The 69,974-nt window shown below is 54.7% G+C and overlaps 1 protein-coding gene and 2 long non-coding RNA genes across 3 annotated transcripts in view; 1 reads left to right on the top strand and 2 right to left on the bottom strand.

The window, feature by feature from the left end:
- LOC142820998 (uncharacterized) overlaps positions 1 to 8,126 on the bottom strand; it is a 13,605-nt gene extending 5,479 nt beyond the window's left edge. Inside the window, exon 1 of the long non-coding RNA XR_016348051.1 lies at positions 7,961 to 8,126. This is a non-coding gene — a long non-coding RNA (uncharacterized LOC142820998). The remainder of the gene's footprint in view (positions 1 to 7,960) is intronic.
- A 28,010-nt stretch (positions 8,127 to 36,136) lies between these two features.
- On the bottom strand, positions 36,137 to 44,944 carry LOC142820970 (uncharacterized). Its single transcript, XR_012898011.2, has 2 exons — positions 37,212 to 44,944; positions 36,137 to 37,116 (listed from the first exon to the last, which is right to left on the bottom strand). It is a non-coding gene; the product is annotated as an uncharacterized LOC142820970 (long non-coding RNA).
- Positions 44,945 to 45,650: 706 nt separating this feature from the next.
- NXPH3 (neurexophilin 3) lies at positions 45,651 to 53,420 on the top strand. Its single transcript, XM_075911284.2, has 2 exons — positions 45,651 to 45,793; positions 46,967 to 53,420. Exons 1-2 carry the CDS (start codon positions 45,749 to 45,751, stop codon positions 47,666 to 47,668), a joined length of 747 nt encoding a protein of 248 aa, XP_075767399.2. The 5' UTR covers positions 45,651 to 45,748; the 3' UTR covers positions 47,669 to 53,420.
- Positions 53,421 to 69,974: the final 16,554 nt, after the last annotated feature.

The raw sequence follows: 69,974 nt of genomic DNA, 5'->3' as shown, positions 1-69,974 counted from the left end.
CCCGGTGTGTTCCGGGAAGCGCCTTCCACTGGCCGATGGGGCTCCCCAGTGTAAACCTGCGGAAGGCGTCTCCAACAGAAAACAGGTCCCCTGGCCCGCGCCCGCGGCGGCTCCGGCAGGAAACAGCTGTTGGGAAGCCGAGTGGTTTTATGATGCCAGAGTAACCCCCCCGCCCAACACCCTGGAGGGGGCAGGGAACATGCAACGTGCCGGGAGCTGGCAGCCCTGCCTCCGCACAGAGACCTGGCTGAAGTTAGTCCCCCCACCGTCCTTTCCGATTGTCCACGGGCGTGTTCTGTGGGACCCTCTGTGGGGCCTTCCGAACTCGCTCTCCACCTCTCTCCACCACCCCGGCACTGCAGCCCGTGAGCCTGTCACAGCTGCTGTTGACGGTTTCCTTTGGTGCCATCACCCTAGGGGGAAACTGAGGCACGGCAGGTTTTCTGTCCCTCATACGCCAGTCTTCGTGGGACATTGAAAACTGTCTTGACATGACAAGACGGCACCTTTCCTGGTTCTGCTCGAAGCGAAGGGCCAAGGGATCTGGGTCTTGCACAGTTGTTCTGCAGAGAGCCAGCCTAGAGCGAGGTGGGCGGCGTTGGGGGAGTGGATCTTTGATGTGAAAGGAAGCACAGAATCAAGGATGGACCAGACTGTGCCATAGACTCCCTGGCTGTGTCTAGACTGGCCAGTTTTTCCGGAAAATCAGCTGCTTTTCCGGAAAAACTTGCCAGTCTAGACGTAGCCCCTGTGGGCAGTAACAACATGCCTAGAGCCCTGGCGAGATATTACCCACCACCTGACCGGGAGGCTGACAGTGACTGAAATGCTCAGGGAGATTAGCAAGGCCTTTGAAATAAAAAGCTCAGTAATAACGGGGGATGTCACCTCTCCCCTTATCGACTGGTCCAGGCCACCTCAGGGATGCAGAGCTAAAGTTTCCTGACACGTCCAATGCTGCTTCTTGGAGCAGCTGGTTCTGGAACTCACAAGAGGAGGGGTAATTCTTGAAATAGTCAGGAGCGTAAGATCTGGCCCCAGAGGAGACGCTAGCTGGACCCCTGGAACCAGTGACCATAATGTAGTGACATTTAACATCCCTGTGGTGGGAAAACCCTACACCAGCCCACCAGTGTGGCAATTAATTTCCAAAAGGGGAACCGCACACACGGAGGTTCAACAGCACTGGAACGGCACAGCCCAACATGAAAGCCCTGCAAGCTGCATGGAAACGTTTCAAACGTATCGTAATAGGGACTCAACTTTCATGTGAACCGCAAATTAAAAACCACAGTACAAGAATCAGAACGTGTCACCGTGGTGTAACAAGCAAGGAAGCAGTGAGCGCAAAAGGCATTGTTTAAACAGTGGAAGTTCAAGCCTAGTGAGGAAAATAGAAAGGCGCATAAACGCTGGCAAATGGAGTATAAAACTATAATGAGGGAGGCCAAAAAAAGAATTTGAAGACCAGCTAGCCACAAATTCAAAAAGTAATAGCAAAGAATGTGCATGGACATCAGCCGCAGGAAATGCTAAACACCCAGTGGGGCCCCAGGACGAGCGAGATGCCCAAGGAGCCCTCAAGGGTGATAAGGCCATTGCGAGAAACTAAATGAATTCTTTGCATCAGTCTGCACAGCTGGAAATATGAGGGAGATTCCCAAACCTGAGTCTCAGAGGGGTAGCTGTGTTCACCTGTATCTGTAAAAACAACGTGTTATTGAGGCATACGCTTTTGCGGGCTTTGATGGGTTTTACCCATCAAAGCTTATGCCCTAGTAAATCCAATGCCCTAATAAAACTGTTGTCTCTGGTGCCCCAGGACTCCTTGTTTTTCCCAAACCTGAGACATTCCTTTTAGGAGACAAATCTGAGGAACTTCCCAATTGTGGTGTCATTAGAGGAGGTTTTGGAAACAGTAATAAGTCACCATGGCCAGACAGAATTCACCCAACTCTGAAGGAACCCAAACATGAAATTGCAGAACCGCTACACGTGTCCTTTAAACCAGCGTCTGTACAAAATGGCTGGAGCAATGCTAATGTGTCACCAATTTTTTGAAGGGGCTCCAGAGGGGATCCTGGCAATTAGAGGCCCGTAAGTTTAACTTCAGTGCTAGGCAAACTGGTTGAAACGTCAACAAAGAACAGAATTGTCGGAAGTGGGTTGTGCCCATGAAAGCTCATGATACCATCTATGTGCTTGGTCAGGCTTTAAGGTGCTACTGGACTATTTGTTGTTTTTAAGTGTTTCTAGTTACAGACTAACTTAGCTCCCCCTCTGATGCTAAAGAATTGTCCAACACAGAGATGAACATAATTTGTTGGGGAGGATAAGTCACCATGGTTTCTGTAATGGGAAATCCTGCCTCACAAGTCTACTAGAGTTCTTTGAGGGGGTTAACAAGTACGTGGACAAGGGGGATCCAGTAGATATAGTACTTAGATTTCCAGAAAGCCTTTGACTAGGTCCCTCACCAAAGGCTCTTAAGCAAAGTCAGCTGTCGTGAGATAAGAGGGAAGGTCCTCTCATGGGTTGATAACTGGTTAAAAGACAGGACACAAAGAGTAGGAATAAATGGTCAGTTTTCAGAATGGAGAGCAGTAACTAGTGGTGTCCTGCAGGGATTGGACAGGGACCAATCCTAGTCAGCATAGTCATACATGACCTGGAGAAAGAGGTAAACAGTGAGGAGGCAAAATTTGCAGATGATACTGTGATGTAGTCCGGGTACCTTGCTGGTTGCTAGGCTTGGGTTGTGGGTGACCTCCACTGGCTGCTGGCTGCAGCATGGCCCAGCAGGGCAGGGGATGAGTCATTATCCAAGGGGGCTTTGAACCTGTCTGACGAGTTATCTCCCAGGGAGTGGAACAATGGGAAGAAGGGGAGTGGAGCCCTGGCTGGGGGCAGGGCTGGAAGGGAGTTAGTTAGTTTTCTGGCTGGTTTCATGGAGGAAGCAGCCTAGGCAACGGGCTGGGATTTAGGGTCCCAGGCTCCCCCATCTCAAGGGGGGCTGAGGCATCCTAGGCCTGCCCTGTAACCAGATGACATCTGTGCTGTGCTGTATCCTGGAGAGGCATTAAACTCCCTCCATTCTACTGGCTGGTGGAGTCTGTTCGTGCCATTACGGGGGTGCAGGAGACGGGAAAACCCCAACGCGCCGTCACAGATACAAAACCCAATGCACAGAGCGATGAAATGACTTGCCCAAGGTTACAACGGAAGTCCAGAGCAGATTGTGAGGCACTTCAAAAGGATCTCACTAAACTAAATGATCGGCAACAAAATGGCAGATGAATCTTAATGTTGACAAATGCAAAGTGCTGCACGTTGGAAAACCTCATCCCACCTATGCGTATAAAATGATGGGGACTAAATTAGCTGTTCCCACTCAGGAGCGAGATCTCAGCGTCATTGTGAATAATTCTCAAAAAACATCCACTCAATGGGCAGCAGCAGTGAACAAAGCAAACAGCATGTTGGGACTCGTAAAGAAGGGAATAGAGAACAAGACAAAGAATATCCTATTGTCTCTGTCTAAATGCATGATACGCCCACATCTCAAACACTGCCTGCATATGGAGCTGCCTCATCTCAGAGAAGATGCCTTGGCATTGGAAAAGGTTCAGAAAAGGGCAACAAAAATGATTAGTGGTTTGGAACAGCTGCCAGATGAGCAGAGATTAACAAGGCTGAGACTTTCAGCTTGGAAAAGAGACGCCTAAGGGGGGATATGACAGAGAGTTATAAAGTCATGGCGGGTGTGGAGAAAGTGAATAAAGAAGAGTTATTTATTCTTCCCATAACACAAGAACGAGGGGTTACCAAATGAAATAGGCAGCAGGTTTAAAACAAAGGAAGTTTTTCTTCACACAACGCTCAGTCAACCTGTGGAACTCCTCGCCAGAGGAGGTTATGAAGGCCGAATCTTTAACAGGGTTCAAAAAAGAGCTGGATAGGTTCATGGAGGATCAGTCCATCAATGGCGATTAGCCAGGCTGGGCAGGGAGGGTGTCTCTAGCCTCTGTTTGTAGAGGCTGGGAAGGGGTGACAGGGGAGGGACCACTTGATTCCTTGTTGTGTTTCCTCCCCCCTGGGGCACCTGACATTGGCCACTGTCAGAGACAGGACCCTGGGCCAGACGGACCTTTGGTCTGACCCAGCCTGGCCATTTTCATTGCAGTTTTCCAGCGAGAATGTTTTAGATGTTTTTCCAATTTGGCCTGGCACAAGTGTCCGCTGCAGCTCGAGTCCATCCCAGAATCCTCCCTTCCCAGGTCCCGTCCCTCCAGTGGAGCCAAAGGGGAGGCTGTAGGATGCAGCCCGGGAGCGATTTGTTTTCACAACAGTCTTTTGCGGGGCTCTGTGCTGGATCAATAGGCGTCTCGTCGGGAGGTGAAAGGTGGCTACATTAGATACATTTAGGCCTCACAGTCGCTGGAGCCGGCGAGCCGATGCAAGCAAGAAATCATTGCAAACTGCCCAGGGCAGCCTGCGGGAGGGGAACGCTGTGTACGAGAACCTAGAAAGCCTCTTTCCCAGACACCGCGGCGGGGGAGCTCTGAGCCAGCCGGGGTGAAATGGAAGTAGGCCGTGTGCACCCATGCGGGAGCGCTGAAGAGAGGACGGCCTGGGTGGGGGCAGAGATTCAGGGATGGGTGTTGAGTGCACATCCCACCATGACAGACCGGGCTGCGTGAGGATTGTTGCCAACCAGGGAGCAACACACGGCTGTGGGCCTGGTGGGGTGTGAAAGCCTCATTGGGGTGAGGCATTGCAGAGACTCACAGCCAGAGACCGGCCCTGCCTCCCAAGAGCTGGCATCTATGGTCCCAGATTACAGATGGCGACTCAGCGTGCAGAGAGACTAAATGACTTGCCCAAGGTTACAAGGGAAGACAGTTGCAGAGCTGGAAATTGAACCTGGGCCCTGGACAAGTGCTGAAGCCTTTTTCTTCCCCGGTAAAGAGGCGTCGGTGCCCACGGCTGAGTGCCAGTATATGGACGTGGGGAGGGAGGAGATTTGTAAATGGAATAGTAGCTAGAATTGTTTTAATTGAATAGTCATAGCAACCTAACACAATCCAGCTGCGTGAAGGCGGCTCTGTAGGGTTCTACTGCCAGGAACTCCTGGACGGAGCTGGGCGGGACCTGGAATCTTGATTCCTAAATCTCCCCACGCCCAAAAATGTGTTTGGGGTCAGTACATGTGACCTTTTCCAAAACATAATCTACTCTGCATTTTAGAGCGTGTGCCTGTCCGTCTTTTTATTCCAGCACCACTTCTGAATGGGAAGAGCCAGGCCCACCATCTGGTGCTCAGCTTCTGCTTACCAGAACGCAAAGCTCAGGGCTTGGTTGTGCCAGGCCAATGGGATGGGCCTGCAATGGGCTTGGTTCTCACAAAGCCCTACAGAAGAGACTGACTCACTAGGCAGGTGAAAGGGGCTGGTTGGAGCCCTTCCCCCCCCCCTCCACTGTCTGGCACTGACCCAGTCCTGAAACTCCCACCTCCCAGGAGCCCTTTAGGGAGGTTGGTAGGGGCTGCAGCTCACCCCCCCCCCCCCAATTCATATGGGAACATTGCTGGCTGTTCCCCTTCACCAGGGAATGAGGGGAAAGTGCCCAGTTTGCTGCATCTTTGCTCTGGCTGGGGAGAGAGGGGGGCAGAGGAACCTGGACCTGCCCCAGCTGGGGGACATTCGTCCCCCCCTTGGCTGTGCCCCCTGGAGCTGCAGCAGCCATGGCGAGACGCTTCTCACCTGGCCCCCAGCTGCTGGGCTAGTCCTCTCTCCCTGGGGCACCCTGCATCCTGACCCGCCCCCCCTCCCCCACCCAGCAAGGATTCACATGAAGCCTGGACAATTTCATCTTATTTTCCAAAATAAACAACCCTTGAATTAAGGACCCGAGCCCGGCCGGGTAAACCTGCAAGTGCTGAGGTACCAGAAACACGGTCGGTGGGTTCACAGATTAGTATGGCTCCGTAGAGCGAGCCGCGTGCCCGAGCTCAGCGCTCCGCGGTGCTACCGCGCACGCCTTATTAACGCCGTGGAGGCGGCCGTAAAAGGCAGGGATGGTTCATTGACAAACATTGTCAAACCACGTGGGGTGTTTTGTGTCATTGACATGTCACCGGTTTTCATTTTTGACTGGAACGTTCTAAGTAAAAAAATTGTTTTGTCTTGTTTTGTTTCGGGGCGAGTCCCAGAGCTTGGGGGAACCTCGGAAACGTGTTTTTAAATAGTTCCCCCCCTTTTTGCACCGGGAGCAGATTTCCGAAGCCGTGAAGGAGCGAGGAGACCCCCCGCCCCCACGATTTCAAATGCCCAAGTTCAGGCCTGGGCTGGAGCCTGTTTGATTTTGTTTTTTCCCTGAGAAAATGTTAAAACTCGCGGCTGGGAACCAGCCATTTTCCTTCGGAAGGTTTTGTTGAAACCAAACCTTGGCTTCGCCACCCGGCCGGCCCACGCCCATTGGAGCCCCCAGTGATCCTGGAAGCCGGAGAGCGTGTCCCAAAGCGGAGCCTGGAACGGACACAGTCTCCAGCGTGGGAAGGGGGGACGCTGCGCGGAGAAGAGGCGGCGCGCGGGGAACCGAGGCCACGGAGGAAGCTTTGAACCGAATCGATTCTTCTTCCATATCATGTTCCCCGTTGGCCTCCCCCCGCCCGTCTGGGGCAGCTGGACTTTGATCCTCGCGCGGAGCAGCCCCCCGACTACCCCCCCCCACTTGTTTGTGTGACATCACAATTCGTCGCGGTGGAAACAGCTACGATGTCAGAAAGGGAGAGTTATCCAGGCCAGCATAAGGAGCAGCTGACGCCCCCCCCAAAGCAGCGCGGCTGCCCAGCGCCTCGCCAAGAGCCCGGGAATGAACCCAGCGCGGAGCGCAGAGGCGCAGAGCCGGGGTGGGCAGCGGGGGCGGGAGCTGCTCCTGCGCCCAGACGCTCCGCCAACGCTCAACGCCCCTCCGGACACCGGCCCCAAAACCCCCCGCCTGGCTCCTCTAACCCGCTTCCCGGAACGGGACGCCCACACCAGAGGCTCTGCCCCGCTGCACGATCGGCCTCCCGCCGCCACCCTGCAGGCGACGCGCCCGCACAGGCAACAGGAACCCCCCCCCCGCCCCCAGCGCAAACCAGCCCCGAGACCCCCCCAAAGCAGGGGTTCGCCCCGCGCCGGAGCCCCGTCTGCTGCCGTGTCCTGCCGGCGCCTCTGCCCCCCCCCCCCCGCAGGGTGCCCAGAGCTGGGGGGGGCCCTGTGGAGAGCGGGGCGCAGAGGACGTGCCGGGGGGGGGGGGCCCTGTGGAGAGCGGGGCGCAGAGGACGTGCCGGGGGGGGCCCTGTGGAGAGCGGGGCGCAGAGGACGTGCCGGGGGGGGGCCCTGCGGAGAGCGGGGCGCAGAGGACGTGCCGGGGGGGGGGGGGGGGGGGGGGGGGGGGGGGGGGGGGGGGGGGGGGGGGGGGGGGGGGCCCTGCGGAGAGCGGGGCGCAGAGGACGTGCCGGGGGGGGGGCCCTGCGGAGAGCGGGGCGCAGAGGACGTGCCGGGGGGGGGCCCTGCGGAGAGCGGGGCGCAGAGGACGTGCCGGGGGGGGGCCTGTGGAGAGCGGGGCGCAGAGGACGTGCCGGGGGGGGGGCCCTGCGGAGAGCGGGGCGCAGAGGACGTGCCGGGGGGGGGGCTAACCGGGGCATCGCCAGGCCGGTGTATAGGCATACTCGCTTCAGGGCCGCTCAGCCCCGGCGCTCCAGCCCTCGCCGCCCCCGGGGCCGCAGGTCTCGTCCCCCGCCCGCGGCTCCCAGCCCTGCACCGCGCCGCCCTCTGCACGCCCGGGCGGGCTCCGCGGGTGCCGCTGGATTCGGGCGAACGGGCCCCGTGGCGAGTCCGCAGCGGGAGGCGCATCGGCCCCGCTCCCCATCTCCCCCCCTCCGCTTGGAGCCCCGGGCCGCGGGGACACTCACAGCGCGTGCCAGGGCCGCAGCCTCAGTGCGGTTGCATATTTATGCAAATCTATGCAAATAGCTTCTCTGCCACCGACGGCCATGGGTGCAGAGGTGAAGGCGGGGCTGCCCAGCGCCAGGCCCCCTTCAAGGCCGCTCTGCCACGGTAACAAAATGCACCAGTGGCCCCACCCCACCCCCATGGCAGCCCAGGGGTGGAACTACGAAACCGTCTCCACGAGGACCGGCATGTGGACTCCTTTGGTTTTGCTCGCTACACCGGCCCCATGGAAACCCAAACGCAGCGCGGCCGCAAGCAAGCAGGCCACGGGCCGCGGGCTGAGTAGCCCTGCTCCAGAGAGTCCCCCCGGCCCCCCAGGCGGCACTCCTCAGCAGCCCAGCACTGATGGGCAGCCACCTCTGGGGAGAGGCCCCCCGGCCCCCCAGGCGGCACTCCTCAGCAGCCCAGCACTGATGGGCAGCCACCTCTGGGGAGAGTCCCCCCGGCCCCCCAGGCGGCACTCCTCAGCAGCCCAGCACTGATGGGCAGCCACCTCTGGGGAGAGTCGCCCCGGCCCCCCAGGCGGCACTCCTCAGCAGCCCACCACTGATGGGCAGCCACCTCTGGGGAGAGTCGCCCCGGCCCCCCAGGCGGCACTCCTCAGCAGCCCAGCACTGATGCGCAGCCACCTCTGGGGAGAGGCCCCCCGGCCCCCCAGGCGGCACTCCTCAGCAGCCCACCACTGATGCGCAGCCACCTCTGGGGAGAGGCCCCCGGCCCCCCAGGCGGCACTCCTCAGCAGCCCACCACTGATGGGCAGCCACCTCTGGGGAGAGGCCCCCCGGCCCCCCAGGCGGCACTCCTCAGCAGCCCACCACTGATGCGCAGCCACCTCTGGGGAGAGTCCCCCCGGCCCCCCAGGCGGCACTCCTCAGCAGCCCACCACTGATGGGCAGCCACCTCTGGGGAGAGGCCCCCCGGCCCCCGAGGCGGCACTCCTCAGCAGCCCACTGTGACGGCGCGTTGGGGGTTCCCCGTCTCCTGCACCCCGAAATGGCACAAACAGACTGCACCAGCCAGTGGAATTGAGGGTGGTTTATTGCTCCTCCAGCACAGCACAGCACAGTTGTAATCTGGTTACAGGAACTGGGCTAGGATGCCTCAGGCCCCCTTGAGATGGGGGAGACTGGGCCCCTAAACTCCAGCCCCTTCCCCTAGGCTCTCCTCCATGCCCTCCGACAGCCAGCAACCAACTCCACAACTTCCAGCCCTGCCCCCCAGCCAAGGCAGCATTCCACCTTCCTTTGTTCCTCTCCATGGGGGGTGTCTGGCCACTGGTTTGCATAGTGACTCATCCTGTTTTGCTGGGTCGTGGTACCCACGGCAGCCAGTGGGGGTTCCCCCAGAGCCAGCAGCATAGAAACCAGCCAGGTACCCCCACTACGTCACAGTTCTCCCCCCTCCGAGAGCGAACTGAGCAGGGTCACTCCGCTCGTGACCTAGGGAAGTTCGGGTCCTCTGCGTGGGAACCCGACCTGGGGACATGGGTGCTCCCCTTGACTCGGGCCGGCCGTGGCGAGGCCCCACATGAATTGGCTTCCCTCTGTCCACTCGCCGCCCCGCTCCAGGGCGACTGGCACAGGCCTGTCCTCGGGGGTCACACCCACCCTTCCGCTGGCCTTGATCTCTGGCCAGGGTCTCTCGGGCCAGGGCCATGAGCCCAGTGAGCCTTCTCTGGACAGCCAGGGCGGCTTCCACCCCCGATGCTCCATCCAGGGAGGACTTCCCCTCCCATAACTCTCTCAGCCAGCCCAGAGGGTCTATCTGGGGTAGAGACCCCCAAGCCGCTTTCCTACTGTCTTGGGCCTTCCCGCCCCTCTGGCAGGAGTCACAGGACCGGCAGTACCGCTGCACGGCTGTAAAGATTCCCGGCCAATAGAAGTGCTGGAGCAGCTTCAGCCGGGTGCTCCGGATCCCCCGGTGGCCCCCAACGGGGACGTCGTGGGCCAAATACAGCAGCTCGAGGCGATACTTTCGGGGGACGACCAGCTGCCGCTCTACCCTCCATGCCCTCACCTTCCTGGGGGGGAGCCACTCACGGAACAGGAGCCCACGCTCCCGCAGGAATCTCTCCTGGCCACCTCTCCCCCGGGGCTGAGCTGCACGGAGGCCAGCCCGGTCCCTCAGCCTCTGCAAGGAGGGGTCTGCCTGCACCTCAGCCTGGAATTCAGCTGCTGAGGCAGGGATCGGGACCTGTCCCCCACCTCTGCCTAGGTCCGGAGTCCCAGCCTGGCTGGACCCCGTGTCCGCTGGGAGGGGACCCTGAGGACGCTGCCAGGAGTCCTTCCCTGGACCCACGTTGTCAGCCCCCCGCTGGCTCTGGCTCCGGGTAGTGACTAGAGCCCGCTGGGATTCGTGGGGCCACTCCTCTAGGTCGTTCCCCATCAGCACCTCGGTGGGCAAGTGCGGGTGCACCCCCACTTCCTTGAGGCCCTCCTTGGCCCCCCATTTCAGATGCACCCTGGCTACAGGCACCTTAAACGGGGACCCGTCTATGCCCTTCAGGGTCAGCTGCGCGTGGGGTAGTATCCGCTCTGGGGCCACTATGTCGGATCGGGCCAGAGTCACCTCCGCCCCCGTGTCCCAGAAGCCCGTCACCTTCCTACCGTCCACCTCCAGGGGTATGAGGCACTCGCTCCGCAGGGGCCGTCCTGCCCCCACCCGGTACACGGAGAAATCCGCCTCCTGAGAATCAGACCTCCCAGGGGAGGTGCACTGAGCATCCTTCCCCTCTCTCTGAGCTGAGGTTTGCCTGCCAGCCCCTGCCTCTGGGGCAGCCTGCCCTTCCTCCCGCCCCAGCCAGTTAACCCTGGAAAGTCCCCGGTCCTGGGACCTGGTGCACTGAGCCCTCTTGTGGCCTTTTTGCCCACAGCGCTGGCAAGTTAGGCTTTGGGCTGTCTCTGTCCAGGCCCTGGCTGGTTCTCTGGGGCGCAGACGACCTGTTCCTTGGTCTCGCCCCATAGTTGACTCCCTCCGTCGCTCAGCCGAGATCCGGTCTCTGCGCGGTTCCCTTTCTCTCCGGGACTCCCGTTCACACCCGGACCGGCTCTCCGTGAACTCGTCCGCCAGTCTCCCGGCCTCCTGGGGGTTCTCTGGTCTCCGGTCCTTGAGCCACAGCCTCAGTTTGGGTGGGCACGCTTCATAGAACTGCTCCATCATGACCAGCTTGAGCAGCTCCTCTGCGGTCTGGGCTCCGACTCCAGCCACCCACTTGCGGCAGTATTGCGCCAGGCGGGAGGCCAGGTCCACATAGGTCTCCCGTGGCCCTTTCTGTACCCCCCGGAACTTCTTCCTGTACATCTCGGGGGTCAGCCCGAACTTGTGCAGCAGGGCCTCCTTGACTCGGTTGTAATCCCCTGGCTGTAGGTCCTCCAGCTGACTGAGCACTCCGGCCGCCTCCTGGTTCAGTGCGGGGACGAGCTCCTGCAGCCAGTCAGCTGGGGGGACCTGTTGCAGCCCACAGGCCCTCTCAAAGGAGCTGAGGAACCCGTCTATGTCGCCCACGTCCTTCAATTGGGCCACTGTGAGCCTCTCCAAGCGCCTGGCATCCCCGGGACTCTGGGGCCCATCCACACTTGGCGCAGCCGGTGCCCCGCCGGTTCTCCGCTCTGCCATGGCCAGCTCATGCTGTCGCTGCCTCTCTCGGTCCTGGCGTTCCTTCTCTCTGTCCTGTACTTCCAATTCCTTCATCCGCAGCTGGATCTCCAGCCGCCACAGCTCCGCTGGGCTGGCCCCTGCCCTAGATGGGCTACGGCTTGCAGGCCTCCCGGGAGACGCTGTCTCATCTCTCCGGTGGGTCCCAGCGCTCCTCCCCCTCTCTGAGCCTGACACACTCTCAGGGGGGGTCTGGCTGCTTCCCCTGGGGACAAGATCCTGGCCCTGTGGCTGGTCATTCTCTTCCAGCTGGGTAATCAGCTGGGCCTTGGTTGCTTTCCGCACCGGCAAGCCCCTCTCTCTGCACAGCCCCACCAGCTCTGCCTTCAAGAGTCGGGCGTAGGCCATCTGCCCGCTGGGCCCCTCGGTGCAGACTCACCAGTCTAGTGCTGCAGCGCCCCACGATTCCCAGGAACCGCTTCGCTCTGTCTCCAGCACGCCTGGCTCCAGGGCTCTTGCTTCTACTGCGCCTTGTCGCTCACCGCTGGGAGCTTCATCCACGGGGTGCAGTGCATCCCGCTCCTGACACCAGTGTGACGGCGCGTTGGGGGTTCCCCGTCTCCTGCACCCCGAAATGGCACAAACAGACTGCACCAGCCAGTGGAATTGAGGGTGGTTTATTGCTCCTCCAGCACAGCACAGCACAGTTGTAATCTGGTTACAGGAACTGGGCTAGGATGCCTCAGGCCCCCTTGAGATGGGGGAGACTGGGCCCCTAAACTCCAGCCCCTTCCCCTAGGCTCTCCTCCATGCCCTCCGACAGCCAGCAACCAACTCCACAACTTCCAGCCCTGCCCCCCAGCCAAGGCAGCATTCCACCTTCCTTTGTTCCTCTCCATGGGGGGTGTCTGGCCACTGGTTTGCATAGTGACTCATCCTGTTTTGCTGGGTCGTGGTACCCACGGCAGCCAGTGGGGGTTCCCCCAGAGCCAGCAGCATAGAAACCAGCCAGGTACCCCCACTACGTCACACCCACCACTGATGGGCAGCCACCTCTGGGGAGAGGCCCCCCGGCCCCCCAGGCGGCACTCCTCAGCAGCCCACCACTGATGCGCAGCCACCTCTGGGGAGAGGCCTGGCAGCTGCTGAGCAGTCGTGTGCCAGGAAAGCCGGCCAAGGGAGCAACGGGGCTTTGCTGCCAGCCGCCTCTTCCAAAGATTTCTCTCTCCTCCTACTCGCTCTCCTCACCCTCTGCTATCGCCGGGGAGTTTGGCCGGGGCCGGATCCGAGAAGGTCCTGACCATCTCTGGTCCCAGCCACTGACCTGTGTCTTCGCGGGGGCTGGATGGGTCCTTCCCAGCTCGGGGAGGCCTCCCCCCACTAGCTTCCCGCACGAGGCTTTGCATTGGTGCCTCTTAGCCCTGGGGGAAGCCGCGGGCCGTGCGCCCTGGAGCTGGCCGACGGGTTCTAGCTCCAGAGAGACGTTCCCATGCAGCTGTGAGTGCGCTAGGGCGCTAACACCAGCTGCAGGGCGGCCACGGCGGAAGGGTGAGTCCCCCGCAGCACAGGCCTGGCCGGGGTGGGACGTACCCGGGGCAGCCTGCCGCGGCTCTGCTATAGCGCACGAGGTCACACGGAGCCAGCACAGGTCGTCTCCCGGAGCCAGGTTTACGCCGCCGCGGCAAGGCCCGAGTGCAAACCCTGCCCATGCTGGGGCTTTGCTCCACTGCAGCCATCCCCCCCCCCCAAGAGGCCAGTGCAGACAGGACTCAGCACAGAAAACGGTTCATAGCATCCTAGAGCCCCAGGGGGGCAGAGCCCTCCAGAGTCACCGCGTCCAGCCCCCTGCCCAAAGCAGGACCAGCCCCGACTCAATCAGCCCAGCCGGGCCTTAAACACTAGAGGGACGGAGGTTCCCCCCCTGCCCCCGGACTCGCCTCCAATCCCGCCAATCACAGATGGAGCTGGGGGAGATGGGGAACGCAAATCCCAGATTACAGGCTCCAGAGACGTTCGGGGCCCTTTTCCCTAAAGGCTTTGGGAAGTTGGGGCAAGAAGCCCATTTCTCTCCCTCGCTCCCAGGGTCTCTCTTGGACGTGGAGGAAGCGATTGCACTAGACCAGCTGTACACAGACATGTACATTTTGGCTCATAAGGAAATCACAGGGGGGGGGGCTGTTTGCCTTATTTCAGCCAACACAGACAGAGAGACTGGGGTTCAGCCAGAGGGAGACGCGTCAGGGGCAGGCAGGGGCCGCGGAGCAAAAAGGGAAGGGGAGGCCAACCAGAAAACCAGGCTCTTCAAAGGGCTGGTGCAAGCAGGCAGGGACCCACAACCTGTCACTAGCGGGGGTGGAAGACAGCCAGACGCAGGGGAAGGACAGCCAGAGAGCAGGCGGGGAGGTCGGGGTGGGGCCGGGCTGTTGGACAGTGGTCAAGGTTGGCGACAGAGAAGGAGCCGTGATCCTACGGGAGGAATGCATGAAAGGCCCGGCATCTGGATCCACTTTTGCGTAAGGGGCTCCAGATTGCGCCGCGAGGAAGAAGAAAGCCGCTAGCGCAGGGGAAAGATCACTCGGCCGCCCTCCTCCATCCGTCACAGGGACAGGCGGGACATGAATTTGCAAATCCACAAGAGCTTCAAAGGGGCCTTCCTTTGCCACGCATCATCCCCCCCACCCCACCCTCCACTTGCTTCCCTCGCCCGCCGGCGTCCAGCGGGGTTACCCCGGCTCAGCCCCAGGGCCTCGGGAAAGAGACCGAGTGGGGCCTGGAGACAGCAGGGTGGGAGGTGGGTTTGGAAGGGGGCAGAGGTCAGTGCAGGCTGCCAGTGCTGAGGGAGAGTCCGGGGGCCTTAGCGTGTGCAGGGAGGAGGCTTGTGGCCCCCCATTTTGGGTAGCCATCAGTCCCTAAAGGGGGCCCATTGGCAAACCGGTTACCGGGGGCTACAATCAATATGCAGGAGGAACGTCCGGCCCTGCTTGCAGGAGGAGCACGGCCCGGCAGCTGTGCCTAGGGAGCGCCTGTCTCCTCTCTCCGGGTTTGCGGGCGCTTGTTGGGCTGGGCCCGAGAGAGGAAGTTGGGCCGCGCTGCCATCTGCCAGTGAGACCGTCGCGTTTCCATCCGCTCCTGCGGGGAGCGCAGCGCTGGGCCCTCAGCGGAGCCCTGGCAATGCAGCCCCAAGGCAAGGGCAGCCGTGCCGACTGCCACGTCCCAGCAAGTGCGCCCAGGGAGATGGGACCAAGCCGAGATGCCAATTTAGCGCCTGGCTGAGCGGGTTAAGCTGAAGCTCCTGGGGGTGGGTCGGCTCAGAAGGAGCCACAGAGCCAAGTTCTGGATCCAGACGTCACTGGGGCCATGGCACACCCAGAGAAGGCCTATGTCCAATCAAAAACCCAGCTCCAGCGAGCCAGGGCTGGTACGTTTCTGGATTTCTTGCAAGGAAGGCACAGAGAGGTGAAGGGACTTGCCCAGGGTCACACAGCAAGTCAGTGGCAGAGCTAGGACTCAGTAGTTGGAGTCAATGTATTTTGGTGCCCCACCCACAGCAGGAGGTTAACGGGAGAACATTCATGTCGACTTCCCTTACTCCTGAGAAGCAGGAGCACCAGTGCCAATGGGGACACCCTCAGCGTTGGATTTAGCAGGTCTTAACTAGAGCTGCTAAATCAAACGCCAGATGATCAATCTCCAGAGGGCTGATCCACAGGTGAGTATAGACGTGGCCTTAGACGGTAAGCGCTCGGTGCTGTATGTACAGCTCCAAGCACAGCAGGGGCCCGGCCCGTGACTGGGACTACGGGGCGTTACATTAATGCAGCTAAATAATAATAATGAGTGAACACTTGAGAGCACCACAACCAAACGCCCCTTCCAGTAGGAGCCAGGGCGTGGGACGGCAGCCCACGGGCGTCCAGAGGGAACACGAACTCACCTGGCATTGACATCCTGCCCCCCCTTCTGCAGGGCACTTCCCCAAGGGCCCGGGGCCCGAATTCCCCAGGGCGTCCAGGCCACGCTGGGGTTCTGAGCCGGCCTGCCCCACCACTGCACCCCCGGGGCTGGGAACTTACTGCTTGAAGGACCCCGCGGGCCCAGCAGCCCTGGTCTGCTTTTTGTGTGATTGATCCTTGGCTGGAGTCCTAAATAGTTCCAGCCTCCCCCGGGGGGCCTGCGTTTTGGCACCGGCAGCTCGTTTTTTGCCGGGAAGTGGAAGCCCAGGGAGTCAGGTTGCAGCCTCGACACATTCCCAGGGCTTTGGAAGCAGCGTTTCCCACCAAGGAGGCAGGCTGGGACCGCAGCGCTCTCAAGCCAGCTTCCCCTAAACAGAAACACATGGGGGGGCTTCCACTTGCCGGGGGGGGGAATCAACCGGTGTGAGGAGAAGGCCTGGATCAGGGACGGATTAGGCAGGGCCGGTGTGGAGCAGCTAACCTGAACCATGAGCTGTTCGGTGGCTCTTGGAAGGGGAAAAAAGACTTTTCCGAGCACGAGGAGCGAGCAGAGAGGAAATGAAAAACCTTCGTAAAACCGCACGCTGCCGTGGACTCGGCCAAAGGAGGACGGGGACAGATTCCAAGCTCCCTGGAGCTGATGGCGGGGGAGTGCCCTGCGTGGAGAATTCAGTGCGCCCCATTCTGGACCCCACTTCTCTGCACAGGCCCCGCAGCGGGCAAGACCCATCAGGAGCATCATGTGACCAGGGCTGACAGAACAGATTCCCCGCTGCCATCCTCACAAGCCCAGGAGTTGAGGCTGCACTGGAGGAGGGGCAAGACCCGAAGCCCTTCGGGCTAAGAATTGCCTCCCAGAAACAGCTCCCATAAACTAGAGCAACTGGGGGCTGCTGTCAGTTACACCAAGGAGCACTTTGGCCCTTCCTGGCTCTACTTTCGGTGCATTCCCCTTCTCTCTGGGGGCTCGGCAGGGAATCGGGCCCAAGGATGGCCCGGCAGGAGGAAACATGGAGAAGACTCTCCCAAACCAGTTGCTGCGGTTCCCAGGCCTTTTAGCTGAATGCCGCGTTCTCGTGGAAAATCCCACAATCGTGCTTAGAACCTGCATTAAACACCCCACGGGCCTGTCGGGAGTCCCAGCATTGCTGGGCATTCCAGCAGAATTAATAACCATTTGCCCAGCACGTTACAACGCTTCTGAGCTGGCGCATGCGGGCCCCACTGTCAATTGTCAGCGGCCGACGCTCGTTCCTCGCACAGATCGCGCCGGGTGTCAGCCGCGCGTCCTGTGTTCATCCTGGCTCAACACTCCTCCCGGACCGCAGCCTGCAGCCGCGCAGCAAATCTACCGCCGCTTTGCTCGGCCACTGGCAAAGTTCAGAGAATCACAGAACTCTGGGGCGGGCAGAGACCTCAGGGGAAATCGAGACCAGCCCCCTGCCCAAAGCAGGACCAATCCCAACCCAGCCCTCCAGCTGGGACTTAAACACCCCAAGGGGAAGCGGTTCTGGGTGGATCTGGGCGCCGATAAAGCAGCCTCGCGTCACTGAGGAAGGCTGATGTGCTGTGTGTGGCTGGTGAGAAAACAGCTCGTGGCCAAGATGCTGTGGCATAGTGGGGGTACCTTGCTGGTTGCTAGGCTTGGGATGTGAGGGACCCCCACTGGCTGCTGTCTGCAGCACGGCCCAGCAGGGCAGGGGATGAGTCATTGTGCAAGGGGGCTTCGAACCTGTCTGACCAGTGATCTCCCAGGGAGTGGAACAATGGGAAGAAGGGGAGTGGAGCCCTGGCTGGGGGCAGGGCTGGGAGTGAGGGAGTTAGGTTTCTGGCTGGTATCATGGAGGAAGCGGCCTAGGCAACGGGCTGGGATTTAGGGTCCCAGGCTCCCCCATCTGAAGAGGGGCTGAGGCATCCTAGGCCTGCCCTGGAACCAGATCACATCTGTGCTGTGCTGTATCCTGGAGAGTCAATAAACTCCCTCTGTTCTACTGGCTGGTGGAGTCTGTTTGTGCCATTTCGGGGGCACAGGAGATGGGAAAACCCCAGCGCGCCGTCACAGATGGTTCATACATGACTAGTGATGGGAGAGGCCCCGCCCCCAAAATCTTCGTGACCTGGCTCATTAGTGGTTCCCCCATCACAGGCCAGGGCCACAAAGGGCAGGTGGCTCCTACACATACTCTTGTGTTACCCACCTTCTCTGTAACTTGGGCTCTCACCGTCTCTGGTGGCGGGGCGAAGTGGTGTTTGTAGAGCACCCTGCACATCCTGAACAAACGCCCACTTAAGCTGCCCGAAGAGTGAGGAAGGGTGATTTTGGAATTAAGGCACAGTCAGGAACAGTTTTTCCTATAATAGTTTTCATCCATGTGTGGAATAAATTTTGTTCAGTGCACTGAAACATGGACAGATGTGCACCACTTATAGAAAGCCACGCTGCTGGCTGTGGGTGCTCTGCTAATCAGCTGGGTGGCATTGGAATCTCTCCTGGGCAGATGCGCATGCACGCAACTGTGGTCAGGAGCCCTATGTTCAAATCACAGATTTGCTGCAGGGGCCATGGGCCAATTACGGCCCCTCCCCGGGCTCCGATTTCCCCCATTTGCAGCGGTGCAATTTGCTTCACTTGCAAAGGGCTGAAAGCTCTTTGGGGAGGAAACGGCAGGTGCAGCGTCTACGCACGTTGTCGCCATCGCGGGCGCCAAACAGTTGAGCGCTGGATTTGCAGGAGTGAAAGTCGGCAAAGACATCAGCAGAGGCTCTCAGAGTCAGCTGGGAGAGTCAGTGTTCCACGGGGAACCGTGTGGCTCTGTCTCTGGGCCGGCTTTGACCACCTCAGACCCAGGATCCAGTGGGGGTCACATCGGTTAATTGGCACGGTTTGTTACTATAGCGCATTCCCATCCATTGCTGGATTGTTCTGTTCTCTGGGGCTTTCTCGCTTCTACTTTAAATTGCGAGCGATGGGCGCTCCAGCCCGTTCCTCGCCTGCAGACACAGTAAGCTGACGGGCACCTGCTTCCTTCAGCTGCTTGCGGATGACGTTTTATTTCCCCTCTTCTCTGCATTGTCACCGTAACTAAGTAGATTGCGACGCATTGCTCCCATTCCTTACCCACATGAAACCCACTGGGGCGAATTTCGGCCTCCACTGAAGTCAGTGGGAATTGTCTTCTTGGATCTAGTGCCCCACGGGAAATTCAGGGCATAGGCTCCATCATGTGCTAAGTGCTCCCAGAAATGATCCCCCCAGCTCCTAGACCAGCTGCTGCAGCGCCAGTCCCCCCCCCCCACTGGTGTTTCTGTCCCTCGCTTGCGTTAAGCCTGCTCCCTCCCCAGTGGGGATTCATCCAATAGAACGTGGGAGACAAACCCGGATCTCGTGGGAACTGCAATAATCCAGGGGCATCACTTCTTGGAGGGGCTTGTAAGCACGGGCAGGTTCCCTCTTGGACAGATGTACCCTATAAATAACAAAATAAGACGCATGAAAGCTGTAGAAATATGGCGAGCAAATCCAATTAAGTTCAAAAACATTTGCTGGGTTGGAAAAGGTCTTTCCCCAACCGGCACGGCAGTTGGCTCTATTAAAACAGCTCGGGGGGGAGTTTGGTTTCCATGTCTCTGAGCGCTGCGCTTAGCCGAGTGGGAAAAAAGACGGCTGTGCGTCGGCATCGCTTTCTCACCGGGAAAAGGAAATGTTCAAATCGGAGCCAAGAAAGGATTTGCAGAAGGGAAACAATAGAGGTTGTCTTAAAAAAAATGATTGATTCTTCTCCCACCGCGCTCTGATTTGACTGGGGGGCTCAGGTTCCCCGGGGAGCTCCAGCCAAGTGTCGGTTTCATATAAATGGGCAATTTGCTGGTTTAATTCTCTAAAACCTCAGAAGCCACAATGTGGCTCAGTTCTACAAACAGTTTCTTTCCTGTCTCGGGTCAAAGGTGGGAACTGGCAGGAGCTGGCGTTAGCCCGTCCCGGGGGCTCGGAGAGACAAACGGGGAGATGGAGGATTCAGAAACTGTGTCCTGCATTTTCCAAAGCAACGAGTGATTGGGGGGGGCCTGGCGAGGGGGGGACAAAGGGGGAAATTGCCCCAGGGCCCAGCGATAGCCCTGCTGGAGCACCGCATCCTCCTGGCAGCTTTGAGGCCTGGCCGGGGGCCCCCCACCGCCCAGGTGGCGCTGAGGGCTGGTTGCCCCTGCCCCTGCCCCTTCCAGGAGCGTGGAGCCGGGCCCCCCTCCCCCCTTGCCCAGGGACCTGGCGCGGCTGTGGGCTGCCCTGGGAGGGGGCCTCGGTGTAGGTGGGGCTGCTTGAGGCGCCTTAATTTGCTCCCTGCGGGGGTTCTTTAATCAAGCAGAAAAAGGCTTCGTGAAATCCATGGGGCGGGAGCCCGAAGCGCGTCGAATACCTGGGCTGGCGAGGGGGCCGCATGAGCCGCCTCCTTCCTCTCCGGGGCCGCAGGAGCGTGGTTGCCACGCCGCTGTCCCGGGAGAGGCAGCCTTGCTCCCTGCGCTCGCGTGCCTGGAACGCGGGCGGGGTTGGGCCGACGGACGCGGAGCCGCGCCGGGATTGGCTGCCGAGGGGGCGCCCGGCCCTGCCGGTGCAGTGTGCCATCGGCACAGCCCTCACGTGGCGCCCTGTGGCACGCGGGCGAGAGCGGAGGGAAAGCGCCACACGGACGGAAGCCACGTGGGCCACAAAGCCTCCCGCGAGCCGCACACAGAGCCTGGCTGGGCCTTGTGGCTTTGCCACCCTCTCCTCGAGTCCCAGACACCCCAGACAGGCAGCTTCTACCCGGACTGCTCCTTGCCAGGCCCGGGAAGCGCTGTTTCCGGTCGCGACTGTTTGTCCCGCAGCCTTTTGGCTCCAGAAATGCAGCTTCTGGCGCGTCTCTTGGGAGCCTTCCTTGGGCGTCACCAAGGAGTTGTCCCCGCCTCCCGTTGAGTCTTCTCTGCCCTGTCCAGCTCTGCGCGCCACCCGGCAGCGGACCAGCCTGCCGCCACAAGGAACCGGGCTGGACGGGCCGCGGCGGGTTGAAGAACCGTCCCGTTCCCGTTCCCTTGCGCGGCTCGTCTCTCTGCGACTCAGACGGGGGGAGGGGTGGCCGGAAAACCCTTCTGTTCTTTTGACCAAACACTGGAGAGCCACCATGGCCAAGACAGTCCGGCGCGTGTGTCAGCGTCAGCGAGGGCTTCAGTCGAGGCGCAGAAGGACAACGGTTCTGAAGCGTGAACATAAATCACCTCCGTGGATTCACAAGCAGGTCGGGCGGCAGGACTCCCTCGGGCGACCGTCACTAGCTGTCTGCTCTCGCCTCGGGACAGGCGGCCCAGGCTGGCAACACCCGCTGGGTACGCGGGACCTGGGCTGCTTGGCCTCCCGCAGGGAACTGGCTCTTGGCCTATCTAGGACCCCCCATCCCAGGCTTTCCAAGAGGGACCCATCTGGATTATTCCCCACTGAGCCAAAGGCCCGGTGGCTTTGCCCGCACCGCCCCGGGCAGCACAGAGCCGAGTGCACCGGCCCGGCCCCAAATCCGCCAGGGCCCAGTTCGGCAAACCCCGGCCTGGTCCCAAGCAGAGCGGGCGCCACCGCCATGAGAGACGCACGAAAAAAGGCCAAGAGGCGGCTCCGCGCGGCTCCGCGTGGGGAGTCTGGCCGGCCGAGCGCTCTGCCCACGGAGCCGAGGCACCGTCCCCCAGGTCTCGTGCCCTGGCCAGCCCCCTTCTCTCGCAGCAGGGAGGCTCAGTCCGGCCGAGGGGGGAACCAGAGGGAGGATCCCCTGGGAGCCCGTGGACACGCAGGTCTGGAAAGCTGCACGCCCGTTTCCCGCTCATGCCTCTCCAGAGGCCCGAGGCCGGGTGAGAGTCTCTCAGCAACTGGAGCTGCCTTAGCACCACGTCCACCCGCAGGGATGGGGGGGGGGAACCTGCTTTCAGCCCCCCACCCCTGTGGCCCCGGGGCCCAGAGCTGAGTGGACTTTGGGGCGAAAGGCCAAACAAAGCAGGGAGGGGGGAGGGCGGGTGTCAGGGAATGGGCTACGCAGGCAGATCCACTGCGCGTCACAGGGAGGGACCAGCCCCAACCCTGGTGGCAAGCGGGTTGGGAGGGAAGGGGGGGTCTTGCTCAAAGGCAAGAACTACGCAGGTCACAGGAGCCTTCCCGGGAGCGGTGCCAAGTCAGAGTCCCCCCCCCCCGGGGTTGGGGCAGAACTGAGCCACTTTGCAGCTTTCGGGCCCCCAGAGCGCGTGGGGGGATATTTCCGGGGGGCTCGCCCGGGTCTGCACCGTGGCCTTACGTCACTGCTCACTGCTGGGAGCACACACCGGCCCTGAGCCTGATGCTTCGCCTCGCCTGCTCCCCCAGCCAGCCCCCGGGGGCGTGCGTCGGAAGGGAGCGGCCATGCGCCAGGCTGCTCAGGGCCCTGACTCCCAGAGGCCTGGCGTTCCCCAGCTCTCTTCCCAGCATGGCCACTTGGCCTGCCTTCCCCATCTGCACAGGCTGAGATGGCAGCAGCCACTGGGCACAAGGGGCCCTTGAGGCTTCGTTCACTTGCAAAGCACATGGGAGACCCCCGAGTGGCAGGGGCTACAGTGTGAAACACGGCGCCGTTGTACACGGGTCTCAGCGGCTCCTCGCCTGCGCCACGGTCAGTGCGCAGCTCTCGGGGCTCTGCTAGCGATGCCTGAGGGGACACGTTTCCTGCGGAGGATTTCAAAACATCTCCCAGAGCGGCCAGGCGCCTACACGCCCACAATCCGGCATCTCCCCGGCTGCGCTTCGTGCCTTACAGCCGCAAAGAAACACACGGGCCCCCGGACACGGCACGTGGCTCAGCATCCGGGCGCCTGTCAAACGTCAGATCTGGCCGTGCGGGGCAGAGGGGGCTGTCTGGAGTCTGGCGTTCGGACCAGGACTCCACTTCATTCTCACGTTTAACTCCCACGCAGACGGTCTAAATCGCGCTATCGGTTGGCTCGCACATTGTCAGCCCACCAAGGAAGGTGCCAACGGTTCTTGATGTCTGTGTAGCATCCGGTGTTAGTCCTCTTCCTTTCCTTCCCAATGTCCTCTTCCCCCTGCCCCCCATTTCCTTCCTCTCTCCCCCCTCCCCTTATTTATTCTTGGTTCTGGACTTCCAACATCTGAAGAAGTGGGCTGTGCCCACGAAAGCTCATGACCCCCTGTCCGTGTTTTGTTGGCAGTCTATAAAGTGCTACCAGACCATTGGTTGGTTTTTAAGTTCTTTATTCCCTGGTCACTTCCCCATTTCCTCACCCTGTGCCATTGTCCCCTCCCCCCCTCCCTTTGGCTCTCGCCTCCTGCTCCATATTTGTCTAGTGCCCACCCCGCGGCCACCCCGCCCATCTGGATGAAGGCTCACAGGTGTTGCAGGTGCATCAATAGACAGAGAATGACAGACACACCAAGAAATTAATCCCCATTCAACAAGCGTGCGGCGAGTTCTTTTCTAGGCACCCGCTACCTGCCCCGCTCTCCCTGGCCACAGCAACAAAGTCACACGCCCGGAACAGCAACCGGAAAATCCATCCTGCTCCCTCTGGGGTGTGAGCACCAGGCACCTGGCCAGAACCGCCCGCCTCCGGCACCGAACTGCAAACTGCTGTGTCCCACCGGCCACCGAGAACCACGGCCGGTGCTCGGCCAGGGCGAAGCTGCCCCCACGCTGGACCGGCCCAACCTGATACGGGGACGTGGGGGCTGGAAAGGACTTGCTAGCCTGCAGCAAGCCGGGCTCCCTTCTTCCGTGAGCTTGTGCACCGCCGGCCCTCTGCCTGCACTCCCTGGCTCTGCTCTGTGCGCCCTGGCGGGGGGAGGGGGGCGGGCAGAGAAACACCAGCAATGGAGGAGACTCAGACCCCCCCCCAAATAAACAGTGCTCCCGTGAAATAGAACTGCCCTCCACATCATCCCCGTCCCTTTGGGGAGGCCAGCCCACTGGCCCTGCCCCTTCCGCCCAAATGCTGCCCCCCATCCCCCCCCCCCCCCCAGGCCACTCCAGCAGCCAGCAGACCTGAGTTCCAGGCCACTGGCTTGCAGCTGAGCCCCCACTGGCTTCAGGGCCCGAGGGGAGAGCAGGCAGGGCCTCCAGGCAGAACGTGTTCCTGAAACAAGACCAGCAAGAGGCAAGGACCCAGACTAGACGGCCCGACAGGCTAAGCCCCAGAGCCCTGAAGTAAGGGCTAGAAGATCCCCCCGGCCGGGCTCGGGTCCTTAATTCATTCTGGGGTTTTGGAAAATAAGATGAAATTGTCCAGGGAGAGGGGGTCGGGATGCAGGCTGCCCCGGGGAGAGAGGACACCCGCAGCCCTCTGTCACCGCAGCAGCTGGGGGCCAGGTGAGAAGCGTCTCTCCATGGACGCTGCCGCTCCAGCGGGCACAGTGGGGGATGGGTGCATGTCCTTGGTTGGGGCAGGTCCAGTTTCGCTTGCCCCCTGCGCTGCCCAGCCAGAGTGAGGATGCAGCCAGCTGGGCACTGTCCCCTCCCACCCTGATAGAGGGGAACAGCCGACAATGTTCCCGTACAAATTGGGGGGGGGGGTTCAGCCCCCACTGCCCTCCTTAAAGGGAGTCTGAGGGGGTGGGAGGCCTGGGGATGGGGCAGTCCCAGCTGGGGGACACCCCCAGGCAGCCCCTTTCACCTGTCTGGTGATGGTCTCTTTTCTGTATAATCCCACTCCAGGCACATCCCCGTGTCCTGGCACAGCCGAGCCCCGTCCTTGCTTGGCGTTAGAAGAGGAAGCTGAGTACCGAATGGGGTGGTCCCAGCTCTCACCCTTTAGAAGTGCTTGAACAGACAGACAGACAGACAGACAAGCTCTCTCAGATATCCAGTAGATTGTACAGGGCAAAGCCCTTGCTTAGGGGTTTAATACTTCTCTCTGAAACATCTGCTACTGTCTGCTCTGGGAAAGAGACAAATGCATTAGCCGGGGCATTGTCTGGCTGTATCTCCTATAATCCCAAGCCCTTGAAAGCACAGTCGAGGGTCCCCCCCCTTCGGCTCCCGTCTCTAACTGCTAGCGTGGGATTTACCCACAAAAGTTCAGGCTCTAATATATTTGTTCGTCTCTGCAGGGCCGGGAGCTGCTGGTTGTTTGTCAAGTTGCAGAGTAACAGACTTGCTCTCACAGGGTTTAGCTCCATGGCAGCGTAGGGCCCCACACACTGGGGGTCTCTGACAGTGCACTCGCGGGCTGCAGGCGAACCGGCCCGGGGGATCCCGCTGTCACACACGCGAAGTTCAGCCGTGTGCCCTGGAACACCGGCACGCCAAGGGCTTCTCCAGTCCGGGGCTGCTGGGCTGTGCGAGGCCTCCTGGTTCTTCAGCATCCTGCGAGGTCCCTGCTGCACAGGGTGGTGGAGAGGCAGCTCTGGCATGCGGGGTGCCTGGCATCTGTCCATTTCACCCTGGCTTCCTTCTAAGACAAGTAGCGACCCAGGCTGGAGACAGAATGCAGATCCCCGCAGCCGCCTTTACGAGCCAGGCAGAGGCCGCTGGCTGCCAAGACAGCGAGTTCACAGTGACATGATTCACTCCCCCGCCCTCCCAGATCAAGGCAAAACACGGCCATTAAACCTAGGAATGGCCCTGTTTCAATTCGGGACCCCCCTTCGCCTGAGCTAAAGTGGCCAGGAGAAAGGGAGCCCGTCTCTGTTTTCACTCGGGCCTCCCTAAATGGACTGGCTGCCTCCCGAGAGCGGGTGTTTATGAGGATGTAAAAGCCTGGGGAAGGGGATGGTTTTCCGGCCCCTGCAGGAGCAGCGGAGAGGGAAGTGGAGAGGAGCGTGCCCGGGAGAGCGTCCTGGTGTGGATGGGGCGGCTGCGAGTGGCCCGGTAGCTCCCTGCCAGTTCCCCACTCGCCGCCTGGGGCTCCCTGCCAAGCAGAGGTGAAGCAGCCGCTTCCCGGAGCACAGCAAAGGGAACCCTGTAGACTCCCTGTGACTTGGGTGAGCCTCTTGGCCACTCGCTCGGGGCGCGTCTACACTGCCCAGTTAACCCAGGTCCGTGCCACGTGGGCGTGGGGGCTCTGGGTTTCCACGCCCCCTCTCGAGCAGCCACGCACCCGCCACTTCCACCCTGCGCTGCCCCGACCTTCTGGCGTGGGCGTGGGTCTCTGCCGCGTCCGCACAGCAAAACAGGGCTTGGGTCGAAGGACCCAGGCTCTGACCTGCCCCCAGCAGGCTCCTAGGATGGATTCCTTAGTGATCCCTGGCCTGAGTTGGGAGTGGGGTGGGAGCCAACGTGAGTGAGAGCCCAGACTGAGGCTGTGGCCACACAACCGGGTTGTGTCAACAAAACAGGTCGACGCCGAAAAGTGAACCAAACAAAACTTGCCAGAGGGTGTTCATACCTGCTCCTTTTGTTAACAGATTACGTCCACACTGGAGGCACAATCATAGACAGTGGGAGCAATGCACTGGGAATATGTATTCTATGGTGAAGTGTTGTAGGAAGACTGAGCTAATTGCATCGTGGGATTCCCTCTGAGTTCTCCCATAGCCGCCTCAGCTGCTGGGAGCAGCATCATGAGTAGCTCTGTGAGCGTTCCCTGCTGAGGAATGTCTAAGCAGCATAGCAATCTGTTCCCCTCCCCCAGCAGCAACCATCAGCCTGCCATTGTGTTCCCAGTGCAGAGGCGTAGGAGGGAGCAGTCCAATAATTTGCTCTTTGTTTGCTCCCTAAAGGGAGTAACACACTCAGCTCTCAGATACTTCCTGGTGCTTTGAAAGAGGAGGCGCACATGCCTGCAGGGCAGCAGAGATCTCAAAACACTGAGCAGAGCAACCGAGGCAGGTACTGTGGGTAACTGGCTGAAGCCAGTTCTGTCAACAAAACAAACTGCAAAGTCCACGTTGGCTCTTTGTGCACAATAAAGGGAGGGGAAAAGAAAAAAAGTGTCTTGTATGGGTAGCAGTTTTTTGTTGCCAAAACTGAGTGTTTTCCCTGACACATGTCATATGGCAGTGTGTACGCTCCCTCTGTTTTTTTTGTTAAAAGTCAGTTGTGGTGACAAAATTGAGTAATGTAGACATGCCCTAAGTGTGCAGCGTCGACATATTTTAGAAACCAGTCCGAGCAGCAGCGTGTCTGTAGCTAGGCCTGGCGTGTTTGTATGTTACGTAACACACATGGGCCCATGTGTTTCTTCCTATGGCTTGCGTGTGTTGAGTAAAGAGCAGGATACAACCAAAGGGCAGCCTCCGTACTCAACCCCTGACCCCCAGCCCAGAGCAATGATTTAAATGAAGAAAAACAAAGTTTATCTGAGTGAAGTACCCGAGCAAAGCCAGGTGACTCCTTCCACCCTACACAAAAACAAGGGAAGGGACAACACCTGCAGCACTATTCTCATGACCCCCCCTCGCCTCCCGCCGCAAAACCTCAGGCCCCAGGAGGAATTGCTTACTGGGCTCAGAAGTGATTGTTCTTCTCTGGCCTGACCCATATCTCCCGGGCACATCAGAAATAATCGCCCAGAGCGGATCCACAGCCGTGCGAAGTGGAGTTCAAATGGGGTTTGGTGCAACCCAGTTCCAACGTGTGGGTCTCACTGCCCACCCTGTCTGACCTCCCAGCCATGCCCCCTCTCCAATCCCTCGCTGCCCTAGCCCCACGCTCCCCCAACATCCAGCCCCCCACCCGCCAGCTCTGAGCAGCAAGGCTTTCTGGGTGTATCATCGTCTACTATTTGTATTGCTGTAACGGGCAGGAGCCCCGATCTCAGACCAGCGCCCCACTGTGCCAGGCGCTGTACAAACTCCGAACATCCGCCCCAGCGAGCTTCACATCTACGGCCAGGCCAAGAGATAAGGGATGGAGAGAGAAAGGGAGACAGCGACACCAGGAAATACGAGTAATGCCTGGCTCTTAGGTAGAACGTCAGAGCGGCTAGGCAGGGCCAGGCCAATGGTCCATCCACCCCGGTGTCCTCTCTGCCCACGGTGGCCAGTACCGGGTGCCCCAGAGGGAGTGACCATCACATGATTCCTCCCGTCGCCCATTCCCAGCCTCTGGCAAACAGACTCGAGACACCCTCCGTGCCCAGCCTGGCCAATAGCGACTGATGGGCCTGTCCTCCATGATGGTACACCGGGGCGGACAATCAGCTCTAAAAAGGGGACCACTTCAGAGATGTTTGAAATGGTCCCGGGCCACCCCAGAAGGGGCGGGGCCAGGAGACTTCTTGTACTCCCCCCCCCACCCTGATTGGTCCGGGGTGGGGGAGCGGGAGAAGTCTTTCCCCTCCCTCCCCCACTGCACCCCCTAGAGAGACACGCCAGCTGTTTTAAAACAGCTGGGGTTCCTTCTAGGCGCCTAGAGGGAGGAGACCTGCTGGGAGTTTTAAAACAGCCGGCGAAGGTCTCTAGCCACCACATGCTCTTGCGGGGCGAGAAGACTTCGCGCTCCCCCGTCCCCAGGCCCTGATTGGTCCACCGAGAGCCCTTTGCCCCACCCCTAACGTATACACATGCAGAATAGGAAGGGACTGTCTAGGAAGGAGCATTGCAGAAAGGGATCTAGAGGTCACAGTCCCCCACAAGTTAAATATGAACGGACAGTGCAATACTGTAGCAAATACAGCAAAGATTCCGAGATGCATTAGCAAGACGGTTGTGAGCAAGACACGAGCAGTGATTCTTCCGCTCTGCTCCGCCCTGATGAGGCCTCAGTAGGAGTATTGCGTCCAGTGCTGGCCACCACATTTCAGGAAAGATGTGGACAAACTGGAAAAAGTCCAGTGAAGAGCAACAAAAATGATTAAAGGCCTAGAGAACACGACCCTGGAGGGAAGAGTGAAAGACTAATCTGGAAAAGAGAAGATAGAGAGGATATAACAGTTTTCAAGTATCTAAAAGGGTGTTACAAGGAAGAGGATGACAATTTATTCTCCTTGGCCTCTGAGGACAGGACAAGAAGCAATGGGCTTAAATTACAGCAAGGGAGGTTTAAGGTGGACATTAGGAAAAAGTTCCTAACTGTCAGGGTGAGATAAATTGCCCAGGGAGGTTGTGGAATCTCCATCACTGGAGATATTTAAGAGCAGGTTAGACAGACACCTGTCAGGGATGAGCTAGACAGTACCTGGTCTTGCTGTGAGCACAAGGCATTAGACTTAATAACCTTCCAGTTCTATGATTCTATGAACGGGTCTAATTTTTTGTTGAGCCCTTCTATGGTTTTGTCCTTCACAACATACTCTGGCAGGGAGTTCCACAGGTGGACGTTGCACTGTGTGACGAATTACTTCCCTTTTTTTGTTTTTTACACCTGCTGCCTATGCATTTCATCGGGTGATTCCTAGTTCGTGTGTGATGAGGAGTAAATTACACTTCCTTATTTACTTTCTCCACCCCAGTAGATCTCAGGGCACTTTACAAAGTAGGTCAGAATCATTACCTAATTTTAAAGATGAGGAACCTGAGGTGCAGTGGGGTGAAGTGACTTTCCTGAAGTCCAAGCTAGGATTAAAGCCCAGGTCTCCTGAGTCTCAGGCCGGCTGCGTCCACTAAGCCGCATCAATCTGGTGACTTGTTCACTTCTATGCTTTCGCTGACCCGCAGGGTCAAATGAAAATGGCCACGAACAAAGGGCTGAGAAAACAAGCAGAGGGGATTACCCGAGTGCAACACCTCGCACGTGAGCCTGGGGCCTCTACCTCCGAACAACACACAGCTACAACCAGCCACAAACAGATTTGCTCAGGGATGGAAGAGCGTGGGAAGGAAGCCTGCACGGGACTGAGCAAACTACCTCTCAGAGGCAGCCCTTGGAGAGCTGCAGGTGGAAGATGATTTGCGAAGGGTCGGGTGAAAGTTTTCAATTGAAACTTCTTGGGAGGGAAAATTGGGGGGTTAACTCAATGGCAGCCTGGACGGGGAACAAATGGGCTGATTGGTTTCTTAATTTGGCTGGGAAAACATCCCCAAGCCCGTTTCTACCCTTCCTTTTTGGGCACTGTCCAGCCACGTGTTCTTTTGCCATTTTTAATTTTTCAACAAAAAGTCGAAATTCACCTGGGGAGGGGGGTTGGGCGGGGACCCCTTTTCTGACCCACGTAGGAGCTTATGCCCACTCTGGGGCCAGCTTGGGGGGGGGGGGACACCCAGGCCTGCCCCTGGCAGCGGAGAGTGAAAAGAGGCAGAGAAATGCAGGGGCCTGATGGGGAAGACGGAGTTTGATGAAAAGGGGGAGCAGCAAACTCCCCCCCTTCTCCGCTTATCTCAGGAGCAGCTGGGAGGGTCAAGCTGACTTTCTGGGGGCCACCTTCCCACTAAGAGAAACAAAACCACCCACATGGGCTTGGTCAGACACCAACCTCCCGCCTGGACTGGCCCAGCCAGGGCGCTAGAGATGGAGCATCCGCCCTCAGCACGTCCAGGCTGTTGAATTCAGACAGATGGACGGTTTCTGCTGCGCTTTGCCGACAACCCTGGCCTGGCCCACGCTGACAGGGCCTGCTAGGTATGGGGAAGAGAGAGCTGGAGACACATTCTGACAGCCCAGCGCCAGCTTCCAGCCCCAGGGGGAAGGGAAGGAGCAGGGAGCGGGGTGAGATTTCTCATTGCAGCTGTAGCCGCTCACGTCTCAGCTGCTGCCCGGCCCCGCATGGTGCTCAGCGCCGCGGTTGGAGGGCGGTCACGCTCTGCGTACGTCTACGCTGTCATCCGACGGGCAGGCAGCTCGGACCCAGCCAGCACGGCTAGCAGAGGCCGTGAGGACCCAGCTGTGAGGACCCCAAGGGGGGCAGGCAAAGCAAATACAAACCCAGGTTTCCAGCTGGCCTGGTCCAGCCCCTTGGGAAGCCGGCTGTGGTTAAGCCAGGCCAGCTGGAGTGGGAGCTGTCAAGCCTTTGGTTGCAGGCTGGACTCGCCCACCGCTGGAGTCTCCACCCCGCTCAGGGATTCTGAGTCAGGCCCCCAAAAATCAGGAATTAAATATCCTGAGACTGACACCCAGACAAAGTTATGCTCTTGCTTGACTCCTGGCTTCCCAGCCTCACAGGCACAGTAGGCTGCACGTTCATACTTGTCTGCCGCAGGACCAAGCTTCCCTCTAATGTTTTCCATCCATGTGCAGAATAAATTTTGTTATGTGCACCAAGGCATCGGCAGATGCGCACCACCTATAGAAATACCTGCTGTGGGTGCTCTGCTACTTCTCTGGGCGGCACTGGAATCTCTCCTGGACTATGTCCAGACTGCAGGCTTCTTTCAAAAGAAGCTTTTCCAGAAGAGAGCGTCCACACTGCCAAAGCGCATCGAAAAAGCGATCTGCTTTTTCGACAGATAGTGTCCACACTGAATGGACGCTCTCTCGCATTTAAGCTGGGTGGAGTGGCCACCAGGGCACCTGTGCTTTTTCCTCTTTCCTCTTCTTCCGAAAGACCTCCCTCTTCCCCATTCACACACGCCTTTTTCCGGAAGAGCTCTTTAGGAAACAGGCTTCTTCCTCGTAGAAAGAGGTTTACCAATGTCGGAAAAACCCCTCTGTTCTTTCGATTTTCTTCCCAAAGAACGTGATTGCAGTGTGGACGTAAGTGAAGTTTTTTCAGAAAAACAGCCATTTTCCCAAAACCCTGCAGTGTAGATGTACCCCTGGATGGCAGCTTAAGCGCTCAGCTTGAGGGGAAAGCTGGCCAGGAGCGACTTACTTCTTTTAAAAAAGAAAGCGGAGATTCGAACAGTCTATTCCGGCAGCTGACGCTCCAAAGAGAACATATCCTGGCACGAAGTCGCAATTCCCTCCCTGGCCCAGCCCTGTTTCCTGCAGTTCAGCTCGTTCTGGCTGGTGCTGCTTGACCTTATTTAGCAACTCCTCTGTACCTAGGAGGACAGTAAGGGGGGAAATAAAGCAGGAATGTCAAGGAAAATATTCTCCCTGAGAGTGAGCAAGAGGAGAGCACAGAAGAGTCTCCCAAGGGAAGTAGGAGAAACCGAGCATGAGAGAGAGAAACCAGACTGGGCTGCCCACTTGGAAAAACAAACCAGAGTGAACAACCCGGCCGTGGCTCCTGGGAATTGGGCTGACTAGAATTGTATTGGTCTCTGTCTCTCTAGCTGCCGTGGGGCTGCAATTCTGGCACCGTGAGAGACAGACGCACGGGCTGGAACATCCGAGAAACCACGTTGGACTTTGCTCCCCAGACCAGACCGGTTGGATGTTCAGGCTCTTACGTGTTGGGGTAGTTTCCCACCAGGCCTGCTCACATGTCAAGATGCCCTGAGCGAGGCTGCCTCCTGACACCTCCATCCTGATGCTACCGGATGCAAAGCTGCCTCCCAACGTCTGGGCCCCAAAGAAGCCTGACTTGTAGGGATTTCAGCCTCTGGCCCTTCCAGGGGAGGCGGGCACCGTTCGCGCTTTGCCCTCCAAGAAACTGACCTTTCTAGTTCAGTTCCAGGAGAACACAGAGACAACCCGCCAACCCCCCTGTCTGCTCTGGGACCCGGGGCCCCTGTGCTGGGATGGGAGATTCTCAAATGTGGATTAACCCAGACACCCAGGCTCAGCCTCCCAGGGGGAGAGACAAAGGGAGGAGGGTGGAGACCAGCACCTGGCTGGGGGCAGGGCTGGGAGAGAGTTTTTTAGTTTCTGGCTGGTATCATGGAGGAAGCAGCCTAGGCAAGGGGCTGGGATTTAGGGGCCCGGTCTCCCCCATCTCAAGGGGGGCTGAGGCATCCTAGGCCTGCCCGGTAACCAGATTCCATCTGTGCTGGGCTGTATCCTGGAGAAGCAATAAACTCCCTCTGTTCTACTGGCTGGTGGAGTCTGTCCGTGCCAATACAGGGTGCAGGAAGAGGGGGAACCCAACGTGCTGCCACCCCCCACCCCCCAAAATGCATCCCCTGTTTGACTGGCAAATCCAGCTTAATTTGCTGCATTCACATCATGAGCCATGTGGGGCGGGGCGGAGAGGGGAGACATAAAAAATGCAGGTGTCTGCAAATGTTGCATCCTGGTGCTATCGGATTGTATCAGTGCGTGTTTCCCTTGCATCGTTATTGGGGCTAGCTGAGCGGTGGGATTTCCAGTTCACCAGGAATTCTGTTGTTCCACCATGTGGGTTTGTTCTGAATTCGCAACAGTGGAAGCCTGGCCGCTCCCGCCAACAGAACTCGGTCCAGCAAAAGAGGTTTCTTCACCCACCATGTCTCAGTGATGAATGTCAATTTCACTCAGCAGCTGCTGTGGGTCTTAGCTGACCCCTGCATCCTGCACCTATGGACCATGGGAACTCATCCTAGGTCCGGACTTCCACACTTCCCACTCCATGGCAGGGAGCTTGGGAAATTTGTGCGGCCACTCGGGAGAGATTCCAGGGGTGCCCAGATGATTAGCAGGGTGCCCAGCGCTCGGTTTGTTTGTTTCCATTAGTGGTGCACATTCGCTCATGCCTCGGCGCACATACAACATTCATTCCACACATGAGTGGGAAAAAATTGCACGAGGGTGAAAAAGCTTAGAGGGAACTTTTCTGGAAACCAGGCAAATGCCCCCTGGAGCCCTGCCTTTCATTCGCAGGAAGCCTGCTGCATCCACGATGGCTCTAAGAAACACGATTCGGCATCCTCCCACCAAACTGTTTCATCAGAAAATTTCTGATCCGTGCTCCTCCTTGCAGAGCTGTGACTCCGCTGAGGGGTACATTGCTAGGAGAACACGGAGCCTTTCCTTGCCAGTATGCGGGTTCCAAGCTGGCCTCGGAACCCAAAGTTACTACCCTGCACGCACGCTGCTTTGCAAGAGGGCACGGAGGAATTTACACACAAATGATGGAGCAAGCCTGCCTAGTGAATTCTGCAGCCTACGGATGAGATTCAAAGCAGGATAACGGGGCGAGCAGAGGCAGGAGATGGCTCAAGTGACGAAGTCTGGAAGCACAGCCAAAAGGCAGGGCAGAGAGAGAAAAGCCTTGAGAAAATAAAGTATAAAATTCCCCCCACGCACGCACACTGAGCACAAAGAGGGTCAAATCCCCAAACCTTTCCTACTCCCTTCCGCTGGGAAGCCAGAGGCTTGAAAGGAAATAAACACGCTGGCGGCGGTGAAGCAGTCCTCGCCGGCCCAGGGAAAGGGCAGACGGGCTGTGGTCCAAACTCACAAACCTGGGATTTTCATGAAAGCCCCTTGGCACTGATTTGTTTTTCCCATAATTATTTTTTCCCAGAGAGTCTAGTTGCTCTCTGTGTTATTCTTATGAACCGATACCTGGCCTCGGAGGAAGGGAGGTGGAATTAGAGACATTATCCCCTCGGTATGGGGGGTGGAAGTAAGTTCCTTCAGATCGGAGCTGGGAAGCCTCCAGAAACGGGTGGGGAGGGGAGCAGGGGGCGGGGCTTTCCCTAAAGTCCCTGCCCCTGACACATGAGAAGTTGGATCCGCAGCACCGTGGAGCAGAAGCAGGAAGTCTTTATAGAGCAGGGTCACCAGCCAGGAGATCGGGATCTCCCGGTCGATCTGGGAGCCTCTGACAGGGGATCCTGACTGGTTTGGCCAAGAGGCTATAAGTGCCAGGACTTCAGCTGCCCGCCCCCCCCCAGCTGCTCATCTCCTGCCCTTTGCCTTGGAGCTGCCTCCCCCCACTCCAGGGAGCCTCCTGCTCTCTGTGCAGGGCAGGGGAGGCAAAGGAGGGGGCTGATGTCAAGGTGCCCCCCTCCCACCCTGCATCCTGTCTCCACTGAGCAGACAGGGGGCACAACAGGGCTTGGGAGGGAGTTTGCTGGCTGCTTTGGGGAGTGGTGCAGGGCCAGGCTGGGGTGAGTCTGCCTCAGCCCCACTGCACCCCCACCCAGGAGCCCCCTGAGGTCAGCAGGGCCCAGCTGGAGCCCACATCCCAAACCCCTACCCCAGTCATGAACCCCTCCTGCCCCCCAAGCCCCGCCCTAGCCCCGAGCACCCCGGCATCCAAACACCCTCCCAGAGCCTGCACCTAGAACCCGTTCTGACACCCCAACGGCCTGCCCCAAGCTCAGATCAGAGCTCCTCTCGCGCTCCAGATCCCTTCACCCACGACCAGAGCCTGCGCCCAACCCTCGGCCCCAGCCTGGTGGGAGGGAGTGGGGATGGGGGAGGGAGGATGGAGTGAGCAGGGGCGGGGCCTCGGAGGAGGGGCAGGAAGGGGGCGGGGCGAGGGGATTTGGGTTCGTGGTAGATTTTGGATTGCACTTAAGTTCAAAAAGTGATCTCGTGCTTCAAAAGATGGGAGACCCCCTGTGATAGCGTTTTCTGGGGCCAAGATTAGCAGGTATCAGAGAAGCCAATTTGTGGAGGAACCCAAAGGGAGAAATAACTGAAATATTCTTCAGCACAGCAATCCATTCCCTTCACTAGATGAATACCTTAAATGTACCTCCGGCCAAAGCGTTTTGGCAGGTACCAGAACAACAATTCAGCTGTCTCTGGAGTGGAACACGGGACCTGTGTAACAGAGCATAACCACCCCCCGTGATAGCCACTCCCTGTTTACATTGGGATCCCGGCCAAGTTCTCACGTGGGTAACTACCCCGTCTACCCCCATCGTTCTCCCTGCAGCGTCCTTCCTCCCTTCCTTCTCTTCCTTCCTTCCTCTCTTCCGCTACAGCCACCGTCCATGGCTACGTCTAGACTGGCATGATTTTCCGCAAATGCTTTTAACGGAAAAGTTTTCCATTAAAAGCATTTTCGGAAGAGCATATAGATTGGCACGGACGCTTTTCCGCAAAAGCACTTTTTGCAGAAAAGCGTCCGTGGAAAATCTAGACGGCCAGTGTAGACAGCTGGCAAGTTTTTCCGGAAAAGCGGCTGATTTTCTGGAAAAACTGGCCAGTCTAGACACAGCCCATGTGTAACGCCATGTTTCTGAGACAGGTTTTGGCCACTGAGGCAAAATCCACCACAAAGGGGGGGCCTCCCTGGCAGCATCGCACATTTTCAGTAATTCACCCTAAAGAAATCCAGCCACAGTTCACGGATCTCCATCGGCTCCTAGAGCCATGGAGAAAGCCACCCACCCACCCAGCCAGACAGCGGCTCCCTGCCGCCCTCTAGAGTCCCAAACCGGGAAGGCCCATCGCCCTCCGAACTCCCTGGCTTGAGTCAGTACCCACTGCTGTGCACTTCTGTGAGCCATGAGTTACGCCAGCAACGTCAGAGGAGGGTCCCGCTAACGCGACGTCAGCGCTGGGACTGACACGGAGCATCTGGGTCAGGGGACGTTTTGCCTCCAGAGTTATCACAGAATCCTAGAACACTAGAACTGGAAGGGGCCTCGAGGAGTCATCAAGTCCCGTCCCCTGCCCTCGCGGCAGGACCAAATACTGTCTAGCCCATCCCTGACCGGCGTCTGTCCAACCTGCTCTTCAATATCTCCAGGGATGGAGATTCCACAACCCCCCAGGCAACTTATCCCAGTGTTTAACCCCCCTGACAGGTAGGAAGTTTCTCCTAATGTCCAGCCTAAACCTCCCTGGCTGCAGTTTAAGCCCATTGCTTCTTGTTCTGTCCTCAGAGGTCGAGAAGAATAATTTTTCTCCCTCCTCCTTTTAGATACTTGAAAACTGCTCTCACGTCCCCTCTCTGTCTTTTCTTTTCTTTTCTTTTCTTTTCTAAACTAAACAAACCCAATTCCTTCAGCCTTCCCTCACAGCTTCATGTTTTCTAGACCCTCCAAAAGAGTCACCTGTATTTTAGCGAGGGGCTCCCCAGATGCATCTCCCCCTCCCTCCCCTCGTCTGGGTGTGTGCCCTGTAAAAACAAGAGAGGGTGCAGGGAGGAACCTATGAACTGGTTTTGTCCTTTCAAATCCCAACATGCTCTCTCAACCTTCGCCAGGAAGGGAGGCCTAACCGCATGGCACAGACACGCAACTGAAGTGCCATGGGGGTGGAAATGCGTACGTTTCATTCACTGACGTTACACACTCACGTGTACCCCACAATGTTCCTTGAGAACAGAGCGCGGCCCTCAGGCTGACGGGATGGGAGAGGGCGGAAACCGTCCTGGGATGTTCCGCCCAAGGGCGTTGCTTTTGTACCTAATTCCCTGGCCCTGGGCATGCCACAGGCAACAAAACGGCTTTTCAGAGATTTGGGGTTTTTAAATGAGCCACGTGGCTACAAAGCAGACCCAGGTGGGAGGACCCAGGGCGGAGCTGAACGCCATTGGGGACAGGACGATCAGCCCCCAACCTCCCTTTAACCTGGTGACGGAACTTAGACCAGGATTTTTTGAGTGCGCCCTCTGGGTTAGAAGGGGGAATCGAAGGCCCGTGGCAAGCTAGGAACCCCAGACGTGATGCCGATCCCACGGGCGGGTGACACACAGATCAGGCCCCTAAGTCGATAGTGGCCTCGTCAACTGGATGCAAGACTCACCTGGGAAGCAGCGACTCTGAAAATGGTTGGGGGCAGGGTGGATAAGCAGCAGCGGGGTGGCCCAAAAGGCTGGTGCAGTCCCTGGATGTGTGAACAGGGGACTCTCCAGGAGGGGTTATTTCACCGCAGTCCGTGGCCCTGCTGTGGCGGTTGCTGGGTTCAGCTTGGGGCCACAGTCCAGGAAGGCTGTTGGGCAAACGGCAGAGGATTCAGAGAGGTGCCGTGGGAATGACGGAAGGGCTAGAAAAGTGCCCTGAGCGTCACAGACTCAAGGAACTAACCTCTTTCGCTCAGCACAGAGAGAGTCGGGGGGAAGGGGGACTCGATTCCAGTCGATCAGGATCTCCACGAGGAACCCGTCTTTGGAAACGGGCTCTTCAGGCAAGCAGACAAAGGTCTGACACGAACCCACGGCTGGAAGCTGAAACAAGACAGATTGAACCTGGGAGTCAGGGGTAAGGCTTTCACAGGGAGGGTAATTAGCCATTGGACCCCTGCAACCGCAGCTGGGGGAGGGGGATCCCTGGCGATGATTAAATCCAGATGATTTATTTTTTTACTGAAGGATCTGCTCTTGGAATGATTTGGGGAAGTTCCGTGGCCTCTGTCACACAGATCGCTTGGCATCTAGAAAATTACACACACGTGCACGTAGGGGGACACACACTCCACACACACACACGACAATCAGCCAAGGAGACCCACTCTGGCTTTATATACGACACAGAATGTGGTGCCCAATGGGACTTTGCAACCTACTTCCTGATTTACCGCTTGCCTGCTGGGTCCCTGGCACGAGCCAGCTCACCTCTGTGTCCCTATCACTAAGCACCACCGGGATACCGGCCCTGCCGGCTTCGTAAAGGGCTTTGGTATTTCCAGAGGGGTGGTATGAACCCAGCTGTATTCCATCAGCCTCATGTATTTCCTAGGAATGTTACTGGCTGTTTGTGTCTTCATCATGCACTCCTGGCATTAATTATTTCGTCAGTCACATTTCAGGGACTGGCAGGAATTGTCTCCATTATACTCAGGTGGTAAGTGATGTGCCCAAGGCTACGCAGAAGGCTGCTGTTGCATCTGGGCTTAGAACTCGGACATTCTAGCGCTCTGCTCTCGGTGTGATTCCTGGACTGGGCTGACTAGAAAGCGCATTCACAAAGTCACAGACATGAGCGAGGGAGAAATTGATCAACCCCTCCCCCCCACAGTGGCCAGGGCTGGAGTCTCCCCTGCCCCAGAGTGTGCACGCTTGGGCCTCCACCACTGGCCAGGTGACTAGTTCAAAGTCTGAGGGATCCTACCCCATAGATTCAGCAAAATATTCCCGTCTTTCCCCCTCATTGGCATTACACTACATTAGCCTTGCTCAGGGACAGTGTGGCCCAGTGGGCAGGACTCAGGGATCTGGGTTTACAGGTTGAACCTCTCTAGACTAGCACCCTCGGGACCTGACCGGTGCCGAACTAGAGAATTTGCTGGACCAGGGGAGGTCGATATAGTCTAGCAGCATCACCGACCCTTCCACTGCTCACTGTATTTTGGGTATTGAGGGTAAATTAGAGAAGGCATTGAGGGTAAATTAGAGCTAAACAACAGCACAGAGCACTCAGAACTAGGCCTTATGGGACTGCGGGGCACTTGGCCACCCCCATGCTAAGTGAGCACGCGGCTCACTCAACTGACGCCGGACCACGGAGGCTGCCGGACCAGAAAGTGCGGGGCTAGAGCGATTCAACCGGCCGTCTTGTCTCAGTTGCTGGCCTGCTGGGCGACGCCCTCTTCCCCTTGCCAGGGCTTCCCCAGTGAAAAACGGGGCTGAGCCGTGCCGACCGGCTTGACAGAGCCCTCAGGAATCAACAGAGGAAGAAAGGGATTGGGACAAGCTAGTTCAGCCCCGTTACTGCGTCCCTTTCAGCCACCGTCCTCAGAGGTTCTTCTCCCTCCGCAGCTCTGAGGGCTCAGGGTCCGGCCCTTCAAATCCCGTGGCCAAGTGTGGCGTAGTGCGGGGGTCTGCTCTGTAACCCAGGGTCCCCTGTGCTGGGCTGTGCGATTCCCACTGACTCACCCGCGTGTGGATTAACCCAGACCCCGGGGCTCAGCCTGAGGAGATAACAGGGGATTCCCAGGGGGAGAGACAAAGGGAGAGAGACAGAGACCAAGACCAGGTTTCGGGGTAAGGGGCAGTGGCTGGCTGGGAAAATGAAGGGAAGAGCCTGAGCTGAGGGGCTAGGGACCCCTAACCCAAGGGGTCTGAGGCATCCTGGCCCTGACTCCTGTAGCCACATCACGTCTGTGCTGCCCTGTATCCTGGAGAAGCAATAAACTCTCCCTTTCCTCTGGCTGGCGGAGGCTCATCTTGCTGCGGACGGGTGCAGGATCGGGGGTACCACACCAAGCTTGATCTATTTAGCTTTGCATAAACCGGCCCTTCCAACCTCACAGCCATTCTGTCTCTCACTGAACTCCCCCGGGCTTCTCTTCACGTCTCTGGTCGGGAGTCCCCCTGCGCCGGCCAGATGCAACGGCTCGAGAGGTGCCCATATCGCAGGGGACGACTTGTGAGCAGACGCCTGCACGTGATCGGCCGACCACACCCCTGCTGGCCTTTTCCGCTGCACGGTGCACAGGCCCTGGGTGGTTTTCCTCTCAATAGCCCTTGGCTTGGCCTTCCCATCTTCCAATGCAGAAGCCACCAAATCTGAGCAGAGCAGTAGGGCAGACAGGCAGGTCGGCCTTCCACGTGTGTTAATTAGCTAGACACAAAGTTCTCTGGAACCAGCTGTGTCCGCAGGGTTTCCTCAGATTGACGTGTGGAGGGGAAAGACAACACACCACCCAGTTCATTGCTGCATCGCGTCTGATTTGCTCTCCACGTTTCCCCCAAGAAATGTTCAGCATCCGTGTTTTCCAGGCTCCTCCCTCGCCTGGCAAGCCCCCACTCCAGTCTCCCACAACCAACCCGAAATACAGGGCAGTGCTGAACACACCAGCAGGCCCGTCACCTCAGAGACTAACACACGTGTTGGGTCATGAGTGTCCGTGGGTAAAACCCACCTCATCAAATGCGGGCTCCACTCCAGCCCCTCTGAGGAAGTGGGTTTTCCCCACGGACGCTCATGACTCAATAAACTTGTGAGTCTCTAGTCTAAGGTGCCACAGGACGGCTCGTTTTTCAAGTTGCTGTCTTACCACGGCTCCCCCATGAAAATGCTGCTTTCCCCAGATAAAAGAGACCCACGAGAGGGCAGCATAGACCCAGAAAAGGGAACCCATCGCTGGACAATTTTACAATCATCAACACAGAAGAAAAAATCCACCACTCCACAACGGACACCTCTCGGTCATCCAGCTGCCACCCTTCCCTTGGTCGCACACACGCTCCATTACCCAGAACCTGCACCGTCGCGCGGAGCCTTCCCCACGACCCGTCCCCAAGGGTGCAGCTTTTCAGGAGCAGAGACCTATTTCCAGCAGAGACTAGGAAACGCGGGCGTTTTCCCGTAGCCCACCCAACCGAGCGCTCTCCTGCAGGCGTGGCCCCCAGGAGCTGCCCTGCCACAGCCCGGCTCGCGCTCCAGCACTCGGGGATGGCCGAAAGAGCCATGTTTGCTGCCAGGGTAAGCCACATTTGGCTCAGAGCCATAGGTTAGCAACCTGACAGTAGCACCTTGTGCTAGGTGCTGTCCGGAGTGGGGACCGGTCTCTGCGTGAAAGAGCTAACCGCCGAAAGAGGCAAGGCCGAGAGGGCTACAGAAACACAGACTGGGGAAGCGACTTCCTCGTGGTGACTCGGAAGGACAGCGGAAGAGCAGAGCTTCAAAATCCCAGGCCAGCCCTCTACCCTCTGGCCCGCCTGCCTCTCCTAAGCGTTTCCATGTCCAGCCTCTACGCGCCTGCCCGTCTTCGCAGTGACACCGCGGAGGGCGTGGGGTGTCCAGGCTCCACGGGGTCCCCTGGACACATCCCTTTCTCCAGATGAGGAAGGGGACTTGCCCCCAGAACTGTCCGCACCAGAGGAATCCAGCAGAAAGCCTCCGGACTCCCCTCTAGATGGCTCTGCAAAGCCGGATTAGACAAACGTGTGAAAAGCGACAGGCCCCTCCTGCAAACCCAGGGGCTCCAGGATGGAACATCGCACCCGTCTTCCTGCTTGGCAGGGGGCGCTCGCAACGTCCTCCCCCCCTCCCGGAATCCCACCGGGGACAGAGCAGCTGGAGCGATTGGCTAACACGGAACAGCTACAGGGATTCTGTTGCCTCTGTGGCCAGTGGCCAGTGCTCCAAGGGGCTCGCTGGCCAAGCTGACCCCACAGCATGTTAGTCACCCAGCACCAATTGCCTGCTCAGGGCTGCACGGAGACCAAATGGACTGAAACCAGATTCCAGCCTCCAGCATGGGCCTCAGTGCTTAACGAGCCCCCCGCCATGAAACTCTCTCTCCCACAAGGGAGATGTGCTGCCATGCTGCTCCCCCGGCATCCCCCAGCGTGGAGCCCGGAGGAGGGCACGGCCAGGGGTACAAATGGTGGATTGGGACCCGGCAAAGGAACAATCAAGTTCACGGGGCCTGTGCTATTCTGGACTGCTGAGTGGCTCGGCAGGAAACTGCAGCAACGCAGTGGCTTAGAACCGCCACTCGGCCGTGCACCAGGTTATGCCCCTTCCTGTCCCCAGCCTCCTCCCAAATCCAGGAAGCTCAAAGACAGAAAAAAGCCACTTTTGCCTTCTCCCTCCTCTTCCTGAGCGGCCCTGGCATTAACCCAGAATGGAGGCCACAGCTTCTTGGCCAAGGAACCTCACGCCTAGCACCAATAGACACACCGCACATCCGGGATAGGGCTGAACCCCCCAGCCAGGCACTCTCTGGTCCAGCAAGAGCCGTGGTCCGGCGTGATGTCAGTGAGCCAGATGCCCACTCTGCATGGGCAAGTCCCCCGCGGCCCCATAAAGTCTGTTTGCAGCCCCAGCCCTGGTTCAAATGTTCTGTAAATATTTAGCTCTAATTTACCCCTCGGTGCCTTCCAAGAGCCCAGCAAGCAGCAGGAGTGTTGGCAATGCTGCTAGACAATCCTGACCTCCAGCGGTCCAGCCTCCGTCAGGGCCCGAGGGCGCTGGATAGAGAGGTTTGGGGTGGGACAGGGAGATCGCTGCGGGGAGACTGCATGGGCAGAGTGGCATTCTGAAGAGAGATCTGAAGAGTGAGAGGGTGGGAGGGTGGCATCTAACGGCGGTGGTGCAGTTCAGTGGCTAGAGCCTGGGGCTGGGATTCAGGAGAGCTGCATTCTCCTTTCAGCTTTTCCACGGGTCGGCCGAGTGACCCTGGGCAAGTCGCTTCCCTTCTTGGTGGCTGAGTTTGGAAATTCTCTGCAATTCTCTGTATGAATCGTTGTCGCTAGAGACAAGCAGCCCACGAGGACTCCAATCCGCCCACGCAGGACGGCAGGGGGCCACCAACGCTCTGCCCAATTGGGTTTTAAATCTCACACTTGCAGCATTTCTCTTGGGTGAATATTCTGCGATTTAACCGTGGCTACAAAGATTTCCCTCAAGGTTCATCCTGGCTTGGATCCCACCGCGCCCGGTTATTTCTGCTAGGATCATACAACACAATTTCTCTCTCCCCTTTGGGTTTAGAGCTCTTGGCCTAAAAGAAAACCCCTGGCACGTCTGCAAACTCAGCACCGCAACCCGGAGCTTTCAGGGCAGGTTGTTGGGGTGCTGAGGCTGGTGCTTCCGGCCCATTTCACAGAGGCTGGCTGCAGACTAGACCAAATGAAGGCAGGGCTGGATCTGGCCTGGGGGCCGTAGGTGGAAAACCCCACAGATTAGATATCCCCACATAAGCAGCAGGAAGAGCATCCTCAATGCACAACTAGCAGCATCTGCTAAACATTGTGCCAGATCTTTGTCTGTATGGTCTCCCCTGGTCCCCAAGGGCCTGAGCCCTACCGTGGGAGAGCCCGTCTTTCTGCCTGCGTCCCACAGCCACACGGGAGCTGAGCCCCACTGGTACAAAGAGAGGGCTGCAGGCCGAGCGTTCTCCGTGAGCACCTCCCCACACACACACCTTCCAAATTCGCTTCTTTTCCGGCTCCTTAGTTAGTTCCCTTCATGGTGCCCTCATCTCTCCCCCTGGTTCTTGAGAAGGAGGGAGACTAGCGAGGATGCAGCGCAGGAGAAAGATGACTGGTGGGATTTTTGTGGGAGACAAGGAACCCTAAGAGCTAGCACACTGCAGAGGGACTCAGGAGATCTGAGTTCTATTCCTCGCCCTGCCACTGCTGTGACATTGGGCAAGTCTCCCCCCCCTCCACCATCTTCTCTGTGCCTCAGTTTCCCCATCTGTGAAATGAGCATAACGACACCTCCTTTAAAAGTCTCAGAGGGGGAGCTGTGTTAGTCTGTAACTTTAAAAACAATGCGCAGTCCTGTAGCACCTCACAGATTAACCAATAAAGAGGATTGTGGCCAAAACCCACTTCCTCAGCTGAGCAGAGTCACCTCCTTTGTAAACCACGTCATTCTATTGATTGAAACAGCTGCTCCTTTTCTCTCTCTTTGCTCTAGCTGGAAGCAATTGATGGGGACTGTTTATTTGACTGGGGAAGTTCTATATTTTTAAAGAGCGTCAGGGCCTAGGGTGGCAGGTTTACTTTTGGGATAATATAAATGAAGTGGCCTTTAGGGGAATTAAGTCATGTTTCTTCAGTTTTTGCCAGTTGTGAATTTCAGACACAGAAGGCAGAAGAGGTCAGACAGAACTAAAATGATCACGCGTCGGCCATGTTATAGAAAAGGGGCTGGAGGTAGGGAAAAATACTACAAGAAACATGGGAAGAGGAGGGGTCAAAGTTACGATGGTGCATCGGGATGGGAGATTCACTAGGCTGTTTTCATGTGGTGTTTTCCAAGCCACTCAGCAATCAGCAGGGGTTACAACTGAAATTCAAAATAAAGTCCTGTGAGCTTCAAAGGTTTCTCCAGTGATCTGGCCAACTGAACAGAAACACCAGGAAGCTAACTACTGGTTTTCAAGGTTTGTGGACACTGGAAGCCATGGCAAACCAAGCTCTCCTAGCTGCTATCTTACTGGATGAACAACTGACAAGCTAAATAAGTTGAAATTCAGTGGCGCAGGAACATTTTTAAGAGTGGGGGTTCTGCCCTCCCCCCCAGCTGAGGCTGGGAGCACAGCCCTGCCATGTGGGGCCCACAGCCAGGACCTGGGGCACAGTGCTAGCAGCCAACCCCCCAGTGCTTGGGGCCCAAACAGCCGTCTGGTGGACAGGGCCAGGAGCTGGGTCTCCAGCCGCAGGGCTGACAGCAGAGCCTGCAGTGCATGGGGCAGTAGTCAGAACCCCAGGCAATAGGCCAGGAGCCCAGGGGTTCTGTAGCACCCCCCTCTCCTAGTTCCCATGCCTAGGAGCTGAATGGATGCCTGCTTTGAACCTGATCCTACACGCACACTCAAGACAAATGGCAAAACTCCCTTTGACTTTAATAGTGCAGCAGCAGGGCTTTCATGGGCAAGCTCTTCCCTGGTGGTCGTACTAGCAGTACTGGCAGTGCCTGAAATCAAGGCCTGGTTGCGCTAGGCGCTGTACATACACAGGAGACACCAGCCCTGAGGAATTTATAAATAAGAGACACAAAGGGTGGGAGGGAAAACAGAGAGATGTAAATCCGCAAGGTCACACACTGCAGGGAACAGATCTCTTGCTTCCCAGCCCAGTGGCTAATGAACTGCCTCCCTAGCCTCACAGAAGCATGCAGGCTCCATTCATGGACTAGCCGCCTGCTGACCGGCGCTGAATGTATTTCATGCTTCTCTTTCCCACTCTCTTCCCTCCCCGGCTCTATCCACCCTTGTGCACGGACAAGGAGCAATCGCATCCCGTTCTACACTCCCAGGCACTTACACTTCTATGCATGGGGGGCAGGGGCGTAAAATACCCCCGAGATCAGACTGACGGAGGTTCAGGTCCACAATGAACCGGAGCCGGCCACTGCTCAGAGCAGAGGAGACTCACGAACCAGCGATTTGAGAGGAAGGGGGTTTCGCTCTGTGAGCAGCGTTTCCATTTCCTCTCGGGCCACCGCGAGAACCTCCCTGGACTGAGCCGAGCAGCCTCCAACCAACTCGCCTCCCGAGGGCAGTTTCCTGCCCTGCAAAAACGCGAAGTGTCACAATCCCCCTTCGAAAATGGACCGAGAACCAAAAGAATCTGCAGAGCACATCGAGCCCCATGAGCCAAGCGGCTACGCGGGGAACCGGCTTTTACTGCCAGGGGACTCTAAGCAAGAAGCCCGGAGGAAAATGCCCAAGTGCCACCCCCCGACCAGCCCCCTCCCGGCAGGCTCCAAGGCCGGGAATCCGCATTTGCAGCGGGGTTCCCGGCCGGTGCTCGCGGGGAGCGCTGGGGTCAGAGGTTCCTGGAGGGCCCCGCCAGCCCTGTCCCCCCCCCCCCGACTTGCTGCTCTGCGGCCCTAGCAGCGGCGGGACTGGGGACTTGTGCCCCAGGGCCCGGCTGGATCCCCCGGGCTAGTCCGGAGTCTTTTCCACCCCCGGAGGCCCTGCCTGGCGCGCGCAGGGCGGGGCTGCGCCCCGGTACCTGCCGGCAGGAGACTTTCCCGAAGTCTGCAGCCAAGCAACCGTCACTGGGCGGCAGGTGCGTGGCGCGGGAGGGGCCGCTCGGCGCGGGAGCCGCCACCCAGCGGCTGGGCTGGGCTGGGGCGGCCGGAGGAGCCAGGAGTCGGCTTATAAGCGGAGCAGCTCCCCCGCCCCGCCGCCCTTCCAGCGCAGGCACCGGCCGGAGATGCAGTTGTGGCGGCTGCTGGTCCCCGGGAGCATCGCCCTGCTGGTGAGCGGGGGGGGGGAGCTCCCGGGGCCGGCTGGGGAAAGGGGGAAGCTCTTGAACGAGGCAGCTGCAAGAAGCCTCCCTCCCCCCAAAACGTGGCGATTGTAGGGCTGGCGCGGGGGGGTCTGGCTGAGGCAGCTCCCCTCGCCCCCCAAAGTGCGGGCACTACACGGGCTGGGTGGGAGGCTTTCACCCCGCTGAACCCCCTGCCCGCGGGGTCCCAGGCAGCTGGGGCTGAAGTCACCTCGGTCACCGGATGGTCCCGGGGGGCAGCTGAGCCGCCCAACCTGCGTCCCCCCCGCCCGCCCCTTCCCCCGCCCGGGGCCCTACTGAGGACTGGCCGCGGCTTGGTACCGGCCCCGATCCCTGGCAGCTGCAGCCGGGGGGGGCCCCGAGGGGAGGGGGGTGACGGGGCTAGAGTCACCTGAGCGGGGGGGGGGTCACCGGGGCAAGGTACGAGCCCAGCATTAAGGCAAGTGGCACCGAGCGGGGATCAGTCCGCACGTGCACTGAGCATCAACCCCCCCCCCCCCCCCAGCGCCCCGGGAACTGACCGGCCCGGCAGCGGACAGCGGCGGAAGGTGCCGGGGCTGGCGCCCTTGTGGGGAGCGAGCTAGAGCAGAAGGGGGGGAGGGGTCCAGAGGAGGGTCACGGCCCAGGACTGGGGGCGGGGAAGCCCAGAGGAGAGGGGATGGGCTCGGCCCAGGACTGGGGACGGGGAAGCCCAGAGGAGAGGGGATGGGCTCGGCCCAGGACTGGGGGCGGGGAAGCCCAGAGGAGAGGGGATGGGCTCGGCCCAGGACTGGGGACGGGGAAGCCCAGAGGAGAGGGGATGGGCTCGGCCCAGGACTGGGGGCGGGGAAGCCCAGAGGAGAGGGGATGGGCTCGGCCCAGGACTGGGGGCGGGGAAGCCCAGAGGAGAGGGGATGGGCTCGGCCCAGGACTGGGGACGGGGAAGCCCAGAGGAGAGGGGATGGGCTCAGCCCAGGACTGGGGGCGGGGAAGCCCAGAGGAGAGGGGATGGGCTCGGCCCAGGACTGGGGGCGGGGAAGCCCAGAGGAGAGGGGATGGGCTCGGCCCAGGACTGGGAGCGGGGAAGCCCAGAGGAGAGGGGATGGGCTCGGCGCACGAGCAGCGAGAAGACGCATCTCTGATTTTCTCTGCTTTTCGCTTCAGGTGATCTGCGGCCAAGAGCAAGGGGAGGATGCGGGGGAGGGTCGAGCCAGCTCCCCGCTCCCGCAGAACAGGGAGCCCCTCTCCCCGCCATCCCTGCTGCAGAATGTGACTCGCCAGGACCTGGCCTCTGGTTCACAAGAGCTCTGGGAAGCCCTAGGCAGCCTGCAGCAGCTGGGCCTGGGCCCGCGCCCTCGGGGACGCAGGGAGCCTGGGGCCAGCACTGGCAAGCTCAAGAAAATTTTTGGCTGGGGGGACTTTTATTCCAACATCAAGACAGTGTCGCTGAACCTCCTGGTCACCGGCAAGGTGGTGGATCATGGGAACGGCACGGTCAGTGTCTTCTTCCGGCACAACTCCACCGGGCAGGGCGCCATCTCGGTGAGTCTCGTCCCTCCCACCAAGACTGTGGAGTTTGACCTGGAGCAGCAGATCTTCATTGAGGCCAAAGAATCCAAGATCTTCAACTGCCGCGTGGACCACGAGAAAGTGGATCACGCCAAGAAAACCACACTCTGTACCTACGACCCCTCCAAACCTTGCTCCTATGAGCACACCCACAGCCAGGTCCTGTGGGTCTGCTCCAAGCCCTTCAAAGTCATTTGCATCTACATCACCTTCTACAGCATAGACTACAGGCTAGTGCAGAAGGTATGTCCCGACTATAACTACCACAGCGATGTACCTTATTACCCCTCGGGCTGAGGAACCTCTTGTGTCTCAGGGACAGCCCAGAGACCGGTGTCCTGGGGAAATGGCTTGGTAAGCCAAAGCAGAGCGCCGGGGTCTCGAGAGACCACAGTTCTGATGCTGGACAGAAAAGGGAGGAGTACTGATTTTTCCAGAAAGCCTAAGCACTGAAGAAAGGAATTCTAGACTCAGGGTCTGAGCATTTCTAACCCTGACCCAGAGCTGTGGTCTTTAGAGATGGGCCTATGAAGAAGGCACCGGACATGAAGTACAGAAACCATCAGGCTTTGGGTTTCTCACCACAACAGTACTTGCCTGGACGTAAGTCTCAGGGCCAAGAAATCCAGGCTTGGATCAAGGAGTCTAGAGACAGGTGCTTAAAACCAAACTGACCTGGCGCAGTAAGAGGTTGAGTTGAAGACCAGGTTACTAAAAGGCATCTAGTTCAGGGACTCATACTAGTGTATTGAAAGTGGCTGTTCGACATCAGTAGGTAACCATCTACCTAGAGTTCTACCAAAAGTATGAGCTAGAGTGGACTACCAGGGACTTACCTGCACTCTCTGTTTTGGGAGTGCAGGTGTCTCCAGAGACTGAGCTAAAAGGTCAGAAGTAGAAATATTTGAGGGGTCCTTTGTCACAGGCAGGCAGCGTCAGATTGGGGATGTCAACTTCCAAGACAAAGTGGCTTCTCTCCTCTTCGTAGGGTTTTCAGACCCTGTTAGCCGCTCCTGAGAGTTGGAGATTTTACAGAATCTCAGCCCCATGGATTTACGGATAACAAAACCCCGGCCAACTGTCAAAAATGCTGACATAGAATATACGATTCACAAATTTCCCTTCATCAGCTCCGTGACTCACCTCACTTCTGCACTCTCAGGCATGTCAGTACCCTGCATTCTTCTTGCTCTCCTGCATTTGTCTACCTCCAGCAGATCGTATACATCCATCGCTCCACAGGTTCTCAGCCTTAAATACTATGTACAGTAGTTTCTATATTTTTTGTGAAGACGTGTGTGTGTGTGTGTGTGTGTGTGTGTGGTGCGGTGCGTGTGAAGTCAAGAAAATGAATCTTTTCCTTGCAATGGAGAATAAAGTGCCCCCCACACTAAGGAGGCACAGTAAGTGTTTTCATTGAGAACTTATCTTGTTATGAATGTGAAACGCAAAATGCATGATCCAGTCTAACATGCTCTCTCCCCAGTCACTGCCCCTATTTCTGATTCGGTTCAGGTTCTTGCCCTGTGCTCCCTTTTCTACGATCTGAGCACAGGGTACATTTTTATTAGCCTGGCAGGACTTGAACTTAGAACTTTTAGCATTTGAAATCAAGCCCAGGATGTGGCCGATACTCTGTAGTGGGGGTGTGAACTCGGAGTGACTAAATGGGGATGTAGAGTCTTTCTTCTCTGCCTTCCCCGAGCCATTAGAACCGCACAAACTCCATGCTGACGCACAGCGTGGCTCTCACGGCAGACCCAGCAAGCTTTCCACACTGTCCCCTCCCTCCTCCACACTATGCCAAGGTCTCACATTGCTAAGGATGGATCACGTCAGCACAGCCCTTGCCACGTACATGGCCAAGCAGATTCTGTGTTGAAACGGAAGGAGTGTTAAAGCAGGTTTTATGATTTTCTTTTAAAATCATGTTTCGTTGATGGTTGCTCATTCACAATGGATCTTCCGGTTACTAATGCGAGTCAGGGAGGCTCTGTCATACATATCTGAACTTCCACGTACAGAGCTACTCAGAGAAGCCAGCCAGAGTACATCACTCACAAAAAATGCTTTAGTTGAATAAAATGAGAGAATTTTTACTCTTCACAAACCAGAGCACAAAATACCTTGAAAGCTCAGCTGTAAATAAAAACAACAAAAAACCCAGTCATAATATTGGATATTCTGAAAGGACTACTTTCATCTCACGCGGAACAAACTAAGGTACATTCCCAGAAGGTTTCATGCTTCCTTTGAAAAGAAGCAAAGAAAAATAGGTTAACCCCTTCCTCCCCCCCTCCCATCACCACCAGAGAGAAAACACTCAAAGGTTGCTCACTTGGGAGATATTTCTGAATATTGTAACTTTCAGAGCATCAAAACCAGATGCAGTATTTTAGAAAGCACTAAGGCAGTTGGTAGTTACTAGGACACAAGCACTGACCATTATTCCAGGTTAGAATAATCTCCTCTCAGCTAACCAAGCAACACAAGAGGATCAAAAGAGAAATTCACTAAACTAAAAGGCAAACAAAAGAAGGTAACACACACATAAGCTAGACACCCAGTTCCATCAGCTATGTAGCTCCCCCTCTGTTCCCACTAGATCCAAATAAGTTGCTTTGTAACAATGTAGTCAATTTCACCATACGTTCATGGAAGAGTCCAAGAACACGCGGTTTCCTTAAATGTACTGAGCTCTACTTTGTAATTAATTTGGTTTGCTCTGTGGCTTGCTCTTCTAGCTGTGCTGTGGAGTGGAGACTGGCTATTGATCCTGTTCCCAGACTAGATGAGTCTAAGACGCATGATGGAATCTGTGCTCCAAAGGCACAGGGAAAGCAAGTTTAAGTTATTTCCCCATGAGTTTGTACACTTAAAATTCAGTATTATTAGTGCAGATGCTAACAAAAAGTCAGATCCATGAACAACTATGGAAAACAGCAAGTGTCATGCATCCATGAAAGGGGGAGTTCATTAAAATAATTATAGCAATATTTATGGAATATTTTTGCAGCGGATTGTCCATCTGTGTGCATAACAGATACCTACCATGTGGAGTAACTCAATGGGAGCACAAATTGATATCAATGGCTACATCTACACCACAGCCCAGGTCAAGGCTCTGAGGGTAGGTCTACAATGGTGAAGAAAATCAATGCAAGATATGCAGCTCCAGCTATATGAATTGCATAGCTGGAGTCGACATACTTTGCACCGATTTTCTGAGGGTGGCCCCACAGTGGGAGGTTGACGGGAGGGCATCGACTTCCCTTACTGCTTGTGACAGCAAGGAGTACCACAGTTGTCAGGGGTACCCTCAGCATTTGATTTAGTGGGTCTTTACTAGACCCGCTAAATCAAACCTTGGAAGATCGATTACCAGAGCATTGATTGTCTGGTAATTGGAGACAAGGCCTGAAATTGATTCACCGGTGGTGAGTTTAATGGGTTTAGGGAAGACCTGCCAAATCCACCACAGATTGCTCTCTCATTGACCCTGTTTCTCTATCTGGACAAGAAGAGTAAAGGAAGGCCATGAGAGAGTTTCTCCCGCTAACTCCCATGGTAACTCACCTTAAGGTACGTTGACTCCTGCTATGTTATTTATGTAATTGCAGTTGTGCAACTTAAGTCGACTTTCGGCTGTTGTGCAGATGTAGCCTCAGTCTTGGGGGGAGAAAGAGCAACTATTTATCCAGATGTAGATCCACACAGTACATGACAGCAATTTCCTCCATCTCCAGTATGGAATCCCCCCAGTTGGCCAATAGAGTCTAATTGTTTCAATGAGCCTCAGAGTTGGGTCCAACTAACCTTTGCTTTGACCTGTTCGGAAACCCAGCCTACCAGAATGAACTGCCCCTTCCCCATGTCAAAGTCAGCCACCCTTTTGCTCGGCCTTAATGTAAATCACTTTTTCAACTTCTGACGCTGTCAGAATTCCAGGGCAGAAAAGGCCAGCTGGTCATTGCACCAAGGATCAGAAGGATCATAAGTCAGAAAGTACTGAAAAGCACATTTTAATTACAGAACAGCGGCATGACACTTTTCACAGAGAAAAAGTATCACACAGAATCACTGGAATTTAAGATGGAGATCATCTACAGCATCAGGCTATTTTCTTTATTTCCCCTGCCATTGAAGGCTTCTTCTGTGCACTGTAAATTCTCTGCTTCTCTCCTGTCCATTTTTGGTGCTATTTTACACTTGAATAGCTAGTACCCCTTCCCCATCCTTGTGTTCAGCCGTAGCGTCTCCTGTGCATAGTTTCTCATCTCATTACATCCCAGGTACCTGCCTAAAACAAACCCTACATCTAGCTCTTTTATGGGGGCATTTGACCTCACTCATACTTGTAGATCTAACTCTCACCCTTTGGTCAAGGACTTTTTTTCCCCTCTCAAGTCACCACACTCAGCTCTGCCATTACTATTTTTGGATATGTGAAACAGAATGTTTGACTGATTCTGCAACCCTCAGTCATATTTAGTACCTTGCTCTGAGTGGTCTAATTTAGTGTCTCAATTACCAGTCCCGGGAGAGCTCACCAACACAGTTTAGGAAGGCAGCAATCTGGTCCCTAGTATCAAAAAGGTTGAGAAATGCTGGTCTAATTGATTACAATGGGTCACAAAGGCCCATCTCAATGTAAGGATGGCAGATTCTGAAGCTTAATGAAAACATGACATCCATGGAGAGTAAACACCAGAGAGTATTATACCTATAGGTTATCAAGACTCTTCAATAATAATGTTCTAAAAATATTCCAGCCAGATGCCAAGATTTTTAATGAGAAGGAATTATTAATTTGTAAGTTAAGGACACAGTTAATGTGTTACAGCTTCTGTTTATAATCCTAAAGTTGGTGTGTTGCCAATTCTTGTAACGTTATCATGAGTTATGCTGTATTTGGGGGGTTTGCTTTGGTTTTTTGCACAATCCTGGCTACTAGTTATTTTATTACCCAAGAATCTTAACTTTCAAGGTTCTAGCCCTGGATAGTTGAAAAACAGAAGATAACTTGAAAACGTGACTTCTAAATGGTCAAACACCAAAAAGCAAATAAAAAAGCCCCACATTTTAAAACATTCCTCCATTTTTTGGGGAGCCTGAAACTAATGATTTTTCAACACTTGTGATTCACAATACTGAAATTGGGTCAGTAACATTTGGGGAGGGGAAATGACTCCCCATCAGCTGAGACTTTCCATAGACTGTGTCGTCACAAAGAGATTTGTTTTGTTTTTTGGAAAGTTTGATGAAATATCCTTCAGGTAAAGCTGAATGATCAGAACAGGGAGAAAAACAAAAAACTCTTTTTCACCTTTAAAAACATAATTCAAGGCTCTTCTTTCCATGCACTGAAACGCAGAATACTGAGACACCTTCAAACTACACAGAGTGCAGAACCTCAGCAAGTAGTTTTGCGAGTTGCATTTTAAAATATTGAAAGATTTCTAAGAAGTTAAAAGTAAACTCAATGAACTTAATTAGATTTCGCTAGAGAGAAAACATCAACATCTCAGTTGTAGCCCTTGTGATGGGGGGCGGACACAATACCCTTTGGGACTGCTTCCCCCGTGCTGATAAAGCTACTGCCACTCACCACCTGGTCTCCCCCTGCCATGGCCCAGCAGGACAGGGTCACGAGAAGCCCAAGAGCAAGGTGGTAAGTGTCACTGGTTTTATCAGCACACTGGAGAGCAGCCCCAAGAGGTCTTCTGTGACTCTCTCTCCCCTCCCTTCCCCCCTCCCCCGTCACAACTACCACTTCCATTTTGACCAGGCAGCTGCTGGACAGCCGCTATTACATCGTAAGTTCTTTGCAACAGGAACGGTTTCTCGCTTTCTGTTTGTACAGGGTGTGACATATTGCAGTCCTGGTTCAAAATGTGGTTCCTAAGAGCTACTCCACTACAAACTGGTTTATATTCTCAGAATATCAGATGGTTAAAAGCTTTGAAGGACTAGAGTCCATGAGAGCTGTAGGAAATCTATAACTCGATGCGGTCATTGAGATGGTTAGCTTGAATTTTGAGGTCATCCATACACGTCTAAGTTGTGTTAAAATAAAGCTATAAATGTATATTTTGTGTCAGTTGTTTCTCTGGTGAATTATTCTACCCATTTTGCATAAAGCAGCGGTGGCCAAGTTACAGCAGCCCCGCTGGAGCCAAGAGCCCAGCCGGACGGGGACGGGGCTGGTGTTGACCTCCCTGGGTCTGGCCAACTCCGTCATTCGGGACCAGTCAGGCCGTGAGTGCTGGACCAGGGCGCTCCAACATGTATTACATTAATGCTTTACGACCCCAGTCATTAGTACGGCCCCGTTGGGTTAGGCACTAGTCCAGACACACTTACAGACAAAACTGACCAAGAGTAGTAGGGGAAACGAACATGACTTGCCCCACGTCACACTGCAGGTTGGTGGCAGGACTGAGAATAAAACCCATGTCACCTGACTTCCAGTCCAAGGCTCCAGCCACTACGCCGCCCGCTGTTCCTCTAACTCTGGGGCGAAATTTCCTACTTTCGGTGAAGTGACAAAATGGTGCAAGTTTTAGACTCTCCCCTGTCACTCAATGCCATCCTTCCTCTCCTCCTCTGCATCGTCTCTAATAAGGCCATATGCTTCCTTTTCATATACCGCATCTGCTGCACACTTAGGGTACGTCTAGACGACAGGCTTTTGTCGACAGAAGTTTTGTCGATAGATACTATCGACAAAGCTTCTGTCGACAAAGAGCATCTAGACTACATCCAGTTCTGTCGACAAAGCAAGCCGCTTTGTCGACATGAGAGTGTAGACGCAAAGGACAGTTGTAGATGCAATAACTCTGTCGACAAAAGGCGCCATTCCTCGTAAAACGAGGTTTACAGCCGTCGACAAAACTGCTGAGTTCTGTCAACGTTATGTCAACAGAACTCAGCGGCAGTGTAGACGCAGGTATAGTTTTGTCAACAAAAGTCCACTTTTGTCGACAAAACCCTGTAGTCTAGACACACCCTTAGGCATAACCAAGACAGCACGTCACTAAGTCAGTGCCGTCTAATAGCTCAAGCAGTACAGCTCCTGGGCCCTATTCCTCATCATGCTACAGGCTTGCTAGGCAAGCTTGGACCAAGTCATTCTGTTTGTGTGTTTCTGTGCCCACCTCCCCCACCCCTACCTATATGGAGATATTAGTCTACTGCTTTCCAGGGACGTGGTGAAGTTATCCTCGGAGGAAGGAGGGGAGATGCAAGGACAAATTATTAAAACGCTGCGGCTGCTATTACATGCGTCAGACCCTAAACATGTTTGTGCATTGAAATACAGCGTTTGAGCTAGAAGAACGGCGCTGGGTTTGTTTGCCAATTCTACTGAGCCACGCTCCCCAAGGACAGCTGCTTCCACCAGACAGCTTAGCACCAGCTGCTGGCTCAGGCATGCACAAGCTTTCTCTCATCTTCCCTTGCTTTAAACAGAGGCCAGCAGCAGCAGCAGGCCTCGGATCGCTCTCCCTCCAATTAGCGGCCAAGCGCACTGCGCACAGAGAGGGAAAACAGAATGTTGCCTGACGAAAACCATCACCCCAGCGCTGGGCTTTTTTCCTGCACAAAACACGTGCCCAGAGTTGGATAGGGTCTGCCCCCTCACAGAATCATAGAGCTAGAAGAGACCTCACAAGATCATCAAGTCCAGCTGCCTGCCTAAGGCAGAGCCTCCCCCCTCTGCCCTGGAAGATGGAACGCTGCAAGCCAAGTCCGTTTCCGTGGCGGAGAGGACAGGCGTTGACAGTTGAGGAAACAGCCTGTTTGCTCTTTAACGCACTGGTGGCACGATGGCCCCCAGCCAAACGCTGGAGGGACGGGGCATTCTAGTCCCATGGGGCGCTCAACTCGTACATGTTGTTCTGCAAAATGAGGCTGGGAACCTCCTGCTGGGAGGAAAGAATTCACGTTGTGCGATGGATTCCGAGATCTCACAGAGCATCCCATCTGCCAATGGAGTCTCCTCTTCCAGATAACTTGCGTCTGAAGAGGTTGGGGGAAGAGAGGCTCAGAACCCCCCCCGGTTCTTCCTTTAGGTCCCCAGCAGCCCGGCAGGTGAAATAACTGCTTGAGCCCGGGGTTGGTAGCACGAGGGCGGCGTAGGATTCCCTTGTTTTCTTACATCGGTATTGATAGAAATGTGCTGCAAACTGGCAGGGACGGGGGTAAGTCACCTCTACTGTGATTCTCGGCGCAGACACACCCCTCTTTGTGCCCTTTCAGAGGCAGCAGCCTGCTCCTACATTGTGACACTGTCCAGCAGAGCTTCATATCCCATGTGGGCTGGGCAGACCAAGACCATTCAGAATGGGCCCCCCGTGGACCTGCACTCAGCATCAGTGTTAACTGGTCTCTGCAGCCTCTTCCTCCTCCAGTACAAACAGGCTCACCAAGGGGTCCCAGTGCCTGCCTGAAAGCACTGTAGGTGTTCACACACACGAAGGAGGCGCAGGACTAGTCGACTAGCTGATCGATGCTTATCAGATACTCAACAGGCTAGTTGACTAGACGCTCCCCCCCTTCGCCGCCTCTATCAGAAAGAGGCAGCGGGGAGGGGGAGGGAAGAAGAGGGGGTACTTCAAAACGGCAGCGCTGCTTGAAGACTGGGGCCAGACCCCGGGTTCCACCACTTTGAAAAGCCGCGTGCAGCCTGGGGCCAGCTGGGGTGTCTCCAGGCTGCACGCGAGGTTTTGAAGCAGCAGCTCCACGTGGAGCTCAGGATCAGCTGGGGACCCCGGGCTCTGTGTGACGCTGCCGCTTTGAAATGCTGCGGGGAGCCCAGTGTCAGGCTGCATGCAGCATCTCGAAGCGGCAGCCCACACGGAGCCCGGGCTCCATGCGGTGCTTTTGCCTTTGAAGTGTAGCACCCTTCAAAGGCGGAGGCGCCCTATTGACTAATGGAATAGTTGATGCAAAAACCATCGATTAGTCAGTTACCCTATACTTAACATCCTTCACACACACACACACACACACACACACCCTGAACCTCCCCCCGCCAGCACTCAGTTGCTAAAGGCCACTTCTTCCGAACCAGCTCATCTTCAGAAGTGCCTCCTCCCATCACAAACTAAATAATCTCTTCCCTCCCCCCCTTCTTCAAGGGAGGAAACGGAAGAGCACCGCTTCTTTGGCCAACCCTTGCTACTGCGTCTTCTGCCGACCTTTTTGACATCCGTTCTGTTTCCAGCTGAGCCAGCCCTGAGTGCACAGTATTGGGTCTGAACTGCATGGTCTGTGTCTGAAGTAGATCACAAACCCCCCAGGACAAGGGCCACGTCTTCAAAGGTCTGTACGAAGTGTCAAGAATGCTGTCAGTGCTCGACAGATCCCAACAGCAGCGTCAGAAGAGTCGCTTCAGCAGCAGAAGCATCAGAAGCAAATACAAGAAGTGTGAGACTATGTGGGGGAGGAAACAGGGAAGGAGAATTCAAGAGAAGAAGCTGTCAAGTAGGAGTCAAGAAGGCAGCGATGAAATCTTTCGAATCCCACAAGGCACTAACCTCTCCACAGAGGATTACCAGCCCAGAACGGTTTCCTAGCATGCACCTGCTTGCACTAAAAAAAACCCCCAACAACCCAACATGCTAAATAATTCAGTTTGACGTGTATGCTCTTGAGCCGTGCAATTCTCCCAGCTCCTGAAGCCCTTGGATGAGAGACTGGCTAAGGAAGTAACATTTTTCAGTGAGGCAAAGGGGGTGGGAGAGTCTGTGCCAGCAGATTGGTTTGTCACCAATTGAGAAACGCCTACTTTTATCTGTTTCTCTCAGTGGGAAATATTCCCATAAATAACAAAAAAAAATTCTTCTCTTTAGTTTGCCTCTGCTCAGTGAGGCCCATAGCAGCCAACATAATCCCATGGCCTAGATGCATCTGACAGCCACAGACAGTTTCTCTCCCCCTGGCATCCGAGGAACACCACACTCCCAAGCAACGGGAATGACACCAACAGAAACCTTCTGCTGCCGGCCTGGTTGTGCCTCCACAGCGGGGAGCACACGGGTGTGGATTTCCCACATTCCAGAGAGCCATAATATGTCAACCTGAACTTCAGCGTAGACCCAGACTTAGGCTACTCAAAGCATCGTGCCTTCAAGGTCATATGCTTGGAACTTCTGCACGTTCCTTTATCATCTTCCTTTAGGCCGGTGGCGAGAGTCCTGTGGCAGCTTATAGACTAACTGAAGTGTAGGAGCATAAGCTTTCATGGGCAAAGACCCACTTCGTCAGATGCACTTTAGCCCAGCGGTGCTCCATTTCTCCTCTCCCCATTGCCAATCGTTCGGGAAGAGAAAAACCCTCCTCTATCCCACCCTTGGGCTAGGTCTCCTCTGGCAGTGGCAGTGCTGCTCACAGAGCACAGCAGTGAAACCGCTCGTGTGTGTTCACACAGTCACTGCCAATGCAGCTTCCAGACAATGCTTCTCCCTATGGGCCACCTGGAAATCCATGGGGTGATTTTAGATCATCTGCATTCGTTCCTCCTTTGGACTATGCACTGAGGCAGTGGTGCCAAAGGGACCCCAAGGGAGGGACTCCCCTCTCTACCAAGGCTTATTCCCTCCCAAAACTCACAGCACGATTGACATTTTTGCTTCAGAACAGGGACAAACTGGCGACCAGAGGGCAAAAGCACGAGTACCTCTGCACATGAGAATTGCACTGGGTTAAATCACTGCAAGACACATTGGCCAGGGCTATACTAGAAGCTCTTTACCAGTAGAGGAATACTGCCATGCGATCCTGGCAAAACACTCCCCTTGTGGACAGCTGTGCTGGCAAAGCGGTGGTCGGCACCAGTGGAGCAAAACCATCTTCCCCTCCCCCCGGAGGAGTGAAACACGTTCTGTCAATCAAAACTGTTTTGTCATTACAACTGCCTGCACTGGTGGTTTTGGGCACAGCTATGTCGGTTAGGGATCATGCATCTTCACGCCTCTGGCCAACACAGCTAGAACAGAACTCCAGAGAGCAGATATGCTCATACTTAGCTAACAAATCCAAATCCCATAAAACCACCTTTACGGTGTGGGTGAAGCTGCATTTCTGACTTGCGGGACTTGAGAGCTAAGTATGAGCATACAGTCAGGAGCAGTCTCTTTTAGGTGGACCTTTTATCATGTCTCGTTAGCACAGATGGACTCATCCAAAAAACAACCAATCTCTATACAAACTGCACCCATTGAGGAATAATTTTTCATACACCACGGCAATGCACCTCCCTCTGAGGTGTAACACTTCAGCATTAGAGAAACAAGACACAATGTTTTAGTATCTGAAACAAAAAATTGTGCATCCAACTGAAATGATAGGAAGGAAGTTAGATGATTACATCACATCTGCCTGTACTGGAATGTAGCCAGGGCAGGTAGTATTAACCTATCTATGGGACATATTTTTGTTCAGATACCACAGCGACGGGCATGGCATGAATCGAGAGATATCAGAGGGCAATCAGGCCCTTTGTTCTAGCTCTTATCTGAAAGACAGTGAGCATAAAGTCCCCAAAGGAATCTGTTCAATACAGCCCATAGATGCTGGACTGAGGACTGAATACAGAAGTGAAGACGACAAGGTAAAACAGCCTGGGAGCTGGTCACACCTGGAGACCAGCCCAGCAGTTTGCTAGCGGTTTATGAGTTTTTCAGAAAGGCTACCAGAGAGAGAAAGGGAAAAGAAAAAACAGGTGTTGGTATTCGCCACTTCAAGTCTCAGACTCCAGCCCACTGAGACAATGGTCTAATGTGGAGATGCTCCCATGACATCTCCAGCAAATCTGTCAGACAGCAATCTGCATCAGTCTCCACTATGGAAGCGTCTCACCGAGCGTGTCCTAGCATGGAATAAATGTCAGTGTACAGGCCCCACGCAGGCCTAGCTGCTCTCCTAGTTGTCACCACACGGCAGTGTCACTTACCTTGCATATTCCTTCTTTAAGGATCTCTGCAGCCCTCTGGATGTCTCTCTTTGGAGGAAAGCTATCTGCTTCTACCTTTGGAGCCTTCTGCTTCCAGGCTCTGTTACAGCAAACTTGGTATCTTAATTAGAGGACTTGTTGAACTCAGACAGATGGGATCAATTTAATTAGGGTACTTTAACTACCTATTCGAATAGGACTTTACCAACACTGGACACAAGCGGATGTTCTCTGAGCAGCTATCAGCAATGTCACACCCTTGTCAATAATAAGCAGTAAACATATCAGGACTTCTGTCCATCAGCCCTGCTTCCTGTTACATACAAGTTGTTCTCTACGTTGTTCTCCATTGCTTGCTACACACCGGAAACCATCAGGATACACATCCCATGCAGCCTGCAGAAGAACCTGACTTAGTCAGGTTGCCCACATTCTAATCCTGGCCGTGCTAAGGAATCGAACTCGGGCAAATCATTTCAACCGCTCCAGCTTATCACCATTTCACTGACGAGGAGGAGAACCCACTTCCCAACAGCGATGACATCAGTGTTTGCAAAGGGCCGTGCAAGTGAAAAGCCCTAATTAAGTGCCATGTGTCGTTAGTGCGGGGAGGAGGGTACCAACTATAGACCAAAATGCCTGGCTGTAAAGGGTCATTTGTGGGGTAAGCCCATGTGAACAAGCAGCAATCAAAGCGGTACCCATTTCAAACTGTGTTTTTAAATCAAGGGGTTCTGGGATTGGAGCTGCCTTTTCTGGCTGGAGCTTTGCTCACAGCCTGGCATGGCAGATCCCTATTGATTAACAGGAACTGCTCTCAAAAGAGAAGTTCAGAATCTCCTCCCAGTGCTCAGTCTGCAGGCCCCTGTAAGAAGAGTGACTTAGCTGAAGTTTTGTGCTGGGAGTGAAGGGCCTGCTACACTCAGAATTACTGCTGGGGCCCAGGGCTGTTCTCCCATGCTTCTATTTTAAAATGTCTATTTCATGCCAGGAATGAGGCATAGGAAAAGCTGGAGGGACACTGAAAGCCTCTGGCCCAGTGTTCCCACTATTTTTTCTACCCATGTGTGGAATAAATTTTGTTACGTGCACTGCAATGAGACGTGGACCACCAGTAGAAACACATGCTGCTGGCTGTTGGTGCTCTGCTAATTAGCTGGGGCGGCATTTGACTCTTCCCTGGATGGCCATCCAAGTGCACAGCTTACAGGGAACACTGATGTCACCATGGTTCATGCAAAACTGAGATTGCAAAGGGATCATTGACTAGCAGCTACAACGACATATCAAGGACAGAGAACACCCAATTATTTCAAGTAAGCCACTGAGATGCCAAGAGGCAACAAGGCATTGAAACAGTATCAAATACCACTAACATGCAAATCTAGAAAATAGTACACCTAGAACATAGTCTCCTGAGTTATCCTACTCCCCTATTGCTTTCTGATTGAGCATCTCTCTCTCTCTCTCTCTCTCTCTCTCAATTTTACCTCCCCCTCCAACACACACCCCTATCCACAGATCACATGGTGCAAATATCTTTTTTGCTTCTTTTTCTGTTTGCAATGAGCTGAGGGGGCTACACAGAGTAGCAGTTGCCATGCCTAACACTACAGAAAAAACAGAGAAATGTGCCAGCCAGAACAGCTGCCGTTTTTTAACTCTCAGAACTCTTTCATCTCCTTGATGTTATCCACCGCCAACTCCTGCTCTGCTGACACCCTAGAATACGTCATTCGGCATCATCTGAATGGCCACTCTAGCCCCCCCCGTGCAGAACAGAGCTGAGTTGTAGGTAAGTGGCATTCGCTATATAGCATGGTTTTGCAAAACTAATTTGAACCCAAAGGGTATATGGCATTTTCAAAAACAAAAATATAATAAAAATGCCACTTAGCTTTGCTCCAAACAGACTGGCTCCATGACACAGCAGGACACCAGTGATAAATTATGACATCACCAAATGATGGGAACTAGGGAGTTGGATGGAATGGTTTCCGAGGGTGCTGAAAGGAATAAAAAGGTTGGTTTAGAAACACGCTGCATGCTAAATGCCCCCCTTTTAGCGTTACCGTTTGAGGCTTCAGCACCTAGGAACGCATTTAGCTCATTAAAGAAAATTTTGCCGTTCAGCTTTGTTTATAGGCCTTAGATAAGAAGCTGCTGCTGCCTAATTCAGATTTTACCATCTGCCACAGAGACCAACTCTGTGGGTGTGTTGTTTGTTTTATTCAGCAGGGTAGGTGTAGTGACATTACCTAAGCCAGAACAATGTACGAGATGGGGGGACCATGAAGAAAAATAAACTTCAGAAATGGAAATGACTATAGTTAGCTTCGAAGGGGTGGTCATGTTAGTCTGTTTCAGCAAAAACAATGAGATGCTCCATGACACCTTAAAGGCTAACACATTTATTTGGGCACAAGCTTTTGTGGACTGGAATCCACTCCCACGAAGATTTAATGCGTCTGACAAAATAGGTTCCAGCCCACGAAAGCTTATGCCCAAATAAATTTGAGTCATTTAAGGTGTCACAAGGCTCCTCATTATAATCAACAATACTTACAGCACTTTTCATCTGCAGATTTCTAAGGCCTTTAGAGAATAATAATCCCATTTTGTTTATGGAGATAGGAAGCACAAGGTGTCAAAATAATTTGCCTAAATTCACACAATGAGATCATAAAATCACAAAATACTAGGACTGGAAGGGACCTCGAGAAATGATCAAGTCCAGTCCCCTGCCCTCATGGCAGGACTAAGCACTGTCTAGATCAACCCTGAGAGACATTTATCCAACCTGCTCTTAAATATCTCCACAGATGGAGATTCCACAACCTCTCTGGGCAATTTATTCCAGTGTTTGACCACCCTGACAGTTAGGAACTTTTTCCTAATGTCCAACCTAAACCTCCCTTGCTGCAGTTTAAGCCCATTGCTTCTTGTCCTATCCCCAGAGGCCAAGATGAACAAGTTTTCTCCCTCCTCCTTATGACACCATTTTAGATACCTGAAAACTGCTCTCATGTCCCCCTCAGTCTTCTCTTTTCTAAACTAAACAAACCCAATTCTTTCAGCCTTCCCTCATAGGTCATGTTCTCTAGACCTTTAATCATTCTTGTTGCTCTTCTCTGGACCCTCTCCAATGTCTCCACATCCTTCTTGAAATGCAGTGCCCAGAACTGGACACAATACTCCAACTGAGGCCTAACCAGTGCAGAGTAGAGCGGAAGGTGCTCACAACACACCTGTTAATACATCCCTGAATCATGTTTGCTTTTTTTGCAACAGCATCACACTGCTGACTCATATTCAGCTTGTGGTCCACTATGACCCCTAGATCCCTTTCTGCTGTACTCCTTCCTAGACAGTCACTTCCCATTCTGTATGTGTGAAACTGATTGTTCCTTCCTAAGTGAAGGGAATAATGTAAAGCTGTAATAGATGTCCGTCTAACCTGCTCTTAAATATCTCCAGTGATGGTGATTCCACAACCTCCCTAGGCAACTTATTCCGGTGTTTAATCACCCTGACAGGTAGGAAGTTTTTCCTAATGTCCAACCTAAAACTCCCTTCCTGCAATTTAAGCCCATTGCTTCTTGTCCTATCATTAGAGGTCAAGGAGAACAATTTCCCCCCCTCCTCCTTGTAACACTCTTAAGTACTTGAAAACCACTATCATGTCCCCTCTGAGTCCTCTCTTTTTTTAAACTCAACAAGACCAATTCCTTCAGCCTTCCCTCAGAGCTCATGTTCTCTAGACCTTTAATCATTCTTGTTGCTCTTCTCTGGACCTTCTCCAATTTCTCCACATCTTTCTTGAAATGTGATGCCCAGAACTGGACACAAGACTCCAATTGAGGCTAATCAGCAGAGTAGAGCGGAAGAATGACTTCTCAGGTCTTGCTCACAACAATCCTGTTAATGCAGCCCAGAATTGTACTTGCTTGTTTTGCAACAGCGTCACACTGTTGACTCCTATTTAGCTCGTGGTTCACTCTAACCCCTAGATGCTTTTCTGAAATGCTCCTTCCTAGGCAGTCATAGTAGAAGCGGGAATAGAAATCAGATCTCCCAACATCCAGTTTCCTGTTGCCTCTGCCATTTAGAATGCAGACAAGTTGCCAACTTTAGAAGTTGTGCTAACACACTAGCTACTAGAGAGGTGCACATCTCATTGCTGGGGTCATTTGTAATCTTTGTCTATGGCTCATACTCTACAGCTTTACATTATTTCCAAAAACCACTGCTGATGGTCTCACTTTAAAGAGTCATGCTTTGTTCAGACTCATCTTGCAAAATTAGGCAGGAAAGTCTGCCAAGTTCCATGAGCCTAATATATTTCATAGATGTTAGAGGCAGAAAATACAGATTCAGTTAATGGTTTTCAAACTCTGGCCCATGAAGTACGGCCAAGTGCCTGCAATGTTACATCTGTAGCAGTGGTGAAGTATCTGTTAACTTCCATGAGTGATTTAGCCTGCTAGTTGTAACTCAATGCAGGACTCTTTTAAAGAAGTTAATGAACTCGACATCCTATTTGGCTGGTTGTACCTGTCATGTGTTTCTTCGGCATTAAACAATGAGCAAATTTAGTAATGACATCAAGGCTAGAAGACAAGCAGGGAAAGGGCAGGGGGGAATGAGTAGGTAGGACCAGAGAATAGAATCATAGAACATTAGAACTGGAAGGGACCTCGAGAGGTCATCGAGTCCAGTCCCCTGCCCTCATGGCAGGACCCAGTAATATGGCTTTGGTAGATTAATTCACTGGGGCCTCCAGGCAATGAAAGGAGGGCCAGTCCTAATAAATGCACAGTCCCATTCAGAAAGGAGAAAAACAAACAAGTAAAAAATGGCGTGTGTGTATGGGGGGGGGGGGGGAGGTTGTGGCATGGGGAAGGAAACGAAATATCCTAAACCCAAGAAGATGCCATTGTCTTAGTAGAAACAATGAGGAGCCCTAGGGCACCATAACAACTAGCAAATTTAGACTCCTCATTGTTTTTGCTGAAACAGACTAACAAGGCTAGCTCTCTGACACATGGTTCTTAGTAGAGTTCATATTCACGCTGTCTTCTTACAGCTACCCTGTTGGTACTTCTTCAGACAACCACACACTATAGCTATCACAGGAAAGATGGGAGGTAAGGGAGTAGGCTGAGCTGCAAAGTGTGAACTCCACCGTCTGAAAATCACTGTTCGGAAGGTCACGATGTCCATCCCCAAGTCAGCTTTATCTGTTTCCTATGGCACACTGAAATGCTCTGTCCAGTTTTGAATTACTTTAAAGTTACAGGATACTCACCATTTCTGAGAGACTGTTCCAGAGCCTTAGTAACAGGAAACGTTTCCTCACAGTCAGACGAGGTTTTCATTTGTTCACTTTCATTCCATGAGTCCTCGTTTTACACCCTGCCTGTCTGAACACTGGATTCATCTCCTCCTTGCTCTGAGCAAATAGTTGAACAATTACATTCCCAACGCCCTTGCCAAATGGCAATAATTTTAGCTATTCTCTGAATTCCTTCCACATGAATGCTTTTATGGTAGTTGAGGTGCATATTGTATTCTTAGCTTTGATCTCATCAGTGCTGGTGCAGAGGGACCACCATGGGCATAGCCTCTGCCCACGTAACCCAAAATTACCTTTATTTTGGCTTCCTCACTATATTGCAACCAGCTATCCAATTTACGGCTCACCATCTCCCTTAGCTTTCTACTTTCCAATTATCTTCTTATCAAAGAATCTCTGAGCCTTAGATTATTGCTGTCCAGATTCATTCTGCTGTATTACTCTTGATTGAATGACAATTCCCTATGTCTCTTCCCATGCTTTTATATTCGACTACTTTTATTACTGTTGTTCTTCCAGTGAACTTACCAAGTCCTGGGGACTGAAATCCGAGGTACCAGATAACACAGCAAACTTTTTCAAACCACTTTCTGCCAAATGAACCTCAACTCTGACCTGAAGGGACAACTGCTATCAGAAAAGTCATTCTCATTTGCTTATTGCGTGTCTATATTTTTAACCTCTTAAGACCCCGTTATTTCTCCAACTCCATGATTTTTTCCACTATCTCCTCACTATATTGCAGTTTCATAGAGGTTAGGAAAGGACAGGAAGGAACCTTAAGAGGTCATCGTGTACAGTCCCCGGCACTCCTGGCAGGACCAAGCAGCATCTACACCCTCTTTGACAGGTGTCTGTCTAACCTGCTCTTAAAAATCTGCAATAATGGAGATTCCACAACCTCCCTCGGCGATTTATTCCGGTGCTTAACCACCCTGACAGGCAGGAAGTTTTTCCTAATGCCCAACCTAAGCCTCCCTTGCTGCAGTTTAAGTCCGTTGTGTCTTAACTTCTGATGATAGGACAAGAAGAATAATTCTTCTCTCTCATCCTTGTAACAACCTGTTAGGTACTTAAAAGCTGTTTGCACGCCCCCCCTCTCAGTCTTCTCTTTTCCAGACTAAACAAACCTAATTATTTCAATCTTCCCTTATAGGTCATAATTTTTATTGCTCTTCTCTGGACTTTTTCCAATTTGTCCACATCTTTCCTGAAATGTGGTGTCCCAGAATTGGATACTATACTCCAGTTGAGGCCTATTGAACACGGAATAGAGTGGAAGAATTCTCATTTCTTTCTTACAACACTCGTGCTAATATGTCCCAGAATGACATTTGCGGTTTTTTGCAACAGTGTTACACTGTTGACTCATATTTAGCTTGTTCATAGGCAGTCATTTCCCATTTTGTATGTGTGCAACAGATTGTTCCTTCCTAAGTGGAGCACTTTGCATTTGTCTTTATTCACCCTACTTACCTTGAACCATTTCTCCAGACCATTTTGAATTATGACCCTATCCTCCAAAGCACTTAACCTCTCCTAGTTTGGCATCATCTGCAAACTTTAAGAACATCAGAATGGCCATACTGGGTCAGACCAAAGGTCCATTAAGCCCAGTGTCCTATTTTCCAACAGTGGCCAATGCCAGATGCCCCAGAAGGCATGAACAGAACAGGGAATCTTCAAGCAATTTCTCTCCTGTCACCCCTTCTCAGCTTTTGACAAAGGCTAAGGACACCCTTCCTACCCATCCTGGCTAATAGCCTTTGATGGATCTATCCTTCATGAATTTACCTAGTTTTTTCTTGAACTCCGTTAAAAGTTCTGGTCTCCACAACCTCCTCTGGCAAGGAGTTCCACAGGCCGACTGTGCGCTGTGTGAAGAAAAACTTGCTTTTAAATCTGCTGCTTATTAATTTCATTTGGTGTCCCCCTAGTTCTTATGTTATGGAAACAAGTAAATAAGTCATGATTTTATAGACCTCTATCATATCCCCCCTTAGTCGCCTCTTTTCCAAGCTGAAAAATCCCAGGTCTTTTAATCTCTCTTCATATGGGTTCCAAACCCCTCATCATTTTTGTTGCCCTTTTCTAAACCTTTTCCAATGCCAAGATATCTTTTTTGACATGAGGAAACCACTTTATACTCTCTATGGGTATGTCTACACTACAGTGTTATTTCAAAATAGCTTATTTCAAAATAACGCGTCTACACACAAAATGCATTTCAAAATAGAATTTTGCTATTTCGAATTAGCACGTCCACACTGAGTGGACTCTGAATCGCATTTAAGGCTGGCTGGAACCAGTTCCGGCAGGGGACTAGGTCAGGACTTACTGGGTGGAGCTGCTGCCTGAGGCTATCTGAGATCTATGCTTAAAGGGACTTCCCGACCCCCTCCCCCCGCACAGTCAGTTCTCAGGTTTCCCTGCTTGCTTGTCTACCTCGAAGAGGGACAGCAAAGCATTTTGTGTCTGCGTGTTCTTATTGCCCTTACTTGGGACACCACACATGGAGCCAGAGCTGCCCTTGGGCACTCTAGTGCTTCTCTTGGACGCGTTGCTGTGAGCCTGGCTGCACTTTCTACAGGCTGCCATCTGGGAGGTCCATCGGGAGGCTGTCAGTATTCAGGAGGCCCTGCGGGAGAGCTTCCACCCTGAGGAGCACTAAGAGCCTCCCTGGTCTGCCCCACCGGGGGCTTGTGCCTCATTCTTCCCTCACATCCTTCCACTTACCCCTTCCTGATGTCAAATAAAATACACGTATTTTCATGAACACAAACTCTTTATTTAACAAAATGGGGGGGGGGAGGGAATGAAACTCTGGTGAGACTGGGGAAAAGGAGGTGGGAGAGGGGAGAAAAGAGGGTAGGAAAGGGGAGGGGGAAAACCAAGGAGGAGGGAGCTGGAAGAGGGAAGTAGGGGAAGCTCAGGGCTGGGGGGGTCTTGCTGGACCAACTTGATTGTTATGCAAACCTGCTCCTGGGTTCATATATGGCCTTTGGTGGCCAGGCTGGCAGCTCTCCTGCCATAGACGGCCGCGTTCCTCCGTCTAGTGCGGAGATCATGGAAGTTGCGGGCATCCCCCCTAAACCTGAATAAGGTTCATGCTCTCCACTCTGGACCAGGAAGGCGACCGCCTTCTCCCGGCCCTGGCAGGCTCCTGGAAGCTGGCAGACTGTTCCTGGGGAGTGGTGGAGGGCTGGCTGCCAGTGGCTTGCTGGCTCATGTTTTGGGGTCATTGGGTCAGGGACAGTGACTGCTGGCTCTGGGCTGGCAGGCTTGGAGCTGGCACAGGCACTGTGGCCAGAGTCTACCCCTCTAAGGGCTCCGGAGAGTGGGGGGGAGGGAGAGAAGTGTTCTTGGTTGAGGCTGGAGTGGCCACCAGGGCACCCTGGGAAGGCCGGAGGCCCCCTATTTCAAAATAAGTGTCTACACAGCACTTATTTCAAAGTAGCTACAGCTGCTCCCCAAGTTGCGAATGGTCAAATTATGACCGTTCACACTTACAACCAAAGCTCCCATGAAGTGGTCGTAAAAGTGGTCCCCGAGTTACAAACGCAACCCGCGCTTACAAACGGCGCGGTTGCACATAACTCAATGGGGTCTGAGTTACGAACGGATCGAGTTATGGCCAAGTGTTTGGTCCGTAACTTGTTCGTAGCTCGGGGAGAGGCTGTATTTCGAATTTGGCATTATTCCTTGTAGAATGAGGTTTACCAAATTCGAAATAAGCAGATGCTAGGAAAGTTATTTAGAAATAAGGGCTGTTATTTCAAAATAGCTTTGCTGTGTAGACATACCCCATGCCATTATCTAAATCACCTACGAAGATTTTGAACAGAACCAGAGCCAGAAATGATCCCTGCGAACCCCATTTCTTATGCCCTTTCAATATGTCTAAAGCATGAATAACCACTCTCTGGAACAGATATCTAACAGTTATGCACTCACCTCATAGTAGCCCTGTTTAGGTTTCTTTGATCCAGTTTATTGTCTGGTCAAACTTGGCACTAATCTGTTTAAACCACCCATTCCTGCGCACACTAAAGCATGATGTTGCTTTTAAGATTAGTTTTGTGATAACACAAGCAAGAATTGACAAGTCAGAATTTGCTGCGGCAAGTGTCTGAAATCAAAGGCAAAACTCCAAGTGGCAGAAGGCTGGGGGATGGAGGGAAGCAGAGAAATACACCTTGTATAAGTAAATATTTTCATATTAAATTAAATGAAAAGTCATTAGAAATAAATATGTTAAGTAATTGTGAATCACAAATTTGAAGGAAGTCATGAGAGAAAGGAGATCTTCCTGGCCCTAACTGATTAAAACAAGAGAATTATTTCCGCAAAGTCTTCGCAAAAAACATTGCCCTGAACTTGAGAACTCTTCTGAAACAAAGGAAAGTGGAAGGAGCAATAACTGATATATCCCAGAAGATAGTATGTTGTCCATAACAGAGCCAGAACAAAGCAAGAGACTGTTTCAAAGCACAGCAGTTCTCCCAGCTCAGTTGTTTTTTTGCAGACAAGCTGTTTCCTTTCATCTGGAAAAACTTACACAATAAGGAGAAAAATACCTCAGCAGACTGACTCTATAATAAACAGAAAGCCCCCGGGGCAGTCGGAGAGAGATCTCTTTGGCCAGCAATGGATCATTTGGTGCTTGGATGCTCAGAAAAAGCAGACACTGCTTCTGGGCTTTGGCTGATGTATATCCTACTGCTGCCTGAAGAAGCTAATAAGTTCATGCAGATACTTCTTTCTCCGGGGGGATGAGAAGTAACTCCTTTAGCTCAATGAGGAAGCAAATGGAGAGGTGTGAGAAGAGAGATAACACGCAGATAGAGGCAGAGGTGTGACTATACGCAAAACTTGGGTATATCCTTGTAATATTGTATTAAGGTGGAAAGTTGGGGGAGGCAGAAAAAAAATTAGGGCCGCAGGGCCCAGACCAAATATTTAATTCCAATCTCAGCATAGCTACACTGTAGCTGAGATGATTCTGTAAAAAACATCCCTCTGAAATACGGTTTGGATAAAAATGCTTTCCCTTGTGGAATTCAAATCTCCAACTGTTCCATTGGCACCGACATCTCTGCAGTAACACCACATGCCACAGGCTGTGAGGTAACTCCAATTACATTGCAGATCTGGGGAGGGGAGGATGCCGGTGGGAGGTTTATGAACAGTATGCTCCAGCTCTGATGTTGTTATAACCAGATGGCTTCAGCTGTATCATTTACAATGAAAAAAAACAAACAAACTAAAAAAAAAAAAGTGAAGTTGACAAA

Source organism: Pelodiscus sinensis, chromosome 29 (assembly GCF_052426305.1).
Source record: "Pelodiscus sinensis isolate ZL-2025 chromosome 29, ASM5242630v1, whole genome shotgun sequence".
Classification (NCBI taxonomy): domain Eukaryota; kingdom Metazoa; phylum Chordata; order Testudines; family Trionychidae; genus Pelodiscus; species Pelodiscus sinensis.
Note: the sequence above shows the minus strand (reverse complement) of the source record. Positions and strands in the feature narration are given on the sequence as shown.

Coding starts and splice junctions, on each gene's coding strand:
- NXPH3 (XM_075911284.2), top strand. CDS start 45,749: ATGCAGTTGTGGCGGCTGCTGGTCCCCGGGAGCATCGCCCTGCTG. Junction 45,794..46,966: donor CCGGGAGCATCGCCCTGCTG/GTGAGCGGGGGG, acceptor TTTTCGCTTCAG/GTGATCTGCGGCCAAGAGCA.